The sequence below is a fragment of the Lynx canadensis genome, chromosome D4, assembly GCF_007474595.2.
Source record: "Lynx canadensis isolate LIC74 chromosome D4, mLynCan4.pri.v2, whole genome shotgun sequence".
In the NCBI taxonomy this organism is placed as follows: domain Eukaryota; kingdom Metazoa; phylum Chordata; class Mammalia; order Carnivora; family Felidae; genus Lynx; species Lynx canadensis.
The window spans coordinates 90890730-90959623 of record NC_044315.2 but is presented as its reverse complement, the minus strand read 5'-3'; the positions used below and the strand labels follow the sequence as shown (position 1 = coordinate 90959623).

The following is a 68894-nucleotide window of genomic DNA, read 5'->3' as shown; positions in this document are numbered from 1 at the left end:
GGCTCAGTGGGTTGAGCGTCCGACTTCAGCTCAGGTCACCATCTCCCGGTCTGTGGGCTCGAGCCCCGCGTCAGGCTCTGTGCTGACAGCCCAGAGCCTGGAGCCTGCTTCCGGATTCGGTGTCTCCCTCTCTCTCTATCTCTGTCCCTCCCTGACGTATGTGCCCTCTCTCTCTCTCTGTCTCAAAAATAAATAAGCAGTAAAAAAAAAAAAGAAAGAAATTATAGAGAAAAATCATGAAAAATTTCAAAACTCCAGCCACAGAGCCTGAAGCCAAGTGCAGGGCCCGGGGGCCCGCCCGGTTTGCACCCTCGTGAGGCCGCCCTGGGGGTGGGCAGCAGTGGAAGAAGCCAGATGGACACACGTATTGTGACGGGAGCATCACTGGGGTCTGCTCATGGATTGGATGTGGAAAGAGAAGCTTCTAGAACAACTCCAAGGTTTGCACTCGAACACCTGGAGGGGTGGAGCCAGTGCTCTCTGCAGGGCGTGGGGGGTGCGGCTGATTTGGACGTCCCGCTGGGAGGGGTCACCGTGCCTGCGATGCTGGAGGCCTGGATCGGATGGGGTGGGGGCTCAGGGGGAGGGGAAGGACAGGGAGGGGCAGGCCGGGGGCGCCCCTTGTTGGGGACGAGCCAGGGAGGTACGTCCCGAGGGGCCGCCTCAGTGACACCGGCAGGAGACTGACCAAAGCAAAGAGTCGGTGGGCGCAGGGTCTCGGAGGGGACCCGTGAGAAGAGAGAAGGGGGCGGAGCAAGTCTTTGGACTCGGTTTGGGATAGAAAAGGGGCAGAGGAATAGTCTGGAGGGACAGGCCATGGTTGGTTCCGTTTGGGATTCTCCCGGCTGGCTTTGTGACCCGGGACACTCAGCATCCTTCCGGGGCTGTGGACGGAGTAGGGGCGGTCGGGAGGGGCATTTGCCTGCAGCCGCCTGCCCTGCGCTGCCGTGAGGACCCGGGTACGTGCAGCATCAGGCGGCTGCCATCAAGGGCCACCGTAATGAGCCGATTGTCCTGTGATGTGTACGCATGGGGTCACCTGTGTGATTCTGCTCCCCGGCTCTCACAGAGCCACTGCGGGCGGGACCCTCACCGCCAGAGTGCCGGTGACAACACACCCTCTTGGGCAGGACCCCGGAGGAAAGGCTCGGGCTGAGGGACCGTCCCTGCTGTCTCTCAGGTGTCCCTACCCGGGCGCTGGGCTGGCCGGCCGGACGTGCTGGAGACGAGCTGGTGCACCCGCGGCCACGCAGTCCCCAGCCATCACTGCCTGCCGAGCGGTGACGGGCAGGAGCACACGGTCCCCACGGGTGCCCAGAGGCACTCCTGTCCAAGCCAGACCCTCTTCTGCTGCCTACAGGTCATTTCTGAGAAGTCCACACTCTCTTTTGAACGGAGATTTTCAGGTCACCCGAGGGCCTGGAATGTGGGACAGGCAGGCGTTGAGATGGATCAAGGGTCACACCTGAGTGGAGCGGGGGGCCCCGTGCCGGGCCGGAGACCCCAGGGGACCTTGCGTGCTGGAGCTCCTCGGCGCCCACCGAGGGGCTGCGGAGGCACCTGGCTCCCCGGGGCTGGTGCCCGAGCGCGGGCTGCACAGAGCGAGGGCGCCAAGGGCGGGGCACGGCATTGGGAAGTCCTCCAAGGCAGGGGACACTTGAGCCACAGACGACTGCCTCCTCTTTGCAGACTGATGCTGGACAGCCCAGGCAGGGGACAGAGGCGCGTCCCCTCACGCCGGGTGGACACACGGGCTGGGGATCGCACAGTCACCTCCAGGGCACAGCCACATCTGTATCATGACCTTGAAGGGCAGACGCCCTGAAAACAGGAGCCTGAGAAGAAAAGACGCATAAACATGCTGTCCCCAGAATGTGGTCTTTTCACACATCAGGAAAGGTCCCACGGCACCTGGTAAACTGAGAATAATGTGTCTTCAACACACGGCAAAGGGTTACTACCCGAGCATTCAAGGCCTCTTACAAATCCATTGGGGAAGGACCAAGAAGCCCACAGAAGAAATTGGAAAAGTGCACGAATAAAGACTCAACACAAAAGGACGCACAAATGGCGTTTCAATGCCAAGAAAATGATCACGGATTATATCAGAAATGTCCATCAGCCGCACCATGTGCTGGCCGGAGCCTCGCCCGTGGAACTTTGGAGTGGGTGTGGCCCGGACGGCACTGGGTGGCTGGACAGCGGCCCTCAGAATAAGGAGGCACGAGCTTGGGGGGGGGGGCGTGACGGGTTGGGTCCCACGCTGACATTGGAGGTACCACGTCCCTCCCTTCCCTGCTTCCGGGTGCCTTTCTATCTCCATCAAGGCTGGGGGAACAGGGTGAGCACCTCTGAAGGCTGGGTGGAGGCCCCACTGGAGTTTGGAGGGGGGACAGCCAGCCCCGTGGAGAGGACCCGGCCCTGTGAGTGCTGTCCCAGCCCCGGATGGGCCGTGTGGTGCGTCCGCAGCAAAAGGATTAACTCATGTGGGTCCCCAAAGCAGATGCCCCGGGAGTACCCCTGCTGGCCCGGGGAAGGTGCCCCAACACGGGTCCTCCCTGAGAAGGGCCCTTGGCCCGGGACGCCAGCTTGGGAGAGGCCCTCGCACCCCTGACCCCGCGTGACGGCTCCCGGCTCCGCGCTCCTCTCCGAAGACTCGATTTCAAGAGGAACTTGGCTGAGTGAGAATGCCTGTCTCCCCTCCTCTCTCCACGCCCCCCAATGTGCCCGGGTGGGCAGTTCACACATCAATTTTCTCCGCCGTTTGCAGGGCAGCGGGCTCCGAGGGGCAGGACGGGGAGGAGAGGCCTCCGACCTACAAACGCGGCAGCCGTTTAGACAGCGCCATCGGCCGAGGGAATGAAACCTCCATGTTGCAGAAAATGGGGCTAGATTGAGCCGCACCTGCCGGGACGATTCAGCTGTTCAATCGATACGGCTCCTCCGTGACCAGACACAGTCTGTTGCAGAAGCCAGCCGTCCGCTGTGGACGTGGGCCCGGGAACGGGGCGGGGTGGGGGGGGGCTGGAACCAGACCGGTGGCTGCTTGCAGAAGGGAGCCTGGGCGGCCCCACCTCGGCTGCCCTCAGGCCTGGGCGGAATCACGGTGGGGGGGGTCCTGCTAATTCTGTCCCCTTTTCCAGGAATAAGTCAGTCCCCGCCCCAAGCCCCGCCTCCACATCACGTCCGTAACAGATCGTCGGCACGACGCAATACTCAAGGGGCGCCGCAGTCTGCCGCGGTCCTTGCGGCCTCACTGCCCGGCGCCGTGTGGCCCCGCCATCTGCAGTCCCCGCCCCCCTACTTCCCGGCTCAGGCGCAAAGCCAAAAGCTGAGCGGGGGCCCCGAGACCAGAAAGCGGGAAGCCCCCCGTCCCAGATCAGCAGTCACGGTGCGGCGGGCGATGCGGGCGTGATGCGTGGAGGGGTGGCCGCCAGACCCCGTGGGACATCCTTCCGCAGGCACATTTGTTGACAGAGCCCCGGCCACGGAGCCAATCCCTTCCCCGCGGAGGAAGGGGGTGTCTCTCATTCACTCCGGGACACTGGCCGCGATCAGGTCCGGGTGTGGAGGGTGACCCTGACCTTGGGTGCACGGAGCGCGGGATGGGGTTCTGAAGTAATGAGCAAGCTGTGCAAACCGGTGTGGAAGGAAGACCCCTTCCAGGCGGCCACACACCGGGGCGGGGAACGGAGAGGGGTGCAGGGCGCCGCAGGGGCTCCGGTGACCGTGCCCGGTGACCAAGGACTCCGCCCGGGTCTTGGTCTCTGGACGGGCAGGATGAGAGAGACGGTGCTCCGGGTCGGCGCTGACCCGGTCCCTGCCGCCTGGGAGGAGCCTGTGGGACCATCACAGACGTCCCCCGACGCATGCTTGGCGGTTCGGCACCTGCTCCGGACCCCAGGCACTGGCCCGGCACTGAGCGCACGGAAACAACCTGCCCTCCCATCGCAGCGGACACGAGAAGACCCAGGTCTCTCTGGTCTTGGTCCAGAGCGGGATACAGATCCGGAAAGAATCGTCCAGACACGTTCAGCTAAATGCCCCTCCCACCCGACTCCCCTGCTCTGCCTTCCCACGGACCCTGTTCCGCCCGCCCCGAGCCCTCGCCTCCCACGGCAGATTTAAGACAGGCCTTCCCTCGGACCGTCCCCGGCTCCGGCCGTGATCTGGGCCTGGCGTACTGGGTCCTGCACACTTTGGGTCATCAGCTCGCCAGGGGTGCAGACCCTCAGGACTACGAGGGGAAAGGAGCGTGGTGACCCAGACGCCGGCGCCGGGAAGAAGGATCCCTAGTGACGTGTGGTCGCCCATCGCCTGCCGCACGATGTGCAGACGTCACCCGCGGAACGAGCGTGTGGTCCTCAGAAGGCGCAGGACTAGATGAGGGAACACCCGTGAAACCCTCTCAAGGGGCCTGGCCCGCGAGGATCGCGATGCAAGCCCTGTGTCATGTAAGAACGGGTTGCTACTGGCCGTTGGAGACCAGGAACCTTGAGGGGCGCCTGGCGGACCCTGCAAATAGAAGATTTGTTCGGACAAACGAGTGTTTTTGCACAGTCCACCCCGAGCTCTTTAAAGCGGCAGACGGAAGAGCTCCTTATTCATCAATAATTATTAACATTCCCTCACTCGTCAGAGAATCTCTGTGGCAGGTGATCTGCCGGATGTGATCACCTCCTACATCCCATCTCCTGTGCTCTTTCCAGACTGAGACGGCGGCCGTGCAATCGTCTCGCTGCCAGGCCAGTGTCCCCTCTCCTCAGACCCGGCACGCGTCGCGCCACCTCAACCGAGAGGGCGCAGAGGGCGCGAGGCCAGGCCACGAAGATGCCACGCCCTTCCTCCCACCTTCTTCTCTGGGGTGGCCTCCCCTGGCACTTGCCGCCATACTGGGAGGAAGCAGCCACACGGGGAGGCCACGCGCCGGGGCTCCGGCAGACAGCCAGCATCAGTGGCCCGCGTGCGAGGGACGAGGGCTCCGGTGAGTCCGGCCCCGGCGCTCGCGTCTTCCCCGGCCCTCAGGCCACCCCAGCCGACGCTCTCTGGGGCAGCTGTCCCTCCGGAGCCCTGCTAAAATGGCAGCTGTGAGCGCAGGGTAAACAACGATGCTGTGCAAGCCCCGGGTTGGGGTGACGTCACGCACGGTAAGCGTGGGGCAGAGTGTGACTCACGGACGGGGCGGCCAAAACTCAGACCTGACACATAGGAGGTCGGCTTTGGTACCAGGTGGCAAGAGGGGGCTGCAGGGGCGGGAAGCTCGCGAGAACCTCGTGGGCCATAGAGTGCCGGTGGCCGGGGCGTGGGAGGTCAGTGGATGCCACGCGGTCTTTGTGACGCCCGGGCAGAAGCCTGCTACCAGTGCAGTGCCCGTGATTCGGTGGAAAATCAGAAATACGCTCAACGACCTCCAGGAGTCTCCAGGCAGAATAATCCAAGTGCTACCTGGTCACTCATGCGGGCCAGCGACAAAATGCCAGAGGAGAGGGGAGAGGGGAGAGGCGAAGGTGGGCCCGTTCCACATAAGGGTCCGGGACGAGCTACATCTAAGCACACGATGAACTCTCCTCCCTGCCCCTCTGGCTGGTAAACACATCGACAAGTAAAAAGTGGCTTCCAGGTTCCATTTCCGGTGTAGATTACCTAACAAGCCAATCTTCTCCCCCAAAGCTTCCGTGAACGCTGGCGCCCTGGGTGGGCCCCCGAAGCCACGTGCACCGGGCAGAGGGGAAGCTGACGGAGCCGAGATTTGCACCCCTGCCATTCGCAGGTGTGGCCGACTGTGCTGCCCGCGTCCATCCAGGTAAGCTGGAGTGATGTCACAGAATTCAGAGTCTCGTAAGAAAGCAGTAGTTTCCAGAAGTGTTGCACCACCGAGTCGTGAGGAGAGTGACACCCTTGCAAGGGAGAAGAACCTGAGATAAACCCAACGCTACTATGCTCCACGAAGGAAGGGAAGACAGCCTCACCATCAATGGAGAGACAGAAAATCAAGCAGAAAAACGTCAAAAGCATCCACCTGGAAACTCTAGCACTGAAAAATAAAGTATCATGAATGAAAAAATTTACCTGTGGGGCTTAATTAGCAGATTGGAGATGACGGAGGAGAGACGCAGTGAAGTAGAATACAGACTGAATGATAGAAATCACCCGACGTGAAGAAGAGAGAGAAAACCACCGTGAGAAAGAGTAGCATCTTAGCAATTTGAAAGTGCTGAGGGAAAACCTTCTCGGCCAAGATTTTTACGTCCAACGAAAGCAGTCTCCTCAACAACGAATAAACATGTTCCCGCTGAAGGAGAACTGAGAGAATCCTCCTCTAGGACCCTATGGTGCAAGAAATATAAAGGGGCTCCCTCAGGCCGAGGAAAATGATACTACGTGGAAATGTGGGTCTTCAAGAATGAACAAAGAGCATCGGAAGTGGAAAGTACACGGATAAATAGAAAATGAGCATTTCCCCTCTAATTTCTTGGAAACACCTAAGACTGCCTACAGCAAAAAGCAGACGTTGTCTTGGGGGTTTATCATGCGTGTGAAGTAACACATTTGATGACGAGCCCATGAAGGATCAGAGTGTGAACACCCTTCTGGGCTGAAGGGACACAGCATTAACCAGGTGGACTGAAAAATTGGGGAGTGAATGCTGTATCCCGAGAATAACCCCCAAAATAACGACACAAGGATGTGTCACTTAAAAGTCAAGACACAGATCGTGGCTGAATTATTTGTAAAAATAGTCACGTAATCCAAAAGGAGGTAAGAAAGTACGAGAGCAGTAACAGACAAAAAGAGGAAAAAATAAATACAAACAACACACCTAAATATTGATAGAATAAGTAATCCAATTAAAAAGGCAGAGGTCATCGAATGGATAAAATGCAAAACGAGACCCGGCTTCATACTGTCTGCAACAGAAGCACCTTAAGTATGAAGACAAAACAGGTTGAAAGTGAATGGATGGAACGCATACACCATGCAGACAATAAGGATAAGAAGTTAAGGTGGCTTTGGGGCACCTGGGTGGCTCAGTCGGTTGAGCGTCCGACTTCAGCTCAGGTCACGATCTCACCACTGGTGAGTTCGAGCCCCGCGTCGGGCTCTGTGCTGACGGCTCAGAGCCTGGAGCCTGCATCCGATTCTGTGTCTCCCTCTCTCTCTCTCTCTCTGCCCCTCCCCTGCTCATGCTCTGTCTCTGTCTCTCTCTCAAAAATAAATAAACATTAAAAAATTAAAAAAAAAAGAAGGCAAGGTGGATTTACTCACATCAAATACAATAACTTCCAAGACACAGAATGTTGCCAAAGATAAAGACATACATTTCATGAAGATGAGAGGGTCCATTCGCCAGGACAAGGAAACAAGCACAAACAGAGCCTCGGGGTACACGAAACATTGGGTAGAACTGAAAGAAGAAAGCAAGTCCCTAGTTGTAACAGCAAAAGGGCTGGAGAGAGAAGTCAATAGAAACATAGAGGACCTGAAAAACATCATCCATCACCTTGACAAAATTGATATCGAACACTAAACCCAACAACTAAAAGATGCACATTCTTCCCAAGTGCAGATGGTCTGCTCACCAGACGGACCACATTCTGAGCCATGGAGCAAATACACTTAAGTGTGAAAGAATCGAAGTCAGACAGAGTGTGCTCTCTGGCCACAGAGCAATTAAACCAGAAATCAACAGTGAGAGACCTAGGGAACTCCCAAACGTATGGATGCCAACAACATCTAAGTAACGCGTGCTCAGGGAGGACCTCACCATGGAAATTAGAGACTACTTCACCCCGAGGGGATAACAGAAACACAACAGGTGACAGTTTATGGGGTGCAGTTAAAGCCGGGGGTAGAGGGAAATCCATAGCTTCAAGTGGCTTCTGTCAGAAATGAATAAAGTTCCAAAATCAAACACCAAAGTTTCTAACTCAAGATTAAAAAAAAAACATCAACTCAAACCAGGTGGATTGGAGAAAAGAATAAAGATAAGAAAAGATACCAGAGAAACAGGGAACCAACAAAAACCAGAAAATGCGGACAAAGCCAGTCGCTGATTCTTTGAAAAGATCACACAGTTGACCAAATCGGAGCCAGACTGACCGAGGGAAAAAAAAAAAAAAAAAAAAAAAAAAAACCACAAGAAAAACACAAACGATCAATATCAGCAGCAAAAAATCGCTATTTCAGGGGCGCCTGGGTGGCTCAGTCGGTTGAGCGTCCAACTTCGGCTCAGGTCATGATCTCATAGTCCGTGAGTTCGAGCCCCACGTCGGGTTCTGTGCTGACAGCTCAGATCCTGGAGCTTGCTTCGAGTTCCGTGTCTCCCTCTCTCTCTGCCCCTCTCCCATTCATGCTCCGTCTCCAAAATAAATAAATTTTTAAAAAAATTTTTAAAAATTGCTATTTCAGATCTTAAGAACACCAGAAAGTGTTACAAATATCTTCATGCCAATACATTCAACAACATTAAAAATTTGATGAGAGTTTCACTCATAACTTTACGCTGATGCTTTGATAACTCTGGTTCACGGGACAAATCCCTTGGAAGATACCAGTTGCCGAAATTCGCACTAGAGGAAAGAGAAAGTCTGTGTATCTCTACAGCTTTTTTTTTTTTTTTTTTTTTTTTTTTTCAACGTTTATTTATTTTTGGGACAGAGAGAGACAGAGCATGAACGGGGGAGGGGCAGAGAGAGAGGGAGACACAGAATCAGAAACAGGCTCCAGGCTCCGAGCCATCAGCCCAGAGCCTGACGCGGGGCTCGAACTCACGGACCGCGAGATCGTGACCTGGCTGAAGTCGGAAGCTTAACCGACTGCGCCACCCAGGCGCCCCAGCTTTTTTTTTTTTTTTAATGAGCTTTTAAATTAAAAACAAACAAACCTTCCCACCGGGAAAATTCAAGGCCCTGACGGTCTCACTGGTGAATTCTATCAAACTGTCGAAGAAGTGACGTCAGATTTCACAAACCCTGTCGGTAACAGAGAAGAGGGTACTTCCCAACTTGTACGAGGCCAGCAAAACAAAACAAACAGCCACTGAAAACCAACATTCCTCGGGGACATGGATGCATAAGAACAGCTCAGAAAAGCCAGCAACACGGAGAAGGGGCGATGCGTTACGACCAAGGAGGGCTTCTCTCGGAAAGCAAGGACGGTTTAACATTTGAAAATCAGTTCATGCAGTTGACCCGTATTAACGGTATAAAGGAGGAAAACCAGATGCTCCTTTCAGTGGACACAGAAAAAAAAATTCCTGGACAGAATTAAATTTCCAATCGTAATAAAACCGTCGGCCAACGAAGGATAAAGAGAACCGAGAGGGAGGCTCTGTGAACCTGCGGAAAACCTCCGCGCGCGTGAGGCTCTATGTTGGGACCAAATCTTCATCGTGTTTGGGGGACAGGGACTGAACTACCAAACACGAGACTGCAGCCTCTGTGCTCCTCTGTGCTCTTGATGAAAAGCGGGACATCCCGCCAAAGATAGTTTCCCAGGCGGTGACGCGGCACACTGCGAGACCAGTGGGCCGTGGAAGGGCATTCTGTCTCCAGGCGTCACTTTGGGAGACCACCTGTATGCCTTTCCTACCAACGTCGGCAGTTCACCGACAGGGACCCCTGGCTTCTGCCGCCGGGGGGGACACCAGGCGGCGGCTCCCCAGACCCCATTCCGCGACCCCAAAGCAGCGCTCCTGTTCTTATCCCAGAGCTTCTGTTCTCTCGGTTGACGCTAAACGGCGTCAGCATCCTCGCTGTGGCGAATGCCGTCTCCGTAAGGCTGGGCACGGGGCAAGGACGCGGCTGTCCCCTCGTCTGCTCTGCATTTCCGGAGGTCCTAATCATCGCGAAAGGGACAACAGAAAGGCAAAGTGACTCCACACGGATCTGAAGCAAACTGTCTCTGAGCTGCAGCAGCGAGATGGAAAAAGGGCCAGAGGCCTCTGCCTCGGTGGCCACAGGCCTCGCGGACCCTGGCCGCACCTCTCCCGCGCCCTCCAAGCACGCTCCTGCGGCGAGGCTGTGCTGTGCACGATCCGGCCCAGCACGGGTGGGACAGGAGCTCCCCGGTGGAAGGCCGCTCGTTTGCCCTTCCCGGAGACGGAGAGCGGCCCCAGGGTGGTCCCCAGAACCCCGGCTGGACTGGGGGAGGGGCTCTGCTGAGAGACAGTGACAAGGGCAGGAGCACCACACCCCCACGAGGCCCCGGGGACTCCGTGGCAGGCACACCGAAGCCCTTAGCACAGGCCAGACACCCAGCAGGGCCAGGGATGGTGGCGGCAGTGTGGTCTGTGCTGTCGTGACCGGCGTCTTCCCGGTGACAGGACACCCAGTCCAGGAGGGAGGCCGGGTGGTCCTGAAGGGCCAGCCCCCTTTCCTCCCCAAAGGCCAGCAACTGGCGAGGGAAGCCGACCCTGGGCGGTGGGTGAGAGCCCGTCACCGTGGCTCAGGGCCCGGTGACCACACCCCGGGGAGGCCGTGGGTCTGGCCCGCCTGTCACATAGCGGGCTCTCGGTCAACACCTGTCACTCCCCGGAGTCAGATGAAGCAAAGCCATCGAGGGCCCGGAGGGGCTGGGAAGGAACGGTGGGCCCTCAGCTCCGTGCCCGGATGAAGGCGAAGCCGGGCAGCCTGCCCGCTCTGAGCACAGGCGGCCGACACCTTGCGTGGGTGCAGCCCCATTTGCTAGGAAATTCGCAGAGAGGAGAGGGGAGAGTTAGTGCCGTTGCCTTGGCAACCACTCTGTCACACTGTAATGAGCAGAAGGAGGCTTGTCTTAAAGGAGCGCGAAGCGTATCGATTCGCCTTCCCGAGGGGGTCTCGGCAGGAGCTCGGCAGGCTCTCACTGGTGGTGCCAGTTCCATGGGGAGGACAGCAGCGGAGGGGGAGGTACCCGGATCCCACCGCACCCGCCAAGGAGCAGAGTGGCGCCCCCACGGCACCACACCCCCTGGGCTCCCGGCTGGTGTGAAGGGGCAGGGCCCTCGGCGCCAGATTCCGCACCCACCTCCACCTGGAGCCGCGGCTCTGAGGCTCCCCGATTCCCAAGTGGGTTGGAGGGAAGACTAGAGTCTACGCTAGTCGGCATAGAGACGTGTGACAGTGCCGCTGGCCGTGGCCACCCTGCACCTGACTTCAGCCCCGAAGGGGAGAGTCAAAGGGAGAAGCCCAGGGGGCGCCTGGGTGGCTCGGTCGGTTACACGTCGACTCTTCATTTCAGCTCAGGTTCTGGGTTCGAGCTCCAGGTCTGGCTCTGCACTGAGAGCACAGAGCCTGCTTGGGATTCTCTCTCCCTCTCTCTCTGTCCCTCTCCCAGGCACATGCGATCTCTCCCCCCACACACACCCCAATAAAATAAATAAATATTAAAAACAAAACCCAGAGCTAGGACCAGGTCACAAGGGGACTTTGATGCAAGAGTCAACAGAAATATTATAAAACCAGGATGTGTCCGATGGGGTCACAATGGCAACGTGGGATAGAAACACATCCAACCCAACAGCTAACAGGGATTTCTCTCCCTCCCTCCCTCCCTCCCTCTCTCTCTCTCTCTCTCCCGATTAGCAGGTCCTTCCAGGACACGTGTACTCGGACGGTGATGAGCGAGCTTCCAGTTCCCTGTTTCTTCTGTTCCACTTTGGTCTCCCAGCCTTCTGTCAAGTTCAGGTCCGATCTGATACCTCCAGGCTGCAGAGCATGTGGGGGATGATCTCATCCTTACGCATCGGTGCCTGCTTATCCCTCCTGCTTGTGTCCAGCCGCTGAGCGTGTGCGCGTGTGCCCGGCACGGTCCCGGGCGTTTCCCTCGCCGTGGCCCGCACCCCGCCGGCGGGTCGGCGCTTGGCGTCGGCACACCCGCACAGGCGGATGGCCGCCCCCGGGGACGACACTGGCGGTTCTGGGCACCGGCTTCTGTTGTTGTTCTGATCAGCGTGTCATCTTAAAAAACCTGCTTTACCAAGATGTACTGCACGTAGCGTACAATTCACCCAGGGAAACGTGTGATTCGACGGGTTTTTGGTAGATTGCATCGTTACTTTCAAAGCCGTGCGTGTGTCGACCCTTCACCATCTTCGCGTGTCCAACTCGGTGGCACTAATCCCATACATGATGTCGCACAGCCGTTACCTTCTTCCAGTTCTGGAACTTGTTCATCGCCCCACACAGAAATTGTGTCCCCATAAGTCATTACTCCCCGCCGTCCGTCCCCCGGCCCCGGGGTGGCCTCTGCTCTGCCTTCTGTCTCTACGGCCTGATTCCTCTCGGGCCTCGTGGGAGTGGATCCCACAGGGTCGTCCTTCTGGGTCTGGCTTACCTCTCTTGGCACTGTGTTCTCTGGGCTCACTCGCAAGCCCGGGTCAGAATCCCCTCCCTTTTAAAAATTTTTGTTTGAGAGACAGAGAGAGAGAGAGAGAGAGAGAGAGAGAGAGAGAGAGAAGCTCAAGGAGGCTTCCTGCTCAGCACGGAGCCAGACACAGGGCTCGATCCCATGACCCTGGGATCATGACCCGAGTCGGACACTGGACACTGGACCAACTGAGCCACCCAGGCGCTCCCCCCTCCCTTTGAAAAGCCGATTAATATGCCGGCACCCAATATACTACCCTGTTGATCCACCCTCTGTCGCTGAGTTGTTTCCATTTCTTGGCCACTGTGCATAATGCTGTGGTGAGCTTGGGTGTAGACAGATCTGTTCCAGACTCAGCTTTCCATCCCTTTGAGCACACCCCACAGTGGACTTGCTGGGTCATTAGAGTTGTGTAGTTTTGAAAATAAAAACAATTCCTGCTCAGGTCAGACCTTAGGTCTCGGTCTACTTGAGGAAATCGACACAGCCTAGCATCTCTGTTCCACAGGAAGAAAAGCCCCAGGACTGGAGCTCACATCCCTGACCCGCGACCGTGTCCTGAGCCCCTGACCTCTTCCGCACACGAGGACACCGGCAGCAGCCCCAGGGCATTGACACGGAGGTTGAAGGGGACGCTCAGGCAGTACGCCCAGGGCACGGAGGGTGCTGGGTGAACTCTCAGAGCCTCCCCCTAGTCCTTCCGAGTTTACTAAAGCTTTTTTTTTTTTTAATGTTTATTAACTTTTGAGAGGGAGAGAGAGAGAGAGAGAGAGGATGAGCAGGCAAGGGGCAGACAGAGAGGAAGACACAGAATCCGAAGCAGGCTCCAGGCTCCGAGCTGTCAGCACAGAGCCCGACACGGGGCTCGAACCCACGAACCGTGAGATCATGACCTGAGCCGAAGTCAGACGGTTAACTGACTGCGCTTAGGAGGCCCTGGTACGAGCATCTTTCATTCCCATTCTACAGGAGTGGAAACTGAGGCTCGGAGAGCCTCCCCCTGGAAGGGCCAGGATAAGACACCGGCCCCTCCAGCTCCCCGAGCAGCCTTCTCTCCACCCCCCACCCCTGCAGCCTCTCTCAGCCTTCCAGGGAGCGGAGGGGCCAGGGGCTCACAAACAGCTCGCTTTCACTCTCAGGCCAATGAAAGCCGAAGAGGGGCTGAGAGAACAAAGAGCCCCCAGGGCCTCACCTCGCCTCACATCTTCTCCCAGAGCCACCTCCTCTGGGTACTCGGGCCCAACCTGCCGGACGACCTACCCCAGGAGCTCTCACCAGGGCCCAGAGGGCACAGCCCCTCCTCCACCTTCTCCTCCCAAGGTGCACGAGCCCAGCTCCTGAGCCGGTGCCCACAGGGTGCCTCCTCCGTCAGGGGGCTGCACGGGGACAGGCTGGGAGTCCCCGCTCGTCCCTGCTCACCCCTGCTCTGGACCTTGCTGGGTGACACATCAGTTGGCCCCCAACACTGTCCCCCTCTGCGATGTGGGAAGATCGGACCGGATCACCCCCAGCCGCTCTGTATTCTGGGATTCTCGGGCCTGGAGCCTCCTTCACAGAGTTTATTTCCAAAAGGCTGACCACTAAACAACGGGACAGAGACCAGACAGACGCCTCTAAACTCCTGTGGCCACCTTCGCTTCCCAGAAAACAGGTGCCTGGAGACTCTCCTCCCCAGAAGGGAACGTTTAAATGGAAAATGTGGCCCCCAGGACCAGCCGCCCTGGTCTGGGACTCGTAACTTCCGCGGGAACACATGTAAAAGGACAAGGAGGAACACGAGGCAGACCCCCGGGGACCCTTACAGGGCGTGTGCCCCCCACTCCCCCGCCCCGCACACAACCGTGAACACAAGGACGCGTCCTCACCCCCACACCCAATGGGACAGGGGCCCCAGCACAGGTTCCGTTCCCCTTGCACCCCCACACCGATCACCCCGGGGCCGACAGGCCTGAGCCCCGGTCGCCCTGCTTGCAGGCTCTGTCCCCAACCGGCACTCCCACCCCCGGGACATCCTTCCTGGGTCTGAGCGTTGCTCTGTCTCATTAAAAGGTGACCCCCAAGGGCATGTTCAGCTGCCATCTCTGTCCCTCCCGGAGATGTGAAGCCCGCCTGCAGATCCTCCCCCAGCGGCCAGGCCCCCCACCCCCACTCTGCCTTTCCCCTCCCAACCCCAGGGGGTCCGGGGCCTCCCGCAGCTGCCGCCAGCCAGGATGGACTCTTCTGTCCGAGTTAAATTTCCCCCGCCTTTTTGATGTCACATCCTGTCCCAGCCTGCTTCCCCGCCGCCGCCGCCCTCCCCACTCCCGCGCGCGAGCGTGGCGCGCGGGTCCCTCTGCGCCACCCGGCCGCCTTCCTCGCAAACTTTTGGCACCCCCCGCCCAGGCGCGCCCGTGCGGGGAGGGGGGGTGGGGGGGAGCGCGGGAGGAGGGGCCGCGGAGGGCCGCGCCCCGCCCGCCCGGGGACAGCGGGGACAGCGCGCAGGACGCGCTCGCCATGCAGAGCGGAGGCTCCGGGTGCTGAAGGCGCGGGGCCAGCAGAGCCGGGAGCGCGTCCGCGTCCGCGTCCACGCAGCGCCGGCGCCAGCACCGGGGCTCCTGCATATGCCAGGACGGCGGCGGTGGCAGCCAGACATGCAACCGGCCCGGAAGCTCCTCAGCCTCCTCTTCCTCGTCCTGATGGGCACCGAACTCACTCAAGTACGTGCGTCCAACGCCATTTTCCTCCTTGCGAGCGAGGGAGCGCCCAGCGCGGGGCCGGCCAAGTCGGCGAGCGGCTCCCAGCTCCGCGCCCGGGTGGGGAGGGGGCCGGAGCGCCGCGCACCCGGCTGGGAGGGAGGGGTGCAGGCCGACGGAGACCGCAGCCGTGCGCCCCCACCCGCGGAACCCCCAGCGCCGGCCCAGCGCCCGCGGGGGGGAGGGGGTGCCCCTCTCGCCTAGGACCCCCAGCCTCCCACCGCCCTGAGAAGTTCAGAGGGCGGCATGGTGGCAACCGGGGCGGGGGAGACAGAGCAGGGTGTCCGAGCTCCTGGCATTTCCAGCCGAAGCTCTGAGTCCCACCCCCCACCCCCACCCCCCTACTCTGGAGCCTCCTGTGTCTCTGCCTTTGGGTGTAATGCTGCCCTTGGGGCTCCCCCGAGCAGGGGGTGGCAATTGTGCGTCCGAGGCCAGACCGGGAAGGACAGGCGGCGGGAGCAGGGCTGGGCGCATTGTGCACTCAGTGTGGAGGCTTGGGGGGTTGTGGCCACATGCGCGGCGTGAAGCGTGAGTGCCAAGCGAGGGCCGTGTGCGCGTGTGGGGACCGCTGGGCGTTTGAAGCGGGCTCGCTGCCCCCCCCCCCCCCCCGAGCAACGTATCAATAGAAAGCCCGTCTCTGGCTGGTATTCTCCATCTTAAAAATCCGTTTCGGAGCTGGCAGGTCTGGGAGGAGGAGAGGGCTGTCTGGGAGCGCTGGAATGGGGGTGTCTCCTTGGCAGCGGGGTGCTGGAAAGACGCTGCCAGCTTCAGGAGCCAGGCTGCTCGGGGGTGACATTAAAATGCCCTTTCGATGGTGCCACCGTGCCACGCTCGGAGCTGGAGACACTGGCCCTTTGGAGCTGCGGGTCCAGGGGGCGGACGGGGCCGCCAGCACCTTGCCGCAAGCCCCCAGCGGCCCCTGACCCTCCCTCCCTCCCTCCCTCCCTCCGCCTCCCTCCATCTCAGGAGAAAAGAGGAAACAAAGAGAGAAGAGAGGGCAAGAGGAGGATCACGGAAGAGAAGGCTCTGGAACAGTCTTCCCTTGTTCTGCCTTGAAGCCCTTGCCGGCTCCCTGGCTCTGCCCGGGAGACGCAGCTCCCACCCCAGCGTCGCGAGGGTCCTGTCCCAGCCGCCCTCAGAGACCCCTGCCCCAGTGCCATCGGGCGGTTGGGTCCCCTAGAGAGGTGCCTCGTGGTCTCCGGGAGAGAAGTTTCCTCGGCGGTGGGGATAGCCTGGCCGAGGCCGGGCTGGTGTAGCATGGACAGTTGCACACGCGCACGCACGTGCACACTCACACAATTACACTCCACAGACGGGAGCACACGTGGGCAGCCAGGCAGGTAGTGAGTAGCGTGTGCCTTATTTAGACATTTTGGGAGAGAGAATGCTGGTTGTCCGTGGCCCTGGACGTGGCCGCCCCCAGCGCCCTCCGAGCCTTAACGGCCTCCTCGCTTCCAGGCACCCCGAGTCTCCATTCCCAGACCACGCAGGCTTTTCCTCGAGAGGTCTCCTCCTCAGGTCTGTGTAAAGATCCCCCGTTCTTGGAAGAAACTTTCGGTCCGACTTCAGCCGGAAGCTCTGTCTCGGTGGCGAAGGCGTCTGCCCGGCCACGCTGCCGGTTCCGGCCCCCGGGGGGTGTCAGCCAAGCCCTGTGCACGCACACCTGCCTCCTCCTCCTCCTGCTTCCGGGTCCCCTTCAGGACCCAGGCCAGCGCCCCACGACCGCGCCCTCCCCTGGGCCAGCCAGGGGGGCTGATGTTTTCTGAGGCTGAGCTGTGGGATGTCTCAGGGGACTGTGTCCCTCGGTGCAGCCAGGAGGCCCGGCCCCTCCCTCCCTGGGAGGTTAGAGAGTCCCCTGTGGGAGGCCGATCGTCCCGTATCCCGCCCGGCGGGGTCTTAGAACAAAGGCTCAACCAGGTAAGCTCGCTCCCGGTTGTTCCCAGCCTGTGAAGGGTCAGAGAGTGGCCACCAGTAACCTGTGAGGCGGGGAGTGGAGTGGGGAGCAGGTGTGGGCCAGGGCTGGGCTGCGGTCAGTCTGAGAACTACTGGCACAACCACGCTCCGAAGTCTCGCTCTCTTGATCCCAAAGTAATCCAGCCCTAGGCAGCCAGGTGTCATGAGCAAAGCCAAGTGCACTCGTCAGTGGCTGAGATAAGCAAACAGAGGGCGGGCCGAGCACCGGCGGCTGAGCCGCGAGGTGTCTGTCTCCCCCCCACACCCCCCCTCCGTTTCTCTCCCACTTTCTGTAAGTGGCCCCCATGGCCTTCGAGGCCTTTCCAGGGACGTGCCCACAGGGCTCCAGGGCCGCTGCGTTCGCGGGTTAGCCCGTGTTGAAGCGGGAGCGAGTCAGGAACGCGGGGCTGGTACCCGCGCTGCTTGAAGGGTGCTCGCGGCCGGGCGGGGGAGAGGAGCGCGTGGCCGAGCCACCTGTTTTCCCGACAGCTCGCGGATGATGAGCCGCGCCACCGAATGCCAACCAGTGACGGACGGCCTACTACGTGCCAGGCCGGTGGGTCCAGGTGAAGCTTGTCCTCAGACAGACAGGCCTTTCTTGGCCTTATTCCGTGATTTCCAAAGAAAGGCTGGTGCTTCGTGCTTCCTGGGAAGGATTTTGGGAGTGTCCCAGCGGGGCACGGGGGAGCCGCCCCCTCCCTCTTGGGGGAGTCAGGCTGTGGGGCCTCCTGGGCTCCAGGCCTACCTGGTCCACCGATAGAAGCATGCTGCCTGCACACGAAGGTGTGAAATGAGCGGGGGCTCTGCAGCAACGACCTTGACCCCAGCTGCCCGCGCTCGTACCCCAATCCCACCAGGCGCCATCGAGGTGACCTTGAGGGAAGCTCTTAACCTCTCAGCCCGCACGTCCGCCTGTTCGTAACCGGATGACTCTGGAAGAGGTGGCCTCACACAGACCCTGTCCTGCTCGGTCGCTAACTCGCCCTCCCCGTCTCGTGCTGTTCTCGGACGCCAGCTGGTCGGGTTTAGCGCAGTCAGACCTGGGCTCAGGGTGCGGTCGCGTCCGAGCCCTGTGGTCTGGCGTCTGGGCCGACAGGCTTTGTGGGACCCGAGGCTTTGCAAGGGGCAGGAGACCGTGTGGGCCCAGGGCTCTGGGGTCGGAGCGGGGCTGAGCGTCGGGGAAGGTGGCGGCCTCGGTCCTGAGGCTGCTGGAGCGTCCGGCCGTGAGCAGGCGGGGAGGGGGGCGGAGGGGCTACACGGAGGCCGGCCGAGGCAGGAGGGAGGGTGTGTGGAGGAATGGGATTTGTTGCAACAGAGACGCAGAGCTTCTGTTGTTACCTCGAGCCCCAGGCCGGGCTTGGCCTTTCTTAAGGACGTGAGCCCCCCACGCGCACACCCGTGACGGCCTTCCGGCCGTGAACAATGAGCAGAGTGCCCTTGTGGCCTGCTGTCGCTGTGGCTGGCACGGCCGGGCCGGGAGCCGGAGCCCAGATGAGAGCAAACCCCGGCCCCCTTTGGGGAGGGGTGGGGGTGCTGTGGACGGACAGGGCGGGTGTCACAGAGCAGCTGGCGTGGGGGTTAGCCCCCAGAATCCCACCGGGACCCATCACTTCAAATCCGTCCTCTCCTCCTGAGATCCCGCCGGTCCCGCTGTAGAAAACCCAGCCCGCTCCCTGAGCCGATGTAACTAGACTGCAACAGCCCCATTGTGTGGCCTGCTCTAGACTAACCTTGGGCCGATGACCCCACTCACCTGGACCCCCCCACGGGTGCCCTGGACGCTGGAGTGCGAGTGGAGGCGGGGTGGGGGTTCGGGAGCACCGGGGTCTCGTCCCAAACCGGTCAGTTCACGACACACGTCATGTAAGGCGGCCGGCGGGTTGGCAGGCCACCGGAGAGGAGCCCTCTGGGTTCCCAAGTGGCCGCCTTCCGGGCAGGAGGGCGCCGTGACACCCGGGGGGGGGGGGGGATCGAGCTGTAGATCGTCCTCGCTGACGGCTGCTTCAAGTCCGAAAGCAATGTGCTCCTCCCCGCGCTGACTTCAGCCTTCCCCGATAAAAAGAAAGGTAATTTTCTGCCTTGGGTTGTATTTATTACTAAAGTTATCAGGCCCTGTAATCAGTATTAACATCACCGTGTAAAGTAATACAAAACTAATTACAAGCTAAACTGAATTAGACGCATGTGGCAACCGTGAGCCGGGCTGACAGGGACAGGAACCGATTTTCGGCGGTGGAAAAAAGCACCGAGGACGCCCTGCGTACCCCGAAACCGGCAGCCTGAGGGTCCTTGCCACGGCAGGGCCACTTCCGCTGGCCAGTGCGGCTCCCACTGGGGCTGAGGGAGGGGGCAGCAGGTGGGACCCGAAAACACCCGTCCCTTCACCTCTTGGGCGACCCCCCCCCCACACACACACACACACGAGGAACAGGGGCTGACACCAGCAAGGGGGGTTCCTGCGCCACGCTGCCCGCCGGGAGCGTCGCCTGGAGCAGGAGGTGGCGAGGCCGGCAGCCCCGTGCCGTATCCCCACCCTCAGAGTTAGGAAACCGAGGCTGGGGGAGATGACGCGGCCCGTCTGGCGGCCCAGCGTGTAAGCGACAGACCCCTCCGTGTGCTCCCAGGTCCGTCTGACGCCTGAGACGCCCGAGCTCGTGTTTCTGTTAAGACGGAGTGAACACATGAACCGCGGAGGGGGGGCTCGGTGCCACAGAGCAGCCAGCAGGGGCCGCCTGGGGCCGACGCGCCAGACCCCCGAGCTTCGCGGAGCGCCCCCGGGCAGCCCGTCGTCTCCCGCGTCTCCCGCGGCGGGGCCCCGTGCGCTCTCTGCTCCCACCTGCCAGCTCGGCTTTTAGAAGGGAGGACAGCAGGGCACGGGAGCGTCTGGCATGACCCTGACCTTGCGGAGCCCTTCCCACCGCGAAGGGCGGGTGGCCTCGAACAAGTCCCCGTGTCCACCCGCCGGGCGTTGGAGAGTGCACACTCTCAGGGACAAAATGGGGGTCCGGGAGGGAGCTCTACGTCTGCTTGACGGCTGAGCCCAGGAAGCGGGCAGGGACACACACACACACACACACACACTCAGCTCCGTGCGGCTCTGGGCGTGATTCAGACAGCGCTGGGGAGGAGGGACCGGGCCCCGCTTGGGGTCTTCTGGCAAACGCAGCTCCCCCTTCCTCTGTGCCCAGGTTCCATCCCGGGACACCTGCCAAGTGACTGGGGTGAAGCTGCCGTCTTAGCTCTCGGGCAGTGTTGGAAGACGCGAGCTTTCCAACCCGCTTGCTCTGATCCTGGCCACAGGGGTTTGGCCTGTGTGCTCCTTGTGCGCGGTTTAACGACATCTACAATCTGGCGGCCAGGAGGAGAGTGGGTGGCCGCACCGAGGCGCATCTCCTGGCTCCGTCCCCATTCAGATGCGCGGGGCATGGCGCTCACAGAGAGCATCTCGCTCCGGTCCTGCGGGTTTAGGGAGCGGGCGCGACGCCCTCCGGGAGCTTGGACTTCACGGCAGTGACTCCTCCAGTGTGCAAAATGGCTCTCATGGGTGGTTCCGGAAGGACACGAAGTTACTCCCTCTGGCTCTCAGTGATGGTTTGGGTGTCTGAGGGTCGGAGAGGAAGCCGAGGTATATTTATAAATATTATCAGTAGCGGACTCAGCACCCCAGGGTGTTGGTGCTAAATCTGATAGCGAACAAGGTCCCGGAGAAGAAACAGAGGCAGGCTTTCAGAAACAATCCGCGGCTCTCAGACGTGCGTCCCCGAGCGCCGGCCCCGCCAGGTGCAGGAAAGTTCCCGTTCGCTGCCTAGGGGCAGAGTCAGACGCGAGCGAGCGGGGATGTGGCATCCAGGTACTCGATTTCTCCAGACACGACACCTCCCTTTGGTAGAGCTGGCTGGGAAGGTTTCTGAGGCGGAGTCCCCCCCCCCCCCCACCATCAGGCAGAGTCCTAATCTGTTGGAGGCGGGGCTGGAGGCGGAGCGTGTGCTCTGGGAGGGAGGGGCATCGGGCAGCAGACCTGGTCCTGCAGACCTGGCCTTCTGAGCCATGTTGGAATCCGTGAACCCGTGTCCGGATCAATGACTTAAATTCAGCAGAAACCAGACTGCTCTCCTCAGTTCAGTTATGGTGACTTCCCTTAATGGGCGAAAGGAAGCAGTAATGTCTGGGGGGCCCCCAAAACCCACGAGCTCAGCTCAGAGGGCGACCTGCCTGCAGGGCCGTCCTGTCCAGGGTCTCCAAAGCGCCACTCCCAGAAGCAGACCCCATTTCCGCTGGGCAACTGAGAGGACACATGGCCGTGGCCTCCCGGTCTGGATGCAAGCCAGGCTGAGGCAACGTTTATGAAAGCAGCATGGAACTTTCCAGAGGAGGAGCAGAGGGTGTGGGGGGCCGCGGGGAGGGGCCACAAACGGTCAGCTCTCTGAAGGACAAAGAATCGGGACTGAGGGCGAGAAGGGGGCGTCGTGGCTGAGGGAAGAGGCCGCCCTGGTGACAGCTGCGGGTCACAGAGCACCGTCCCATGGGGAAGTGGCTGCTCTTTCCCGGGGGGTTGGAATAGACACCGTGAGTCCCAGCCCCGCAGGACCTCGAGCCCGCATGCATGGACGGCGGAAGGAAGGGACCCGGGAGGAGGCTTCGCAGCAGGATGGGTCAGCTCTCAGCTCTGCAGCCGGGCTAACAAACGTCCCAAGGTGCCCGGCTCCAGACCAGACCTTTCGCTGTTGCAGAAATGTTCTTCCCCAGCAGGAGAGTGATGGAAAGGGCGCACACAGGGTGAGGGAGCAGAGTGGCCCCACGCGGCCCCCCTAACCCTCTCCCATTTCCGTCTGCCCTCCCTCTCTCCTCCACCCCGGCTATGTGCGGATAGCTTCAGAAAAATATGCGTGCTTCTTCAAAAGACTTTATCCATTGGGGCGCCTGGGGGGCTCCGTCGGTTGAGCGTCCGACTTCGGCTCAGGTCATGATCTCACGGTTGGTGAGTTCGAGTCCCGCGTCAGGCTCTGTGCCGACAGCTCCGAGCCTGGAGCCCGCTTCCGATTCGGTGTCTCCCTCTCTCTCTGCCCCTCCCCTGCTCATGCTCTGTCTCTGTTTCTCGAGAATAAATAAACATTAAAAAAAAAATTTTTTTTTAATGTTTATTTATTTTGAGCTAGAGCAAGTGAAGCTGGGGAAGGGCAGAGAGAGAGACAGAGGGAAAGAGAATCCCAAGCAGGCTCCTCGCTGTGCAGAGCCTGACACGGGGGCTCGATCCCACGAACCGTGAGATCATGACCTGAGCCAAAACCAGGAGTCCACCACTTAACTGAGGCACCCAGGCGCCCTGGGAAAATGTGCATGCTTTTCCACAGCAAAAGGGCATCCAAACTTTGCTCTTTGGGGCTGTCCCTTTGCCAAGGCCCAGACCTGAGCGAGTCCCTACTCCGGGGACCTGTGCTCTGTCTGTAGAACGGAGATGCTCCGACGTCGTGCCTCCTCGCGGGCCACAAGCCGGGAGGCAGGACCTCCCAGGGCTGGACCACACCAGTGCCTTTGCTCTCGGACTTCCAGCCCCACAACCGCGAGCGGCAAATGCCTGCCGTCATAAGCTGCCGGTCGGCAGTGTTTTGTCATAGCGGCCGGAGCAGACGGACCCCGTGACGTCTGACAGGCAGAGGTGTGCCACGTTTCTGAGCTTGGTCCTGGGAACGGCCGGCTCCCCACATGACCTTGAAGGTCTTGCCGTCTTCCCGAGCCTGACGCGGCAAGAGCATCGCCCATGGGCGGCCGCGAGGATCAAGGGACATGATGCAGCTGGCGTGAGGGCGTCTGGGGCACAGCACCTGCTCAGTTAGGGTTACGGTGGCTATTGAGAGTGGTGAGCGTAAGTGAGCCCTTGCTTCCAGGGAAGCCGTGTGGAAATTGGGATTTAAATTCCTCCTCAGGAACATTTGGGGTTGGCCGACGCCAAGGATCCTTTAATCCAAATGCCTCATTCTTCAACAATGCACAGTTTGCTTTCGGAAATACAGTGTGGCCTCCTAAATCAAATTACACTTGCTCAAGGCTTCTCGGATGACCCTTTCAAATGCATTAAAAGCAAGAGTCTCTCCTACTGACTCATGGATTCCAGTCCCTGGAGAGGACTTTGGTTTGGGATTAGAGGAGTCAGAAGTGACTTACCTCCAACCTCCAGCTTGTCAGAGCAGCGGTGCAGGGAAGGGCATAGGGGTGCAGGGAAGGGCACAGGGGTGCAGGGCAGGGCACAGGGGTGCAGGGCAGGGTCGCAGGGGTGCAGGACAACGTGGCAATGGTGCAGGGCAGGGCATAGGGGTGTAGGAAAGGGCAGGGCATCAGTGGTGCAGGGCAGCAGGGGTGCAGGGCATGGCAGCAGGGGTGCAGGGCAGGGAGGCAGGGCAGGGTGGAAGGGGTGCAGGGTAGGGCATAGGGGTGCAGGGCAACAGGGCTGTAGGGCAGGGCATGGGGTGTAGGGCAGGGCAGGGCCTCAATGGTGCAGGACAGGGCAGCAGGGGTGCAGGCTCACTGTGGGTCAGGAGCAGGGCTATACCCACCACACACCCCTGTTCTGTCTACACACGCCCTCTGGGAGGGAGGGATGTGAATGGTGCCTCTGTTTGCGCCTTTATAAACACAGAAAGGGATGCAGAGGTGGTGAGGAGGGACTGACAGGCGTCAGGCGGGGTGCGAGCCAGCTGTCGCCCCAAGTCCCGCTCAAATTCTCTGACCTCCAGGGTCGGCTCGGCTCCCAGGCAGCTGTGGCACTTCCGAGGCACCGTCCACAGTTGGCAAACCCCGTGGGAGTCACCCAGAGCCCGATGTTTACAAAGACGGCCTCCCAGCCACGCCTCAGGGGACGCCACAAACACTCCCAGCTCCCCGGCATGGCTGCAGGGCTCACGTCCCCAGCCCGGCCCCCAGTGCCCGTGCGCGGAGGGTCGAGGAGGGTCGAGGGTCGGAGGGGGTCCCGGGCGGGTGGAGCCAAAGCAGCTCGTGGGTCCCGGGGTCCTCCCGCCTCCCGAGTTGCCCGGAGCAGCGTCGGCCCCGTCGTCGCAAACTACCTGGTCTTGGGTTTCTCAGTTGAGGAGCCCGACGGACGTGGTGCCCTTCAAACTTCCTTTGTTTCCTTTTTTTAATTCTTTCTATCTGCCCATCTGGACCCTCATCCTCCTCGAACGGGGCTCTGGTCGGGGGGGATTACTTTCGTGTCCGGCAATACCTTCTGAGCACTTGTGCGTCCGTATCAACAGCGGCAGCTGTCACGAGGGGCGGCAGGGGTCCCCGGGGGCACGAGTCCCAGCCCTGCCATGCACTTGAGCCCTGGTCACTCAGCGGAGGGGCCTCCCGAGTGCGTGCTGTCTCCTGCCAAGCGGGGTGACCGGGAAAGGCACCGTTACCGGGCGCCAAACCCGCTCCCACACTAACGCGCTCCGTCTTCACGGTACCCCGGAGAGAGAGGTCACCGTTACTGTTAGCGAGCCCGTTTCCCAGATGGGCAAACTGAGGCACAGCAGGCCCAACCCCTCGGCCGGGGTCTCACAGCTGGTGGCAGAGCCAGGGCTCAAACCCAGGCCGCCGGCCCTGAGTCTGCCTTCTCCGTGCTGAGCGGCTCGTCCGAGACGCCTCTCTCTGGCAGCGGCGTGTTGGCCACTAATAATAAGAGAGTTTTCATTCACGCTCGGTGCCCGGCCATGGCGAGTGTCCAGGAATCGGCTCCCGTGTTGGTGTCGCTCCTGTCCCGGGCTGCACGGCAGGCTGTATCCAAGCCCTTGCCGCTTCTAGATGCACGGCCCGAGAGTTCTGTAGACTGGGTTGGGCTCGACTGGAGATTCTTTCCGCCAAGGAAGCGGCCACTGCCCGCAGTGGGATTTGAGCGCGAGTGATCTGGGCCAGCGTGGCTCGCGGCCCTGCATCTGCTGGTCACGCGCTGGCAGGGGAAGGAGGCTGAGCTCCGGTAGTCGCGTGAATGCTGCCTCTCGCACCCGGCCTGCGCGTGTGGCCTGGTGTGACCTGCACGGGCGGGCGGGCTCGCCGCGGAGCCTGCAGTACCGGCTCACACTGGGAGGTGGCGCCCTTCCCCAACGGTTGGAACCGGCCACCTGCACTCCCTGGTGCCCCTGGGGAAAACAAATCAGGAAACCCTTCGTTGGGGTCTCACACCGGACACCCGACACTCGGGCCGGGACCATCCTGGCTGTCATCGTCCCCTCTCCCAAAGGGCATGGAACAGAGACAGACGCCCTGGGAAGGTGGTGTCCATCTTCGATGGCCCCGGGAAGGCCGGATCCTTCCAATCCCGGTTCAGGAAGGGAGATTTATTTTCACCCAGGCAGAAAAGAGTGTGGTGAGTGCTCTGGGGGTTGCTTCCCAAACTTCCGGGACACTTAGTGAGAGGGACTGAGGACTGACAGAAACTTCATCCCCTAAAGGCTCCTGCAAATGCTAAAGCCGCGTTCAGGTGTTCGACCCAGTCAGCCCCGTGCCTCCGAGACACGCGCGTATCCTGCAGTGATGCCGCAGAGCGCTGGGGACTTAGGCCAGGCTGCCCTGACCCTCCACTCGGGCCCCAGGACTCGGGCTCCTCTCTTGCCCCCAACCACACACCCCAAGGCCCCACCCAGCTCCACACTCCTCATGGGCCGGGCACCTTCAGCTCTCCTGCCCAGATGCCTGAGCCCAAACCTAAACGCAGCTCCTGCCCTGCCCTTGGACCCCTCCCACCCCAACCCAGGGGCCCACACTGGTGGGTGCTACACCTGCCAGGAGGCTCCTTTCCTCCCAGAGGCCTTAGAGCACCTGCCCCACCCCCCACCCCCCATCCCCGGGGATTCCAGAAAGCCTTCCCCTTTCCACCCTTTTCCTCGCCCCTCCCCTCCCCGCGCTGGGGCTGGAGACCCCCTCCCGGCTGGGCTCCAGTGCGGGGGCGGCAGGGTTGGCGGGGAGCGTGGAGCCTCCACCCCCCAAGTAGGTCCAGGGCAGCGAGGGCGAGGGCTGAGCGCGCGATGCGGTGGCCAGCGGGGGTCCCAAAGGGGTGCCCAGGCCTCGCTCAGTCCGTCCGGCCGCCGGGAGGGAGCAGCGGCGCCACCAGTCTGGACGCTAAGGCCGCCGCGATTTTAGGACTTGGGGGCGGTGGTCGGCTCTCCTCCCTGAACACCCATCTCAACCCCTTGGCGACTGGGGTTTGCAGGCCTCGCTGCCAGCAGCCAGGGGGCGGCGGGGAGCCGGAGCGGAGAGGAAAAATCCACCCATTTCCTGGGCAGATTGCGTCGGCCGCCGCCCGGCCGTGTCCCCGCCTCCCGGCCGCGGCCCCCGCGCGCAGCCCGCGCGGCGCTCAGAGCCCGAGCCGGAGCCGGAGCCCGAGCCGGCGGCGAGGCGCGGAGCGCGGAGGGGCGGCGGCACCGCGGACACCGGGCAGCGGGCAGCGGGCAGCGGGCAGCGGCCACCGTCCCCGGCGCCCGGGGCGGCGCAGCCATGGCCGGGGCGCGCGGGGCGGCGGCGGCGGGCGGGCGGCGGCGGGCCGAAGGGGCGCGGGGACTCGGCCGGGCGCCCCTGCCCGCCGCGGTGCCCGCCGCCTGAAGGCTGCCCGGGGGCGCGGAGCCGGCGCCGGCGCGCGCGGGCGCAGGAGGCGACTCGAGGCGCGATGTCGGTGCCGCTGCTCAAGATCGGGGTTGTGCTGAGCACCATGGCCATGATCACCAACTGGATGTCCCAGACGCTGCCCTCGCTGGTGGGCCTCAACACCACCAAGCTCTCGGCGGCCAGCGGCGGGACGCTCGACCGCAGCACCGGCGTAAGTCCCCGCCGCCACCCCGCGGGCCCTGCCGCCCGCTCCCTCCGACCCCGACCCCTGGCTGGGCGGCGCCGAGCCGGAGCGCGGGGGCGCGGGGCCAAGGGCACGGGCAGGGGTCCCCGGCGGCGGCTCCCCCCCACGCTACCGCCGGCGGGGGTGACCGTGCCCCCCGCGCTTGCCCCGCCGGCCGGCACCCCGCCCCGGTCCCCCAGGGGCGCGCCTCCTTCCTTTGCCGGGGTTTCCTCTCGGGGCAGGGGGCCTCAGGGACTCGGAGGCCTGGAGTCCGCAGCAACTAATACTAAGTCCCTCGCGGACAAGGTCAGGAAACTGAGGCAGGGGACTTGGGGACTTGTCCAAGGTCACTCAGCAAGTAAGGGGTGGGGACGCGGTGCTCCGCCCTGTCAGGGCTGGTCCAGCCAGGGCTCCAGCGGAGCCCGCCCTACTTTGTCAAAGCCAGACGGACTGCCGGAGTGGGCCAGCGGCCGTTGGGGGAGCTGGCGGCTGCGAGTCCCCAAGCCAGGTCCCTGACGGTCCCGGCCGTGGTGGCCAGGGAGGGTGCAGTGGCCCTGGGGGGCACTGCCTGTGGAGCTGGCCCCTCCTGTCCCCTCTGCCCCTCTGCCTTGCCTCCCAGGTGGCTTTTCCTCCCTCATCAAGGCCTTGTGGGGGGGGGGAGGGGGCGGGTGGCGGGTGGCGAGTGGCCGGGGCGCCTGTGGGCAGGCCTGAGTCGGATGTTGGCTGGAGCCACTGGGAGGCAGGCCGAGCGGGAAGCAGCCCTGAGCGGAGGGGAACGGAGGAAGGAAGGACCCCAGGCGGGCCCCTCCTGGTGGGGAATGAAGGGGGGCGGGCAGGAGGCTCCTCTCCCACCTGGTTTGTGCTGCCCTGGGCACAGGTCTCCGTGTGAGCCCCTCCTGAGACCCTTGTCACGTTCACCTGCCGTTTCAAGTGCTTCCAGTGCTCTCATAATGACTTTGCTCCCGGGTCTGGGTCCTAAGCCTCTGGGGTTGGCAATGAATGAAACAAATGTATCGACTACTATAGGTTCTCCTCCCGGCCAGGCTAAAAATAGCAGGGAGGTGACCTGAGGCGCCCGGGCAGGCTGCCGGGGAGGGTCTGTGCTCAGGGAGTGTTTTCCCACACCCTGTGCCCCTGGCGCTCGGGACCCGAGCCGGGCGGCAAGGTGACACCGGCCACACACGGCTCCGGTTCCTTGGTGGGTCCTTGGGCATACCCCGGGACCGAGGCTGGGTGTGAACGCCGTGCCGCCAGAAACTTGGTGACATCCACTGAAGGACCGCGCGTGGCAGCCGGGTCGGAAGCCTGGCGCTTCCTCCGGCGGCCTCTGCCGGGGTGCCGGGGACGGTCGGGGCTCGGGGCGTTGCGGCTCTGGGCTGACGGGCGGCTGGATCCCGGGTTCTGCCGCGGGTGCCACATCCCTTCGCGTCAGGGACGGCGGAGCGAGGCTGCGCCAGCCACCCCTGCGTGCCTTGTGGGGAGGAGATCTTTCTGAATTACGTGCTGCGAGTGAACCAGCCACTTGCTTTCCTCCCTGGCTCCTCGCCGGCTTGCGGCCTCTTCCCTCCCGTCCTCCTAACCTATCAATTTGGTCAGATGCCAGAACTCCAAACATCCCTGGAATTTAAAAATCCCCTGGATTGGAAAAAAAGAATTAAAAGAGTCGTGTCGGTTTCACTTCCTTCTGGCCCTGGGGACCCCGATAGGAGATCGCCCCTTTGTTCTCGGGGGCCCCTTTCCCTCCCCGTGGTCAGAACCAACGCGTCTTTGGACCGTTTCTGCCCTTTTTTCCCGGAGGCTGGACTCTGACAGTCCTCCCCGGGTGTCTTTCCTGCTGCACTGCCTTACGGTCTGACCTCTCTCTCCCTCTCGCTCCCTCACCACCCCCCCCTCCAGGTGTTGCCCACCAACCCCGAGGAGAGCTGGCAGGTTTATAGTTCTGCCCAAGACAGCGAGGGCAGGTGTATCTGCACAGTGGTCGCCCCCCAGCAGACCATGTGTTCACGGGACGCCCGCACGAAACAGCTCAGGCAGCTGCTGGAGAAGGTGAGTCCGCGTGGGGTGTGTGTGTGTGTGTGTGTGTGTGTGTGCGCGCGTGTGTGCGTGCCCACACCAGCACCAAGGCTCGGCCAGCCTGCAGGGTCTGTCCTGCTTCAAGACCTCCCTCTTTCTTGGCACGTCCACACTCAGAATGTTTGTGAACGAGTGACTGAGTGAATGGATGGGTGCAGAACCCCCAAGGATGGCCCAGGAGGAGACGAGTAGACCCCACCGGTGGCTGCAGGCTCCCCTGAGGAGCCACGTGGGAGCGGGGTGCGGGGACGCGGGGTGCTTTCTTTCGCTGCCACCATCTCTCGGTCCCTCCTGGGGACCCGCAGTCCAGGGGGTGGGGGCTGGCGCGGAGCAGCTCCGTGGGGGGCATCCTTGCAGCCCTTTGGATTTTGCCCCTGGGGCTCTCCCCCTGCCCCCCCCCCACAGCAGGCCTTCAGGAGCAAAATCACACTGGGTCCTCACCTTTGCACCCACTGCGAACGGCACCGTGTGGCTCAAATACACACTCGGAAGCCATCGTTCCAAATAATCTCCACGAGGATCATGTAAACTTGGTGAGATTTTTCACCCCGTTTCAAGAATGGAAGTCAGAGGGTGGACCACCTGTCCCGAGCCAAGCAGCTGGCTCTGGGGGGGGGGGGGGGGGCCGGCACTCAAACCGCGGAGTGGTGCCCCCGCCTGGCGTCCTCTGCCCCCCCCCAGAGCTGTGCACGCACGCACACCACCCACGGACACACATGGACACAGCACGCACAGGCACACGCACACGCCATGCACAGGGCCACCTACACACCCCCCCCACACCACACATACCCCGTGGACATCCCACGTACACAGTCACACACACGCCAGTAAAACTGTATGTCGGCCGTTGTTGAGGACACGAGGGGAGGCGCCGGCCGAGCAGTGAGGGTCTTGGGGCAGGTCAGGTCGCTGGCAGGGGGACCGCCTTGTGGTGCTAGGTCAGGACCTTTTCGTTTGGGCCCCGCCCATCCACCACCCCTCACAGGACCAGGTCCCAGTTTGGCCTCAGTTTCCCGAAGTGTGGAGGGAAGGGGGCGGTGAGCGATTCCGGGGGGGGGGGGGGCGGGGGGCACTGCCAGCTCTGCTCATGGGGAGGAAGAAGGGAGGCCGAGGCTCTGGGCGGCGCTGGGCTGTGGCTCCCGCTCCCCTTTAAGGACAGTGTGGTCTCTGTTCTCATCTCTAGCCCACCCAGTACATCACTTGCAAAGAATTAATGTAAAACGCATTTAGCAGATTCCACAAACGTTCATTAACACCAAACTAGACCAAAGCCTAATTGGGCCTTTAATTATTCAGAATTGCAGAGGCAGGAGGTGGAGCTTGAAGGGGCCTCTGGGACAGCTGAGGCCGGGCTGGGGGGCGGGGATGGGGGCGGGGCCGAGATGGGCCGAGGGGGGCGGGGCAGGGGGGGTCTGGCGGAGGGCTGGGCTGGGGTCGGGGGGGCCCTGTCTGGGGGCAGGGCTGGGGGGCCGGGCTTGGGGGCCTGTCTGGCGTCGGGGCTGGGGGGGTCCGGGCTGAGGGGCGGGGCTGGGGGGGGGCGTGCTCGGGCTGAGGCGGGGCTGAGGGCCTGGCTGGGGGCGGGGCTGGGGGCCCGTGAGGAAGAACCTCGAGCTCTTGGGGGAGGTGCTTTCTGGATTCCAGAAAGCTCTCAGAGCCGGTAAAGCGCCGGCCTGGGAGCCCTCTTTTCTGCCTACAGACGCCACCGCGCCACGGCTTAACGATTTAAGGCCCTATTTTACACCCCGGTGGGCACCGTGTTTTCAGAGGGCAGCAGCTTTTGTTGTAAAAGAGGGGGGCTTCAGCGTTCTCGTCGTGGGGCCTCCCTCCGGTCGCCGGCCCCCCTTCTCTTGCCGTGGGGAGCGTGCACCGAGCTGTGCGGGTCTGATCCTGCGTGCCGTCGGTGGGGCCGGGGTCCCAGCCGGCCACCTCGCGTCTAGTTCTGTGTCTCCCCGGCCTGGCTTCACGTGAACCCACCCGGGGGGCTTCCCGCGGTGGAGTCGTGGGCGCACGCCCGGGGCTCTGTCACTGGCCCGGAGCCCTTGGGAGGGGCCCTGGCGGCAGCAGGCAGTGCCTGACCGCTAGCTAGCCGGGGGCCGGGGGCGGGGGGGATGAGGGCCCCTGGAAACCCACAGAGTGGAAAAGGCCTGCGGGGGGCCGGGGGCTCTGTTTCTGTTCCCCTCGAGGAAGCCACCTGCCCTGAATTTGGAAGCGTGGGTTTTGGAGTCAGCCCAGGCCTTGAATCGTGGCTGGCCGCCGTGTGGCGGCAGACAGTCTGCTGGACCTCTCTGAGCCTGGCTCTCCTTATGCAGAAAGTGGGACCGGAAATAGTGTTCGCCAACCGGGGTTTCATCGAGCTTGAACGGAGTAGTGACGTGATGGGCTTAGCCCACTGCCTGGAACACTGAAGACATTCAGTAAATAATTAGGGTTCGCTAATCCCTGGAGGCCGGGTGTGTCTGTTGCTTGTCGCTGCCCCTCCCCCGCTTTCCCAGCTCCTGCTCCCACGCTGGGCAGAGCGTGGGGGAGGGGGGGGTCGGTGTCATTTAGCAGCTGCGTGACCTTGAGCTCATAGATCTGCTTCTCAGGGACACATCCAGCGGAGAGAGGGTGGGTGGCCCCGGGCCGGGTCTTCCGGCGCGCCTGGGAGTGGTTGTGCCCTTCCGCTTTGTGACCCGCCAGAGAGGAGGGTCCACCCTCCCTTGGAGGTGGGAGAGGCAGAGGGAGAGTCGCGTTTTGTGTTAAGGCAGCTGGGTAGCTTGGCATCCTTAAATTTTGTTTTCTAAATCTTAAATTTGATCTTATTTAAAATTGGTTACAAGCCTTCCTTCCCTGGCAAATGAAAAGCCCGTTGTGCAGCGTGTGGCCCCTGTTGGCGGATCGAGACTGGAGCCGGCGGACCCAGTGGCTTCTGCTCTGCCCACGGAGGCCCTTGCTCCTGGGGAATCGGATGTCCCAGGAGAGGAGGGGAGAGGGGTCTGGACCGGAGGCGCCATTTGTGTTCCTGCTCCCAGCATTGTGGCTGCTGGGGGGACACTCCCCACGTTATGATGTGTGGGCCTCCTGCTGTGGTTACAGGAGTGAATGAGGCCCAGCCCCCTCCCACCCCCTAGCTGTTGAAGCAGATGAGTGGGTTGCTGCCCTGCAGGCATGGCGCCGACAAGGTAGTGCTGTTTCCAAGCAGTGTGCAGCCACTCCTGGCTTGGCGCATCCTGGAAGCCTCCCCGGAGGAGGTGGTGTTCGGGCTGGGCTTTAAGGTAACCAAAACTCACGAGTCTTCTCAAAGGGAGTGCTGTAGTTACTCAGTGTGAGGAGGTAAGACAGCTGGTTATTCAGTGCGAGGAGGGCAGGGAGAGAGAAGGTAAGAGAACAAATATATTCCAGGTCCCCGTGAAACGTCTAAAGAGAAAGGATCAGAGAGAGTCAGAGTCACCCACGTATTGTATTTTACAAACGTGAATTTTTAAACTGAGTTTGTGTGTTACTTTTAAATAACTAACCGTAAAATTCCAGGCATTTCAAAGTGCTGCAATGAGTAATATCAGTTTTTCTCCCACTGAGAAGCCTTTTAGATGTGCTCTTTTATTTTATTTTTATTTGTGGGGGTGGAGGATGCACAGGAGGCACAGAAACCGAACCACTACCAGCTTTCCACTGGCCAAGTCCGGCTACGTGTCATACCCAAATGATTCTGTTTCTAAAAGGGAGAGGGTTTTCAAAGGCAGCGGAATATCAGAGCTGAAAGTTCGCGGTCGTAAAGGTGTCGTCCTCCCTCGTAATTGGATTGGACTCTGGGGAAAATGACCCAAACACCGCTGCAGCAACCCTGAGCTCCGTTCTGCCTCCCCACCACCCCAAATGCCTGTGCCCAGGAGCACGAGCCACTTTCCCGAAAATAAAACGCTCTGGCAGGTGGCTGCACTGAAACTGTTTTCTTTTAAGCTCCCTGGAATCCTGTTGAATATTAAAGTTCCATCTTGAGGCTGGACTCAATTCTGATCTGCCTGCAAAGATGTAAAACAGTGATTATTCATTTGCTGGGTGATCGATTCCTGACTGTATGTTCGGAACGGACATGTTTGCAGAGCAGTCATCTACCTGTGATACCGCGGGCGTGATGGATGGTGTGCAGGATGGGGAAAGGGGTTGATAGAGAGTCAGGGAGAACAGTTCTCTTGTTCCTTGGTTCCACGCTCCTGCCATCAGCCTTGGCAACAGGACGGCTGGGAGATTTAGGAGGAGAGAGAGGCTCTCCCTGGGGTGGGGGCAGCCCAAAGGCACTATTCGTCTTTCTTGGTATGCGTGCCTGCCTAACTGGTTTCATCCTGCAGAGTAGAGAGACTTAAACACAATCCCTGACACAGGGAAGAAAAAGAGCCACCCAGAGCCATGTGCCTGGAGCCGTGACCAGGGAGGACCTGACGCTCCTGAACCCCTGATTGGCAGCCCTGGCTGCAAGGAGAAGCATTCCGGAACGTGGCAGGCGAAATGTTTACCAAAGCAATTTGCTCTGTTTGGGGAGTCCTTGGTCATAACACTCCCCGGTGTTGGTGATTAACTAGTAAATGATGTGTGGGCCGCTTCTCGTTCCCTGTGTGTTGGCCGTGTGGAAAAGGTCGCGGTCGTGCATTAGAAGGCAAATACGATGGGCGGGCACCTGCTACGGCTCCTTCCTTGAACCTGTTGCCTTTTTGACAGGTGCAGAACATGTCTCAGTCCATAGAGGTCCTGGACAGGCGGACTCAGAGAGACTTACAGTACGTGGAAAAGATGGAGAACCAGATGAAGGGGCTGGAGTCTAAGTTCAGACAGGTGGAGGAGAGCCACAGGCAGCACCTGGCCAGGCAGTTCAAGGTAAGTGTGTCCCTCCTCCTCCGAGACCGGGCTTGGTTTCCCTTCAGGCTTCACCCCTTCCCTCTGGAAATAGAAATCGGGAGCCCGGGGAGGAGCCCGGCGAGAATCGCCCTTTGCAAGGGGGCTGCTGTCCTTGGAAATAGACAGGCAGCCTGTCCCCGCCCTGGTTTGGCGAATGACACCTTGAAAGGGGTGGGTTGAGGAATGGCTTTCAGACCCCCGTGAGCTTCTGAGGCAGGGGGGGTGATGCGGGGGGATCCCCAGACCTGGCTTCTCGAGCCAGGTCACAGATTAGCCGGGAAGGGACATGATTGGTCGTTGTCATTCTCAAGCTGCTGCAGGTAAATCACATTAGCCAAGGATTAGCTTCATTGATTAGAGCCGTTTCTGAGCGGGGATCACTCAGGGCAATTTTTCACATCTGACCTAATTTAGCTATGACAAGGCACACTGTAGATTTGCAGGGAAGAAGGAGAGAGACACCAACATCTTTCTCACTTCCTGGTAAGTGTTTCTCCCCCCCCCCCCCGGGTAACTCTGGACATTAAAGCCAGAGTTGGCCCTAAAATTATATATACATATGTAGAAATATGTATATATACATTTCTGCTTTAGTCAGCTTCAAAATGTTCAAATTGAAAAATTTATACGCACCTCAATTAAGGTATACATGCATGTTAATTAGCAATCTAGCCCAGATATAAATGAACAGGTCAAATTACACAACCCTGCTTGACTAGAAATTGCTGACGCTCTGTCTTCCTGTCCTTTTTATGCTAATGTTTTCCTTTGATGTGCTCCCTGCATGAAGCAAGAACTAATCCGCTTTTAAGAGCGATACATTATATAGGCAAAATGGCAGGCTAACGAAGTCATAAATCTATATTATAAATAAAACGATAGCAGGCCTGAGCCTGTTGAGGAGAAATGAAGCGATTGCTCACGTCGGAGGCAGGTGAACACGTTGTCCTTGCTCCTGACACGTCACTGCGAATTATCTCAGAGAGAGATTTTGACCTGCTTGACCAAAAAGAGTTTGTGTCTCTCCCTGAAAGGGCAGCATTCATTCCCTTCTCCGTGGTAGACTCAGATTCCCCTAAAGACGAGGGTGCCTTTAGCCGCCGAGGGCTAGCCGCGCGGTGCTGGTACTGTGCACACAGGCATCCCCCTCCCGGTTCCAAAATTGGGGGCAATATGGCCCCGGGGGAGAAGAAGCAGCCCCTTGCCGTTGACCATGCTTTAATTGCACTGAGAATTTCAACAGGAATTGCGAGGGAAGCTCTGTAACCGTTAAAGCAGTTGGTTTGGACGAAATCTAGCATTGCAGTGTGAGTTGTTTTTTTTTTTTTTAAGTGACCATGAAAATATTTGTCTATTAATGGCTGTCTGTTTAAGGCAAGCTAGTGAGGCAGCTCTTCAACAGTATTTCATTTTCTTGCTTGCAGGGCTAACTTAAAAGCGTTTTTTCAATGCTGCACTGACTGAAGAGGCAGTCCACTCCCATGTAACCATGAAAGAGGGTCAGAGAGCTTGGGCACCATGCATTTTTGCTATTATTTTCCAATACTTAGCACCATATCACTAAGGAACCTTGAATACAACCAGGATCCTCTTTTGCATGTGACTGTAGATGCATTTCATGGATAGTTTGAACCCTTGTCAATGCATTTTTTGAAAAAGAAAAAAAAAAAAAAAAAGAAACTTTGTGTGTGTGACTAAAAGCATGTAACCTTAAGATGTTGCATTCTAAACTGACAATAAAGACTTTCCCAAATATGTTGGTGTTCCGGAGACTGTTTAATATGCTTTTCTACCCCGTTTGGACCAGAATACATAAACCTATAAAGAAAGCAGGAAGGTGCACACCCTCCCTCACCCAGGGAGAGAAGCCAGGCCAAGGCAGGGTGTGGCAAGTTTTTGCACGCAGAGCACTGAACCCAGCTTATTTTGACCTTGCAGGCGATAAAAGCGAAAATGGATGAACTTAGGCCTTTGATACCTGTGTTGGAGGAGTACAAGGCCGATGCCAAATTGGTATTGCAGTTTAAAGAGGAGGTCCAGAACCTGACGTCAGTGCTTAACGAGCTGCAAGAGGAGATTGGCGCCTATGACTACGATGAACTGCAGAGCAGAGTGTCCAATCTTGAAGAAAGGCTCCGTGCATGCATGCAAAAACTAGGTAGGACCAGAACCCTGCGGGGGCGCGGCTCTGCTCCGCCCACCTCCGCTCCCACACAGGCTTAGGGAGTGGTGCTGAAGCGGACAGCGCCCGCCTGGCTCCAGAGAGGCCCCGGGCAGGGCTCCCGCCTAGGCTCCCCGGTAGGCGGCACTCAGGCTAGGGCACTGTCCCACCCTGTGCAGAGAAGGCCAGCTCACAGACCCCGTGGAGTCGCACATCTGGAGAAGGCATCAGATGCCACACACCATCTGAAGGATGTGTATGAGTGTGTGCGTGTGCGTGTGCGCGCGTGTGTCCCGGGTGAGTTTAGGACACAAGTTCGATAGGGCTGGAAACATACATCTCAGATTCTCTCCGGGTTGGGGACAGGGGCTGAGGAAACTCCCAAGAGAACGCATCGGGCGTAGTTTGAATAAAAGAGAAGAGAAACTCCAGTCACACCACGGTAGAGGACTTGCCGTTCACGGGGAGTAAAGGCACGAGTCCCTCCTAACAGCCTGGATAGAGCAGCTCCTCTGAACCCACCAGCCCCTCCACCCCATTGCCCTATTCCAGGAAGGACCCCCGCCGCTGGGGGAACCCCTTCAGGTTCTTGGGATCAATACCCGCTCGCCTTGTCAACTCTCCCGTGGATTGCTTCCACAAGTCGTGGCTCGTTAGCGTCTGGGTCCGCTCTTCTAGCACATTTCAGTTTTTCCAATTGATCCTTGGGTTTTCTTACTGAGACTCGCTGGCCCTTGTCACCTGCCATTTTTTGACACCAAGGTGGTTCGTGTCCCTGCCGTGTACTTCTTAGTGTGATGGAGGGTCATTTTGACTTATGAAGAAGCTTCCCTTAGGTTTTTCTCTGATATTCTAACTTGATTCCCTTTTTGTTCCCTCTCCCCCCACACCCAAAAACACACCCCAAATGCCTCTTTATAAACTTACAACGTCCCGAAGGTCACAAATGCTTTTTAAAATCCCTAGTGCTGTGAGGTGACAGGGAATGTCCAGAGAGCGAGGAAGGAGTCGGCAGGGCCCCCTCCCCCGCCCCCCGCCCCCCGCCCCCGTTTGAGCCGGTCCGAACATCCAGGTTATCTCAAATGCCGTTCTAGGCACCTCAGCAAATGCAGACGCTTGTTACATACCTCAGCCCCGGAGGGGACAGCGAGAGGCGTTGGGAGTTTAATCTGGTTTACCGTGGGCACTTACGCCATGTCACATGAGGGATCGTCTGCTGCGTTTTTCCAGTGACGTGGTTCACCGCACCCCAGTGTCGGGGGCTGGGGGACCCGGGACCTGTTCTGACACTGCAGGGGTCCGTGTGGATGTTCGAATGTTCACAGTGATGGGGCTGTGTTTAAGACGATGGGCTGTGTGGTTCTTACCATTGGGCACAGGTTTGGGTTTCTAGCCACAATTACCCCACGCTGACCATCGCCTCCCTCTGGCCACACCCTGCCAACACCCCCACTGAGAGGTCTGTCCCAGCCTCTGAGGACTCTGGGGGTGGGGGAGGGCTCATTGACTATGTTTTCCCTCGCTGGGATATAGACTGTGTATACCAGTGAGAAATGGCGATGAAACCTCCACGCTTTCCGAGTCAGGGGTCAGGGAGCAAAACGGAAATTCAGAGTGGAAAGTTACCAAGGCAGAGAAGCCGCAGGCCTCTCCGAGGGGGATGCCACCCCCTAAAAACACTTGGCCTATTTTTAGAAGCTGCGTGAATTTTCCTTGCAACTTTGAACCTTGGGGCTTTCACGTGGTTCCCCTGGGGCCGCCAAAATGGTTGATTTGGGAGCGAAGAGAGAGGACCAGTCCCGGGGACCGCATTCTCTACATGTCAGGAGTGCAGCCGTGTGGTCTCGCCTCTGCGTTTCTTTGTTCAGAAACACCTTGACTTGTAGATAGACCCACTGAATCGGAGTCTGCAGGTGGGGCCCAGGGATCTGCATCTAACCAGCACCGGGGCGATTCAGGTAAACAACGCCAAAGCGGGAGAACCCTCGGTCTGGGGCCGGCAGTGCGGTAAAGTAGTTAAGTGCTGCTCTGTGGCCGTGTGACTCTCCCAAGGCACTGCTACCTGTTTTACCTGGATGGTGAGGGTGTAGGAGTCCCCGTGCCCTGGGGTCGCGGTGGAAGTCCAGGGACACCGTTCCCATCATGGCTGCACACTGCATCTGTCAGAGTAGGGGGTGACATGTAGGCAAGCAGGGAGGGAGGGAGGTAGTAGGTGATAGGTAGGCAGCCAGTTAGGAAGTAGGTGATAGATAACTAGGTAGACAGGCAGAGAGCAGAGGATAGGTGAGTAGGTAGGGAGGTAGGCAGGCAGACAGTCAGTCGATAGATGAACGGACAGGTGGGTGAGCAGGTGTGGGGGTAGATAGTGGATGATACAGTGAGCAGTAGCTGTCCCATCTCCCTGGGCTGTCACTTAGGCTCAGTAACTTAAGGACCACACTCCCGTCCTGCGGCTGCTGATTCGGTCTTTATTTCCGCCTTACAAACGGGCCCCATCTTAGCGGCCCGTTTGCTTGCTTGGAGCTTCCGGTGAGCACGAAGCACAGAGCCCGCCTCCCGCTCCGTGGGGGCTGGTGGCTGGGGCTCCCGCAGCTCCCCGGCCGCCCCCCCCCTGCCCTGCCCCGGCGCCTTGGTGCCTTGGTCTCCAGTCTGTCTCTTGGTCCTTGGCTTCCCAAACGGCACCTCGTTACCTTCCCGGTGTGACGGTGCAGCGCCTCTAATCAGGGTTCTCCTTGTGGCCGCCTTCTCTTTAGGTCCACGATGCTGGTAATCCCTGACCCCAAAACATACACAGGGAAAAACAAACAAACAAGGTTCCATTTGTTTTGTGTCTGTTGGTAAAGATTTCTGTCTCGAGGGGATTGTATGTTTTTCCCGATGGCCCAGCCAGAGAAAAACGACTCTGAAACTCCTTTTCTAAAACTGGAGGGGGGCTCAGCATCTCTGGGCATGCCTCTGCGGGGGGGGGGGGGGGGGGGAGGGCACTTCCGGCCACACCCCTGCAGCTCCCCTCGTTCCCAGATAAGCGAGCACCATGGTTGCCCAGCGGCCCTGTCCCCCGAGCTGGGGCGTGAAACTTCACTGCCTCCCTGGGGGGAGCCTGCGGAGTCAGGTGACCCAGCAGCTACACCAGCCGAGCCAGAGACTCGGGATCCAGTGCAAAATGTTGTTCGTACGTCAACACATCCTGAGCGTGTCGTGTGCCTGCTAGCTTCAGGCCTCAGTTTTCCTGTCTTTAAGAACGGGGGGAGGGATAGCTGATTTTAGGGCTTCCCGCATTATACCATCCTGGGTGGGAAAGAAGTACCCAGGCACCCAGAGCACTACAGTCTGGGGTGGCGGGGTGGGGGGGATTTTCTTGTCCCACGGAGAACACATCTGAGTGAAGCCCCGGGGCATCACCGACCCCACCAGCCCACCGTGCACGTTGCTAGCCATCAGACTGTAGACGTTTTTGCCAGTTTTGGGTGTCCGGCACGGCGCTTTGCCTCGGCACTGTTTCCTAGGCTCGCTCTCCTGGAGGAGGCAAGCCTGAAGCCTCCCTCCTGTTCTCTGGCCCTGGAGGTGTGGCGGGTTCAGGGAGGCAGAGGGATCGGCCCTGACCTGCTCCCAGGGGCCTGCAGGGGCCGGTGAGCGAGCTGCTGGCCCAAGGGTGCTGCGTCCCGTCGAGGCTTGAGAGCTGAGTGTGGGTGCCTCTGCCTGCAGGAGACCCCGAGGGGGTGGCGGGGAGGAAGCAGACCCGCATCCGAGGCCCTCCTCACGTCTTGGCCTGGGTGGGATCCTGGCAGGGTCGGCGTCGCCTTCTGGAGTCCTCCCAGGAAGCGCTCAGGATTATGCCTGGTGAGAGGTCTCCTGACGCCTGCCCTGCCCTGCCCGTGAGCGGAGGCGGGGTGAGCGGCCCTCTCTGGGTGCCCCTCCCAGGCTCCAGGGCTGTGTGCCGCCTGAGCTCCGTTCTCAGGCTGCTCTCCCTGCAAGGACACGGGTCTGCCCAAGCTCCCCGCTTTGCGAGCTGTTCCCAGTCCTTGAGGGACGAAAGCTGGGAGCAAGGGAGAACAAAAGCCCGGGGGGGCCCGGCCTGCCTGCCACGGGGCCGTCGACCCCACGGTCTGGTCTCTGGCCTGGTTCTTTGGCGGGCGTGTCGCCCGGGACCCACTCAAGGCTCCTCGTGGAGACCATCCAGGCTGTAGTCAGAAGCGAGTTCCTTCTAGGAATATGGCAGGAGGCAAATGGCTTCGTCTGCAGGACACTGCCTCGTCCGGGCTCCCGGCTCTGCGGGCATCCTCCCTCCTGAGACCCGTCCTGGGCTCTCGAGGGCGGCCGTGCGGGCCCAGCAACTCCGCCCCCTCCAAGCTGCACCTGCGCAGGGGCGCTTCCCGAGCCTCCTCCCCGCCTTTCGCACGTCCTGAGCCCTCGTGACAGAAAGGGACACCTTCCTGAACTGAATGTGCCAAGACTCTTCCGTGAGGCCCTGCCACGGGGCTCTCTGAGATCATGTCAGCTCCCGAGGTCATGGCAGAACCCGTCTGGACAGAGAACCAAAAATAACTCCCTGACTCAAGCAGGGCTGGCTGCCTCCAGCCCCGTAGGCCCTGCTCCCCTGCTCCGCAGCCCAGGCCAGGAGGCTCACGGTGGGCAGGACGTGGTGCAGCGGTTCAGGGCAGCCGTGACCCCGACTCTGCTGGGGACGAACCCCGTCTTCTCCACAGCCGTAGTCTGAGTTCACAGCCACGATCGTGGCTGCTGCCCCCACTGAGCACTGATTCACATCAGCTGCCCTCCTGGACTCTCCCCCCCGGTCAACCCCTTCAGTCTCCACTGCTCCCCTCTGAGTTCGTGGAAAAGGAAGAAGGTCTGTGCCTCACTCCGGGGAGGGTGACCCTCGCTCCCTTGCTGTCCCCTGTGCTGGGCACATAGCGAAGCAGTAGACTCATGAGGATTTTCTGAGAGGAGTAATTTCACCTCTAAGTACCTGAGCGATCACTCACTCACTCACTCACTCGTTCACGGACAGCTCCCCGGGCTGGGCCTTGCGGAAAGAGCGTGAGTGCAACGGGCTTATTGCCTGGGGCGGTAAGACCGGGCCGCTTGGGTCCAGGGCCCCAGGAAATGTGTGGTCGTGAGCATGAGTCAGCGGGGACAAGGTGGGCAGAGTTCAGAAGGCGGAGGTCTCGGGAAGAGGCGTGGGTTTGGGCCAAGCCACAGAGGACCGGTGGGAGGGCGGGGGGAGCCGGGGTGGGGGGGTGCATTCCAGGTGGAGGGAACAGCCCCAGCAAAGGTGTGGAGGCAGGAAGGGCCCGGCATCTGAGCCGAGCTGCGGCGTTGGCCCGCTCTTTGCCTTCTGAGTATGGCGTGGGGGACAGACATCTGTTCTCCTTCGGGCAGTCATCGTCCAGCACGGGGGGGGGGGGGGGTATGGCTGCACAGACTTGGCCGGAACTTCGGTGTGCGATTGGATAGAAACCCGCAGGCCCGCTGGGTTCCCCAAGCCATGACATCCTTGGGGGCGATGGCCCCTTTGGACTCCTCCTTCCAGGCAGGACCGCTGTCCCCCGGCTCAGCGGTGGGGAGGCTGGAGGGGTCCCTGGTCAGCATCTCCAGATTCCCACCCAGTTCAGAGAAGCTGCTGTCTCCTGGCACCCCAGAGCCCCCAGGTCGCAGGAACCCTACCGGGCAGAGGGGGACACCAGCCTTGGGTCCTGCTTCTCCCACGTTCCCCCTCCTCCAGACCAAACACTTAGGGAACCCCACCCCGAATCCTCAAGAGGCGCGTTAGGTGAAAAGTTGGTACGGGCTCTCCTGAGATTTCCGAGAACCCACCCACTTTTTCTTAGTTCTAGTCCCCGTAGGCGCTGGCTAACCTTGGACGGCCGTCCAGTCCCCTCGTCCACCCTCTCTCCTCCCACAGAGGGGGGACAGGGCCCGGCAAGCTTGCTGTGATTCTCGGAGACCTGGCCCGCCTGCAGCCTGTGAGCCATGACTGCTGCCCGGAAGCTCGGTCTGTGAGGGGACAGCACTTACGTGGGAGAGCACACGATTGCTCCTGGAGGCGGAACAGACAGGAAATCTGGAGAAGGGGAAGGGATAGGCGGGTAAAAATAGGTGTGGGCTCGAGGCAGCAGCCGGGAGCAGGGCGGCACCACCGATGGGAATTTGGAGGCGAAGCCAGCCCCGCTCCTGCCTGCTGGTGGCTCTTACCTACCCCGGCACGGCCTCCGTGCTCCCGCCAGGCACTGAGCCGCGACGTCAGGGGTCTGTCTCGGCAGTCTTGTGCGATGATGCTAATGTATATACTCACCCCGCTTTAAGTTCGTATAGAGAGACTAGTCTCTCAGGCCTGGCCTGCCGTCCGCTTTGCCGGATTATCCTGGCTAAACTGTGTCCCCGGGTTAAGTCACTGACAGTCTTCCAAAAACTCCCGGATCTTCTTGGGACCTTGCGGACCGCATGTCCGCGTGCTGATAGGCTCCTATGGGTCAGGAGCGCCCTGTGGCCAGGATTCTGGAAGGCCTGAGTGGCTGTGCACACAGGCTGGTGTTCGCCCGAGAGTGGAGTCTTTGCTGGGCCGACAGGTGCAGCCTGGGAGGCCCATGGGACTGTGGGAAGGGTGCTGGGTCCCAGCCTCAGCGGTGCCGAGTGGCTGTGTGGCCCCGAGTCCGTCCCGGTCCTCAGGCCACATCCGAGGGCCCCTCTGTCCCTCTGCCCTGCTCCATCAATGCCTCCAGGGTCCCTGCTCTCAGGCTGCAGGGCTCCCCCCAGGCAGAAGGGAGCTTCTCCCTCTGCGGGAGAGGCTCGCAGGCTGTCCGGCAGAGGAGGAGCTGGCCACTCCCCTAGTCTGGTTCTGACTGACGGAGGGGCGCAGAGCAGCGGGCTCCTCCCAGAGAGGCGCCTCGGGGCCCAGGCGGCACCTTGCAGGGAGCCCTGGGGTGACCCCGCGGCACGGGGCCTTCGGATGCACCCTGCCATCTCTCCGGCCGCGTTAGGGGCTGGAGCTGTGGCTGAGCCCATTGCCCAGGAAAACAAGGGCAGCCGTTAGACCGAGAGGGGCGGAGGGGACCCGCGTCCTCCTGCGGTGGGAGGCTGGGGTCGGGCCGGGGGACTCACCCTTCTGCACTGTGCACTGTCTTCCAGCTTGTGGCAAGCTGACGGGCATCAGTGACCCCGTGACCATCAAGACCTCTGGCTCGAGGTTCGGGTCCTGGATGACAGACCCTCTGGCCCCAGAAGGGGATAACAGGGTAAGTGCCCCCCCCCCTCCGTCGGGCCTGGGTGTGAGGTTGTTTGGACAAGAGTGCCCTCGTGGGCCAGGCGAGCCTGTCTCCGTCCCCCGTGTGTCTGGCCCTCGCTCCGATGCCGGAGTGCCCACCTACCCAGAAAACCACTCCAGCGGTTGTGGCTTGAGCACAGCTTGGGGCCCCTGGGGGTGCGTTCCCGGGCCCAGGCGGCTTCGCAGAGGGGCCCAGGTCCCTCGCTGAGGTCCCTGTGCTAACCCAGAGCCCCAGACCACAGGGATGGGTCACCGTATGAGACCCTGAGATGGATTGCGGTGACTGTCAGAGCAGGTGGATCCGTGCATAGCCTCCGAGGCTCGACTCTGTCTCTCTGGCTGGGGAGGGGGGTGATGGGCAGGGAGGAAGGGGACAGGGGGAGGGGCGGGGGAGGAGAGGGAGGGGGCAGGGGTGCTTGGAGTCCTTCTCCGTGGCTGCAGCCGCCCCAGACGTTTCCAGCCCCATCTCTGCTCCAGGAGAACTGTTTGGCCTTCCTTACTTTAATGACATCTCATTTGTATTTCATTTGTTATTCCTTTCAAGGCTGATGGAAACTCGTGTTCCTTTTTGATTTAGGGAAGAGGCTGTGTTCTTTTTTTCCTCGACTTTTCCCCTGGGTGCAAACGCAGAAAAGGAGAGAAGCGCAGGGCCTAGGTTGTGGTGTTTGAGCCCCTTTGGGGTGTGGGTGCGAGGGCTGGCTGGCTGAGCGCAGGGACGCCCGCACAGAGCTGTGACGGTGGCACTTAGAGCCTCCGCCGGGGGAAGACTCGCCCGGGGTTCCCAGGGGAAGAAGGACAGAGCCTGGGCCACGCTGTCGCTGTCCCGCGGCCATGAGCCCTGGCACGGCGTGAACAGACCAGACTCCGGGGCGGTTCCTGCCCTCCCTCCCCCTTGTTTTCAGGGGGTTGCGGGACATTTGGAAACTGATCACTTTCGTAAAAAGTCTCACCTCCTCCTTCAGGCAGGATTGAGAGCAGGGGGACGGGGGGTTAGGAATCCGAGACCTTCTAAGGGCCTTGTCTGGGCGACTCTAATGGGAAGGGGTGGGTGGCTTTCTCTCCCCGAGATTCCTGATCCCCCAGCTCCCCTCCCCCACTCGCACGCCTGCCGGGAAGCATGAGGCGTCATCTCTTGTATTTGGGACAAGGGGTGGCTCTATGCTTCTGGCACACTTCCTCCTGGGGAAGGTGGGTGGGGGACAGTGACTGTGGGCTCTCTGGGAGCCTGAGACTTGTCTGCCCACCCTCCCGCCCCCGCCTGGGGCGCCTTCCTGCCTTCCCGGCGTTCTCCAGCCCCTGCTGCGGAGGACTCTGGGGGGGCCGGCCAGGGACTGACTGCAAACCCGGGATATGCGTGCAGACACGGGTCTGCGGGGCGTTTCCGTTCTGTTTCCAGAGTCTGGACGGTCAGCTGGCATTGGCAAGTTTTCTGACAGTTTGATTGGCTAGTTGTTATCCGGATCGGTTTTCTGGTCCACATGCCTCATGGCGAACCCCAGCTCTGCTCTGGGGCGGCACTCGGGAAACAAAAGCGAGGCGCGCAGGCAGGGCCCCGAGAGAGCACCGCTCTCCGTGCCGGCACCGCTCACGCACTCAGGCGTGCGCGCAGGTCCGTCAACACAAGGGAAGGTAGCGGCTGGGCCTCGACACACCTGCCTGCCCCGGTCGGGCCTCCTGCGACCCTCCAGCCACCCGCCAGTGTGGAGACCACCCTTACGTCTGCCGTTTGATGAGAAAACCCGGGTGCAGTCTCTTGCCTAAGGTCTCAGGAAAGGCCGGTCCGTGGGTTTATTAACGAACATGTGCAGCAGGCTGAGTCTCCCCAGACCACGCTCTCCCCACCTCCTGCCTGCAGCCCGCCTCCCCGCCCCCTACACACACACACACACACACACACACACACACACACACCCAGACAGGCCCTTGGGGAGCCTGGAGCCAGAACCAGTGACCTCGGTCGCTGCAGAGAATGAATGAACCTGAGTCGGGGGCACTGAGCCCGCGTCTGACGCTGCAGACGTGCCTCTGGCCCCCGTTTTGATGTCGCTTTCCTTTGTTGTAAACAGCACCGGGCAGAGGATCTCTCTTCCCAGAGATACCACGTGTCGGGGCTCCTGGAGGCCCAGCTGTTTGCCCGCCCCGAACAGGGAGGATGGAGGTGTGCGGGGCTGTTGAGGGCTGATGCATGCTCTTGATAATTAGACATCTATTTTCTGCTCGATGACTCAATCGCCCTCCAGGAGAGGAGGCCCTGGTGACGGACAGAGCGTGCCAGACAGGGACGGCGGGAGGAGGCTTCGCGGGGAGCCGCCAGCAAGGGGAAGGGAGGAGCCGGGGCTGGCTGGTGGGGGCCGCTGGGCGCTGGGCATTCGGCAGCTCAGAGCCCGGCCCCCGTGTGGTTGGGGCTGTTCGGAGCCGCGCGCTTAGCACGGCCACCGCCAGCTCCCAGCCGGCTGCGCGACGCGTCCCCGGGCCCTGCCGTTGATGTGGAAGAGTGCTGTTTCGTGTGATCTGTTTCGTGTTCCCGTCTGGGGTGTCCCACACACGCGGGAGACCAGTAACGTGCTCCAAAGGGAAACAGGAATCCGTGTCAGTGTCGGGGGCAGGTGCAGCGAGAGGCGCGTGGCCAGAGGCCGGGGGCGGGGAAATTGCGCGGGAGTCCTTGGCGGCCGGGGGGGACCCATGGGGGGCTGCAGAGTAGAAGCCTCAGCTTGCTGCTTCCCGATGCCCTTGTGCTGAACTGTTAGAACAAAGTTAGCTCAGGTCACCTTTGTGTCCTTCCTTGACTCCTTTATTAAGCACCAGCTGTGTGCCAGGCGCTATGCTGGCCTCTGGTGTCCTTCCACTGTGTCCAGATGCTTGCTGCCTTCTCTCGGCCGTGACGGGCCCACACGCTTATGGTGGCACCGGGACTCCAGAAGCTCTTAACCCTGATGCCGGGCTGTGTCCCCCCCCCCCCCCAGGAGACCCCTTGCCCTGATTCTGAGACCTGTTGCCCACTCTGTGGACCAACCTTCTAGAGTCCAGAACACCTTCCTTCCTGTTGGCTGGCTTCTGCCGTGGATGTCCCAGGCGTCAGTCCCTCTGTGTCTACATCTCTTTTCTTAGGACAGAAGTCACGGGACCTAGGGCCCACCCTAACCCAGAGACCCTCACCTGGAGATCCTTAACGACATCTGCAAAACTCTCTTTTCCATATAAGGTCACATTTAGAGGTTCCTGAATGTGGACATATCTTTGGGGGGGCCACCACTCACCCCACTACAAAATTGAGAGCTCCCTGCCCCGGGGGGTTCCGGGGGAGCGTAGGAAACGGCCTCTGGGCGGTGAGCTTGATCAGTGGGGGGAGAGGGCATCGCGGTGGGAGCAGCTCTCAGTCCCCGGAGCCAGGGACTTGGCCTGGCAGGTGCAGAGACAGCCGGAAGCTGGGGAGAGTGATGGTCTGGGGGTTCACTCGGCATCAGGCCCCGGAGCCAGCAGGGAGCTGATGGCATAACTGAGGGCACGGGGGCACAGGCCACTGTTGCCATCGTGAGACACGCTCTGAAGCAGCCTGCTCTGGCCACGGCCGCCTCTGAGCCTCTGACGTAGGAGGCCAGGGGAGAGCACTCGGGGCCACGTCATCCGTGCCGCGTTCTGTGAAGGGGAAACTGAGGCCAGGCAGAGACCGAGGGTCCGCGCCTGTATCTGGGACGATCTCTCCGGGAGGACTGGTCGTCCACAGGGCCCCTCCTCAAGATCACTGGCGCCTACGAAGGTCAAGGTGGGTGTGTTTCTGAATCCGGCCTCGCCCGGGGAAAGACGTGTCTGCTTGGGCTCCTAAGCGGGAGCAAAAGAAACCTCGGGCCTGGGTGTCGCCCACACCCGCTTGCCAGGCACCACACAGGTGTGCGGCCCTCTTCCTAGGAGGGGAAGGGAGGGTTTCGGTGGTCTTCGGCCAGGGGCATTTCCGGGCTCCAGGGCAAGACCTTGCGCCCTGCGGGCATAATGCCCGGTTCCGGGCCGGGCCAGCACCCCCGTGGCTCGTCGGCCCCGCCGGCTGACGCCGGGGACAGCATCACTCTGTACGGAGGAGGGTGGTCCACAGCCCCCTGGCCTCTACCCCCCGGATGTCAGGGGCACCCCCATCCCCGGGGCAGAGCCCCTCCTGGCTGGGAGCCCGGGGCCTGGCCACCTGGTGTGGGCACAGCTTCTGCCCCCTTGGCAGACCCACCAGACCCCTCTGGCCTCAGCTTTCTGTCTGAATGGGGGTAACAGCCCTCTCGGCACTCGGGTGGCCGTGAGAACCAGAAGCGGCAGGGGGCCAGTCCCGGCCACAGAGTCCCGTGTGTGTGAAGACAGACCTGTGCCCGGGCTTCTAGACACGGCGGTGCTGACCTGGGCCTTTACCTGGGTGGCCGGCCTTGGGTCTCAGACGGAAGAGGAGTCCTTCCGGGAAGCACGAGTGCCCAGAGATGAAAAAGGTCTCCCGCCCCCACCCGGCTGTGAATGCCAGGTGCCCAAACATCTGGTAGGGTCTGGCCCCCAGCCGGGAGCTGGGGCCGGGGCCACCCTTTCGCGGCCGCCCCACACGTTCCAGAAGCTCAGCCTTGCGGGAGCCTTGGCCTTGGACCTGGGCTGGGAGCAAGAACTTTCGAACAGTCGGTTTCTCAAAGGGATCCCCCTGCTTATCTGCTCTGGGCCGGGCCCTGGGCTGCCCGGGAGGGGACGTGGGGAGACGGTCTGGCCCCACACTCGCCCTGTGTAGCTGGGGTAATGGTTTTCCACTTGGTTTGTCTAATCCAGAGATGGGTCTTAAAAATCTTGGTGCTGGGGCCACGGCGGAAACCAGTCACGTGGGAGTGGTGGGGCCGGGAGGCGAGGAGCCCAGGCTGAGAGTCCCGGGAGGAGCCAGGCAGGGTCAGGTCCACCGCAAAGCAGCGGGGGCTCCAAGCCGGAGGGTCCGACCTCACCCGGAAGCTTTGACCAACACGCGTGCCTGGCTGCATCCCTGGAGTCCGGTGTGATCTTTCTGGGGAGTGGGCGTGCCCCGGGGCTCAGAGGGCAGCCGGGTTCCAGGCTCTAGGGGCTCAGCTGTGGGGGTTCAGGACGAGGCCGGAGAGTCGGGATTCCGTGTGAGCCTGGGGACGTGGAAAGGAGGGAAAAGGCATTCCGGTCGGGAGAGGAGAGTGAGGAGAGGTGCCCTCTGTGAAGGCAGGGACCCCTCCTCTCGGGGCCCGTGGGGCTGTGATCATGTGCCTCTTTCTGCATAGAGTGACTTGTCTCTTTGTGGTTAAACATTTAGCCCCCTGTGCTGATGTTCCCTCCCAGCCTAAATTGCATTTTCCGAAAGCATGGTGTCCTGCATCCAATTTGCTAATTTCCGGAAAGAAAAGGCAGTTTACAAATCCTGAGCAATTCGACGCCCGTTTCACCCATCTCTGCCCACGGCAAGGAGGCACTGGACCCTGGGGGTCTCTAGGGCCACAGGCCCACTCGTGGGGGAGGAGATGTCTGTGCTCATTCCTGCAGGCACGGGTCAGGAGAGGGTTTGAGGGGGTGTCATTAGAGCCTGATCTTGGAATCAGTAGTGAGCTCCCCGTCTCAGGAGAGAGCCAGGCGGAGGCAGGAGGGCCACCCCTCGGCCGCGCAGTCACGGCCTCCGAAACCCCTTGATTCACGGCACTTGCCCGTTCTGATCCCAGACCCACATCACCGCGGGCTGGTCTGCGGGGGGGCTAAGGGTAATAAAAGCCTCCAGACGAGACCCGGGTTTTTCGGTGTGTGTGTGTGTGTGTGTGTGTGTGTGTGTGTGTGTTTTATCTCATTAAAAACAGAAAGCGCACCTGCCTCTAAGCATCCGAATGGATGCCTCAGGAGCGAGGTTATGATTTTTTGTAAATTTTTTAACGCGTGTGTAATGCCGTGTCTGAAAGCCCCACACCCTTAATCTCTCCTGCAGCCGGCAGAGCCCTTGATGGATAAAGCAGCTGTCTCATTGCCAGACAGATGCACTGGGGGTGGCATTAGCCCGGCAGATTTTCCTCTGACTAACTGCATTGCTTTCTAATTTGCTCCCGTATTGGTGGAAAATGACTAAAGCGTTTTGTACAAAGTCTAGACCGTTTTCGAGTCAACTGGCATTTAAGCGATAATCGGAAATCTCTTCCACTGTGGCCCCAAATGGGGGCCACGACTGGCCGCGACGGCCTGGAGGGGCGAGAGGTCCCGTGTTCGGCGGCCCCTGGCTCTCCGGGGCTGGCCCTCCGTGGCGCCCTTGGCGATGGGCCCCCACGCCACAGGAGCCGCTGGCGGCTGCGGGCGTTCTCATCCGGCGCCGTCTCGCTGGCTTGGGGGTCCGTACCCTGATGGAGTCCCTTCCTTCCCCCCGTGAGTGTGAGCACCTGCTGTGTACCCGGCTGGGGAGGGAGCAGTGAACACAGCCCGAGCAGAGGGCTCCATTTCGGGGCCGGCGGCCCCCAAGCCCCCTCTGCAGGGTGTGCTCCCCCAGCCCTTCTCTGAACCGGACCCTTCTCTCCAGGCGGGGAGCAGCCCTGGGCCCTTGGACACGCGCCCTGCGGGCTCGGAGGGGGGACCTGACGGGACCCCGTCTGGCCTCCCTGGTTCTCTCGGTGCCGGCCCGATGCCCGGTAGATTGAGCCCGGAGTCGGGGGGGGGGGGGGGGGGGTGGGGCCGAGGGGGGAGCCCTCCCCCCACCCCACCCCCAGCGGCTGACGGGTGTGCCCTCTCCGCAGGTTTGGTACATGGACGGCTACCACAACAACCGCTTCGTCCGCGAGTACAAGTCCATGGCCGACTTCATGACCACGGACAATTTCACGTCGCACCGCCTCCCGCACCCCTGGTCCGGCACGGGGCAGGTGGTCTACAATGGCTCCATCTACTTCAACAAGTTCCAAAGCCACATCGTCATCAGGTTCGACCTGAAGACGGAGGCCATCCTCAAGACGCGCAGCCTGGAGTACGCCGGGTACAACAACATGTACCACTACGCCTGGGGCGGCCACTCGGACATCGACCTCATGGTGGACGAGAACGGGCTGTGGGCCGTCTACGCCACCAACCAGAACGCCGGCAACATCGTGATCAGCAAGCTGGACCCCGTGTCCCTGCAGGTGCTACAGACCTGGAACACGAGCTACCCCAAGCGCAGCGCCGGCGAGGCCTTCATCATCTGCGGGACCCTCTACGTCACCAACGGCTACTCGGGGGGCACCAAGGTCCACTACGCGTACCAGACCAACGCCTCCACCTACGAGTACATCGACATCCCCTTCCAGAACAAGTACTCCCACATCTCCATGTTGGATTACAACCCCAAGGACCGCGCCCTGTACGCCTGGAACAACGGCCACCAGATCCTCTACAACGTCACCCTGTTCCACGTCATCCGGTCCGATGAGTTGTAGTCGCGCCCGCCCGGAGGCCGAGGGTCCGTGTCCTCACCCGCGTGGAAGTCTCTGCGAAGCAGCTGCCAAGATCAGCTCACGATGCTAATAATACACTGACTTCGAAACGATCAGCAGTAGGTTCTCTCCGTGCACTTGTGGTCCGAGCAAGAGGGCGACACCCTTGGGAAGAGACGCCCGTCTTTGCAGCTGGAACTGCAGTCCAGGGCTCCCTGACCCCGCCCCCCACCCCCAAGCGCCGCCCCCGCCCGGCCCCCTTTCCGGTCAAACAATCTCATACAGAAGCAAGGCAATGACTGTTGGCCGGCTCTCGGCCGAGAACAACCACCGTCAGGTCGCATGGACATCCCCCCCTAGATCGTGCCCAGCTCCGGTGGACGTGACCGCCGTGTCCCGACCAGGGCTCCCCCCCACCCCCGCCCCGGGCCGCGCGGGGCGTCCGCAGGGGCCGACGTAGGCTAGTGTAACTCATCCGTGACGGCTGCCGTCTCTCCACCGCGTGTCCTGTCTTAGCTGAGCTGAGGCTCGGCGTCCCCACGGACCCGCGTGGAGCGGATGGCCGCAGCGCCCACTTGTTTGAGCTCGTGTCCCCCGTAGATATATCGTGCCGCGTCCGTGTGTCCTTTCCTTGAGGCGGTAGCTCTGTGTGTTCAGTTGATGCTGTGAACGTTGTAAATGCCGTGCCGTAGTTTGGGTTAATAAGTGGATGGTTTTTGTTTCCAAAAAGAAAAAAAAAAAAAAAATACTCAGTGTTCACCCTTAGAAAGAGGTAATCAAGTTCATGTTGATAGTAATCGAAGGAATTCTACTCCTCTTGTTAAATTACTCAGTAATGTAACCATGGGTGGCGAGGGCTTGTCTGGGGAAACTCCGTTTCCAGCGGGAAAGGAACGTTCCTGAGGGTAACAGAACGCGGGACGTACAGGTTTTAAGTAGAAATGAGGGGAACTTTGTACTGTCCAGTTATCTAAGGAACAATAAAGATAGTAGGAGATACTGTTCCCTTTGTCATTCCTGAGGCTTTGGAAGGGACGGAGACTCCGGCCCCTTGTGACGTATTCCAGAGTCTAGGCGGTCCTCTCCCCGGAGGACACACGCTCTCCACGGGTCTCTAACCCCCATGCCCCCACCACCGCCACCAAAAGCCTGAGAACCAGCCTGGGGCTCCACGCCCCCTGGGGTGAATCTGAATGCGGGGCTGCACCACGGGACCCCACCTCACCCCGCCCTGGGGTCTCCTCCAGGGACATCTCTGGACTCAGTGAGGGACAGAGAACCTTGCGCATCCGAGGAGCCCGGGCCAACTCACAGGTGCCTGTCGATGCGGAGGGGGGCCCGGCCACACCCCCACCCCAAATCCTTTCCTGCTTTCTTGTTGCTGCCGGAACCCCAGCGTCCTTCTGCCAGGGAGCTCAGAGAGGCCCTGACCGGTGACATCAGGAGAGGAGGGGCGGGCAGAGGGATGCCAGCTCTTTAATTAGATCCTCGTCCCCACGAGCAAGACGGCTGTCACACCACTGCAGGACGCAGGACGAGCTTGCAGGGAAAGCTGGTCAAAGGGGGAGGCAGGGTCACACTTTCACGTTTTCACAGGTCTTCTGGGAGTGAGGCATCCAAACTCGTCCCCGTGACGGGTGGGAGCCGGTCATTCACGTAAGAGCCCCAAGTTTCGGTCAAGCGGTAATTCAGCCTCCAAGGCCCCTGCCGGTTCCTGGTGTGACAGGAGCCCGTCCAAGCTCATCAGGCAGGGGCTGTTCCGTAATTACAGCTGCAATTATGGGCCAGCTTCTTGGGACTGTCCCCTAATGACAGAGGGGCCGGCAAATGTACAAATACCTGTTCTGAGTTCCAGGAACAAAATAATGACCCGAGAGGTCCAGAATGGATTTGCTGTCTCCGACTGAGTATTTGCTAGGGAAAATATTCCTCCAGGATATTAAATACGCAAGAAAAATGGTTCCATCCAGAGAGCAAATAAAACAACCGGCCAGCCACTAAATCTCCCAGATTCCAATAACTGAATATATTGGCTGATGGCAGGACATCTGTGGATGAATTTTCTTTATTAAAAGTCTGGCATGGAATCAAAACCCACGGCTCTTTGGGGGAACTCGAGGCCACGGCAGGAGACACCCAGTTCTGAGTGCGGCTGGGCCCGGGGCTTTCCCATTTCCGAAGTCCGTGATGGTTGACCCCACGCGCCTGTCCGTGGAATCTTCTGTGGCTCCCATAGACCCACGGGGTCCTGTAGACCAGGTGGGGGGAGGACGCCCACTCTCTGGCAAGCCAGCTGAAAGGGGGTCGCGGCTGCGGGGGCAGAGGTCATCTCTGGCTCTTGGGAAGCACGGGGGCGCCATGCAGACGCCGGGTCACATCCGTGAGCAGGGTCAGAAATGAAGGGCAGTGATGATTGCAGATCACTGAGCACACGAGACGGGGGTGGATGGTGGTCCTTTACTGGAACGTTCAGCTGCATTCTCTTTGGAGGTTCCAAGGGGAACTCGAGCACAGACCACGTTGGAAGCTGATGTTGGCACCCGCCCCGCCCCCACGTGCCCCTCTGACCTCACACGCACCCTGCAGATGAGGTGACGCTCCCTGTCTCCAGATCGGGGGCCTCGGGCTCCAAGAGGCCCAGTCGTCTCTCGGGGCAGCTGACCTTCCAACCCCAAAACGGTGTCCACGTGCACAAGACGGTGAGGACCTACACGAAGGGAGGCATCTGAATGTTCCAGACTCTTACAGGTCCCTGGAGAGGCTGAGTGGACGCCGGGGCGGGGCTGAGCTGAGGTTTGGACGCCAAGCGGTTCCTCGGGGGGAAGTGAACCCCCCCAGAGGCCGGAGGGGGATTTGGGTCGGATCCTTGCTCAGCCCCCTAGCTGGCGTGGCTCCGAGAGACGTGGCAACTTTCACTGAAAGAATCAAGGCCAGGAGGAAGCGGCCGTGGGAACTTGGGCGCCACAGGGCGGGAGGCTGGATTCCCCGGGTGCACCGGAGGGGGCTTTCCGGGGCCTGAGGAGCCGGGAGCCCGACGGTCCATCCGATGCTGAGCGCGTTGGGCCTGGCGGTGTGAAGGGGCCACAGCAGATCCACTCACCATCGGGTAAGGTGTCCCTCCCTTGGTGGCCCAGACCTGCAGGACTGAGGAGACCGTCTGGAGAGAACAATCTCCATTTCCTGAATAAGTTGTTTCCAGAAGGGTCTCCTGTAATTTCATTTTAATAAATCTACTGTTAGAGATTGTTTTCACAGGCTGTGAGGACAGGGAGTCCTTCGGAGCCAATAACAAGGAGAGGCCTCACCCACACCCACTCTTCTTATACGAAAGGCGCCCCGCCTCTACATTCCCCTGCCCCCTTGCAGTCCTCGTGTAGCAACTTCTCCTGAAGGCGACATTGGGAGCACGGAACTGTGCCCTGCTGCTTTGCACCGCCGTGTGACGTCCCATCGTGCAGAGGTGACACAAAGTGCTTAAGTCCAGAGATTTTGCCAGGACTCTAAGAGCGCGGTGAGGTCCTGCCTTCTGAGGGATCCTTGGGAAACCCCCGTCCGTCCCGCATGGTGCCGCACCACGTGCGTTTTGCAGACGCCGACCCCGGAGAGCAAGGAGCGGCCGGAACCCGCTGCCGAGTGGCAGGCTGGCCCTGAACCCGGGGCCGCCGGGCCCTGCGCGCCACGCTCCCCGCCCTCGGCTTGCCCGTTGGCACGCACAGCATGTGTGAGTCACCGGAAGCTTGTTCATCACCCAGCAGGCAGCGGAAGGTGCCAGAACGGTGTGCCTGGTCCTCCAACCCCGGGGGCTGGTGAGTCACTGCTGCAGGGTGGCGGCGGGAGGGAAGGGACAGGGGTCTGTCCGGAGGGGCGGGGGGCGGCTGGCAAGTAGGGGAGCAGGACCTCCCTCTGGGTGCCCGTCGTCCTGCCGCCCCAGCACACGCGCCTCCACACACGTGTGCACGTAAGGGTGTGCAAAGCACACGTATGCACACACGCGCACACACACGCACACACTGGTTAATTCCAAGCCCCTGCAGGTTAGCGCCCGGGACCCGTCTCCGCCATGACGAAACGGGGGTGGTCACTCGCCCGGCCCCCTTCCAAGGGAGACTCCGTCCAAAGGACTTCGTCCACCGGCCCCGCCTTCCCAGCCTCCCGGCCCGCCCCAGCCCTGCGCCATCGCATCCACGCATCCACGGAGGGGCTCCACCTTGCCTCCACCACCCTTCGGGGCCTGGGCTCCCTGGCCTGACGCGGGCCGCATGGGAGGGGTGCTGGAGAGCGTCCCACGTGACGCTGGCACCCGGTCCCCGCTCTCAGGAGGCGGCCACGGCCCCACGGCACCCCTGCCCAGCTGGCCGGGGCACCGGGCGTCGGCAACGACTTCAGGGCGCGATCCCTCACTCTCCGCTTCCCGGGAGGGGGTGCGCTGCAGCCAGGCCCCACGTGACCTCCAGGCCAGGGGCCCTCTGGCCCTCCGGCCTCCCTATCCTGCTCTGGGAAGCTTGTGTCCTGGCAGGGGATCCCTTGCCTCGCCTCCAAGGCACCGCTGTCCTCACGAAGCAGGTGAAGACAGTGAGCCCCGAGGAGCCCAGCTGACGCCTGAACCTGTCAGCACCGCTGGTCGGAGGCTGACCCGGGATGCGCCTCTGCTGAAGGCACAGCTGTGCCTGGAGATGTTGGTGCCGTGTCATATAGCCGTCCCCTAACGGCCGGACTTTTCGGCTGCCGGCGCTCCGATCCCGACCCCGACCCCGGGCCACCTTCCTCCCCCAGTCAGGCCTGGCAGGGGGCTGACGCCGTGAAAAAAAAAAAAAAACCCAGTAGTTTCCTGATTGATCTCCCCCCGCTACCGGCTTGAAAATCAGGTCTCCGAGAGCGATGTCGCTCCCCCACACTCTCATTGTTTCATTTCTGCTTATCGGATTCTGTGTCGTCCCGGGGGGACGTCCCCTCTGCCTCCCTCCAACAGCTTCTGCTACAAGGACATCGCTGGCCCTCGGCACGGGCGAGGAGGAGGTGCCCCTGCCCTCCACCCCCCACCCCCCACCCCCAGCGCTCCCAGGCCCGGCCCTGCCGCCTCCTTTAATTAGCGGGACGGTCTCGGCTGTCAGCTCCCGGCTGCCTGTCTGGCTTAGGCCGGCGCCCGTTGTCCCGTTAAATCGGCTGTGGCAGGCCATAATAAAGAAGAAAAACAGCGGCTGCACCAGGTGAGCGGAGGGGCCGATGCTTGCCCAGGAAGGGCCCAGAAAGGAGACATTCAATTAAAGTTTTACTATGGCTCCAAGGCTCCAGGCCCGGCCCTCGCAACCAGGGGCTTCAGAAATGACTGAGGACGGGGGCGCCCGGGGGACTCAGTCAGTTACGCGTCCGACCTCGGCTCAGGTCACGATCTCGCGGTCTGTGAGTTCAAGCCCCACGTTGGGCTCTGCGCGGACAGCTCGGAGCCTGGAGCCTGCTTCGGATTCTGTGTCTCGCTTCTCTGCCCCTCCCCTGCTTATATTCTGTCTCTGTCTCTCAAAAATAAATAAACATATTTTAAAAGTTTTTAAAAAGAGGAAAGAAAGAAATGACTGAGGACGGACAGGATGTGCTTCCTTGAGTCCGGCCTCCGGAAGGCTGTCTGTCCACGCGTGACCCCCGGGTGCCGAGGGGCTCTCCTTCTGGCCAAGGAGATGAGACAGTTCCAGAAGGCGTTCGCCAGCCCCCAGTTCTCTGTTGCAAAACCAGCAGCTAATTTTGCCCGTAGAAGGGCAAAAAAATAGAAAAATTCAGGCAGCCTCTTCGAGCCAGGAATGATTCCGTAGGTACAGGCTTAATGTAAGCTGAGAGGAGATTTTCTGGTAAGAAACACCCTGTTGTGAGACGCTCGCCTTCTCTGACCCCCAGCACGGGCTGTCAGGGCGTTTTGCAAAGGAAGCCACAGGGACACGTAGGCATCTGGCACTGGGAGGGGGTGCTGCCCGCTGGAGGCCAGCGTCACCTGGTCAGACCCCTGCTCCAGGGCTGGCCGGCGGGGCCCCGGGGGCCCCTCAACTGACCCTCCAGGGCTGCGGCTTCCAAAGGCACCGCGGTGAGGACCCTCCGAGCCCACCCTTGCACAGCATGGAGGCTGGGGCTTCGGGGTGGGGATGCTGGGGCCCGGCTAGTGGTCCGTCGGTGCCCCTGACTCCGGAGCACGGCGTGCTGGGTGCCAGGAGAGCCCCTCGAGTTCATCCCACATTTCGTCTCGGCGGCCATCCCATCTCAGGGGCCGGGAAGCCCAGGCCGGAGCAGTCGGTGACCTCCAGCGGCCTTGGGGACGGGTTGGCCGTGCCCACCACCTTGCTGCACTCAGGGAGCAACCCCTCCGACCAGATGGATCGCCACAGTGACAAGCCCCCTCTTGGAGCCACAGGGCCACACGGTCTCGGGGAGACCGCAAACGTCGGGTCTGCTCGTCTCCGGCGTGGCATGGCAGGACCTTTGTGCCCTCTGCCCGGCACGTTTGCCTCAGAGGCTCACAGGGCAGACTTTCTCTCCACCTGAAGGTGAACCCCACCTGCAGGGGCACGTCCATCACCTGCGTGCGAGTCTCTGGGTGTCCCCAGGGCCCAGCTCTGCCCCTGCATGACATGTACACATAGTCCCACCAGAGCATCGAGGAGGAAGGCTGGTTCAAGCTGGGCACGGGCCTTCGAAAGGCAAAGGAAACTCCAGCCGCGGTCAGTTCTCCGTTTCAATGGAGCAAACCTTTCCAGACGTCCTCGGAGGCGCCCGCCGTGTGCGGAGACGAGGTTGTTCGCGCCCTCCGGCGGGCCGTCCCCGTGGGGCGCAGGACCTGGCCTGGCTCTGGTTCTTGTCCCCCCCCCCCCGCCCCCTTCTGGCCTCTGCACACTTCCTCCCTGCTGCTCAAACCCGAGTCGGGTGCGACGCAAGAAGGACGAGAAGGGCCCGAGAGCCCCAGTGCCTTTGGGGCCGTGGAGGTCACACCGTCGGTGCCCCTGCTGTAGCTCGAAATCGCCCAGGCCCCGCATCAGGCGAGGCTGCCCGCCTGACAGCGCAGCCTCCCCCTCCGATGTCTCGGCGGAAGGAGCTAGAAGCAGTTTGCTGTGTGTGAATTATTCAGAGCAGCCGAAATGAAATGAGGAAATGAGGCGACGGGTACAGATACAGAGAGTCAGAAAATAGATCCTACTCCAAAGAACGCGCAAGGTTGACGGTGAAAACCAATTAGCTCTGAGTTACAGAAACATTATTTGGTGAGGTGCGGCCAGTTGTTTCGAGACCGGTGCCCGTGAATTGCGTTTCTGCAGACAGGCTCACTCGCGCTGTTCCACGGCCTCTTCCGTGATGTTTGCTGACCTCTGCTGCTTTATCACGTGAGCTCCCGGGGGACAGAGGGCCCTGGGGCTCGGCCACCGCCGGGGCCCCGGGCCGCACACCTGGGCCGGCACACAGCAAGGGCCTGCGGCAGATTGCCAGGGAAGGGCAATCTGTTGCGTCTCCATTTCGTGGGCTCGTCTCCACGTGCGCCCCTCGCATGCGTCCCCACCCTGGCCCCAGACAGTGTCCCTGAGCTGCGGCCTCCACCCACCTGGACTGGCCCCAACCACGGGTGTCACGGACGTGCCTCAAGGCGATCGCTCAAGCCAGCGGGACAGACGCCTCCGCGGAGCTGTGCGAGCCCCCTCATGGTGAAATTATCCCAATCTGGGCTCCACTGGCTCTGGGTCTGGGGCTCGCTCAGACCATCTCCAAACACGCTGCTCGTTTAAGCTTCTCTGTGAGACTTGTTTGCCCCGAGACGGGGCATCCCCTGTGGGAAAGTGGGAGCAGAGCTGCTGTGTGGACGTTAAGACCATCGGATAACAAATAAACCAGGCAAAAGCTTCAGGGCTCTAGAATTTTCCCTGACGGCGGGACATGGCCCTGGGGCTACTTGGTCTGGTCTAGAATTTTCCCTGACAGCAGGGGCACTGGGGCTGGCACCCCTGGGGACGTGGACCATGACCTTGCTCGTCAAGGTCACCTGTGACATCGTGCCCAGGAGCCTCCCTCCGGGATTCCTGGTGGACGCACAGCATGAGAAGTGAGAGGCAGGTGTGTCCCCGGTGCTGCGGCCACGGGTCAGGCTGACCTGCCAGGTTGGCTGGGCGAGGCCATGGCTCTCCCTACTCACCTCCCCCTCTGAGCTACCGGACCTCGATGCCCAAGGAGCTAAGGCTCTTCAAGCCTGATGTTCTGGGGTTCCCCGCACAGGCGCCTGCTGTATGGAGGGCCCTGCAGCCGTGGGGGACACAGAGACCCATAAACCCGGGTGTCTGCACAGAGGGGGGTGAGCTCAGAGCCTTGTAAATGGCCAGAGGGACCCTCCGTTTCTGGGGCTGCTTTGACGCATTGGTCGGTGTGGGAGGTAACCATCTGCTTCTGAGCTCGGTTAACCAAACAACCGTTCATCGGTTCACCCATCCAGAATCTCCGGAGCACCTACTATGTTCCGGGTGGTGCTTTGGGCACCGGGGATGCGGTGGTGAAGGCAGGCTCTCCTCCGCAGGCCTACCATGTTGGGGGTGGAGGCGGAGGGGGCGGCTAAAAATCAGAAAGCCCACGGCCGCTGGCAGCAGGGGTGGGGAGGGATGGGAGAGAAGGTGCCTCTCCCGGGAGGCACGGTCCACGGGGATCCGAGTCCCCGGGACGGACGCACGCCTGGCGTATGGGAGGAAGAGCCAGCCAGCAGGTGTGGCTGGAGCCAGAGGGAGGAAGGACAGGGGCGCAGATGGGAGGAAGGGAGGGTCGCCGGAGAAGTTGGGGTGCCCGGTGCCGTAGCCCCTTGGAGAAGCTGGGAAAGAGGGGGGCAGCCGGGGAGGGGCCCGGGGCGAGGGCAGGTCTGCGCAGGTGGAGACGCTGGGCCGCAGGGGGGCCGGCAGGGGGCCGTGCGGGCAGTTGCAGGACGCAAATCCCCAGGGGTAGAAAGGGACTCACGGAAACGGGCCTGTGGTGGGTCTGGGCGCCCCACTCCTGGGAGCAGTAGAGCTTCGGCAGACGCGCGGTGGGGGCCCCGGGGGGACGGCGGCCCCTTTCCGTTTGCCCCTGTGTTCTCAGTGCAGAGAGGGGAGGTCAGCGTCAGGTGAGGGGGGACTTGGGAGAGGGGGCGTAGGGTCTCGGGTTTCAAGGCAGTGCTGGGAGTCAAAGGCCCCTGGGCGGCCACAAGCACACAGAGCAACGATCGATGGGTTAACCGCTCGGGGGCCGGGCCTGTCGACCGCAGTGAGAAGGTCACTTCTCACGGCACAGGGAGCGAGTGGGAGCGAGTGGGAGCGGGGTGACCGGGAGGGGTCATAGGCGCCGTGCAGGTCAGGCGGGGTGGCCATCTGTCGTGAGAGCACGGCCCTGTCTGAGGACTTACAACCCTGGAGGCTGGAGGGAGGGAGGCTGGAGCCAGGATTTGGGAGGAGGAGATACCCCCGGGGTGACCAGGTCAAGGGCATGACCCACTGCCAGGGTGGCCCCGGTGGGGGGGCAAGCAGGCCAATGGAGCCAAAGGGCTGAGCGGCCGCTGGGGCAGGACCGTGCACAGAATGCTGCCGGCAGGTTCCGCAGGAGACGGGCTGGGGCTTCACAGAGCGGGGAGACGACAGGGTTGGACCACTTGGAGAAAGAGCCCCCCACTGGGGGACTGCAAGGGGCCAGGTCCCAGCCCCGGGGGGACCAGCCGTCCGAGCAGGAGGGAGGAGGGAGGCGTGGGGCTGAGGCCAGGAGCAACGCGAGGGCACCTAGGTCTCAGAGCTTAAGGAGGCAGCTGGGAGCGATGGCCTGCCAAGCCGGGCTCTCTGGGGCTGGCCGCCTCCCTTCTGGATGAGAAGGGTCCAATCTTAACAGGTGGAGCCTCCAAGGGGGCGGGTCCAGGGAGGGGTTTTCAGCAGATGCAGAAAGAACTTTCCCTGGGTGGTGAGCTCCCCACCACTGGCCATATGCAAGCGGAGGGGAGGAAAATCACCGGCGGGGTGCCTGCTGCGTGAAGGCAGGGCCGGATCTAGCGACCTCTGTTCTGTCCCCAGCCCCCATGGGGTGCGAGCCTGAGTCTCCCTGCAGCCTCTGCCCGCTGGGCCTCGTTGACGGGCCCTGGGCCATCCACCCGGCACCTCCAGGGCACCGCCCCGCCCGCCCGGGGCCATCTGCTTGTGCAGCGGGCCAGATGGGTTTTCTGCCGGCTCCACACGCCCCCCCCCCCCGGCTCCCGCAGCCCGAGCGCACCCCCGGGATGACATCTCAAAGTCAGCAAAATGTGATTTTATTGATTGGAGATGCTGGGCGTGTCGATTTCCTGCGCAGGGAAAAGCATGCGCTGCCCGGTCGCTTTCTTAAGTCGTAAAATGCGTTGTGCGCGTAAAAGGGCCTCGTAAAACACCGGCCACCGCGCGCTGCTGGAACCGCTGACTTTCTAAATCAGGGAGATGAGTCTCAGACGAGCCTCGGTCTCCCTTTCTGCTGTAAAACGGTCTCCCTTGACACTGGGACGGGAGTCAGCCAACATGTCCCTGAGGCGGCCAGAGGGCACAGGACACGGCCCTGGGGGGGCCGGGTTCCCAAAAGGCGCCTGCCAAGGCGCAGGGTGGCGGCCACGTGTCGCCCTGAGCCTCCCCTCCCCTCCAGGGAGGACCCTCGCTTCTCCGGGGGGAGAGGCTTCAGGGCCTGGTGCTGGCCCTCCCGAGCTCAGTCCCGGATGCTTCCACTCGCGGGCACGCTGGGCGCTCCGCACAGATTGAGAGAGAGACCCTCCCGAGTACCCACAGGGTCTCTGGCCCGCGGTCTGATGGACGGCCCGTGTTCTCTCTGACACGTTGGATGAGCAGCAGCGAGCGAGCACCAGGTTCCCTCCTCTCCTTCCAGGCGGTGCGCGGGGACCCAGGGGCGTCCGGGGGCATCCGCGAGGATCCGGAGGGCTCGGTCGGTCCTGAGCCCCCAGCTCTTTGCCGAAAGGAATGTTGAGCGGGTGCCACGCGTGGCTCACGCCGCTTCTGCATTCCCAAGGCCAGAGTCGGTCTGTGACCCCCATCTGCGCGCAGGGGAGGCTGGGGGAGGTCGTTTCCCGGAGGCCGGGGAGCCAGGAAGCCGGTGAAGGGGACCAGATCTTGCCAAAGCGGTGAGGATAAAAAGCATACCTCCGGGGACCTCTTGAGCCACAGCTTCACGGAGGCTGGAGGTGCAGCGCTGGGTGATCCCGGGCAGGTGACTCAACCTCCCTGAGCTCATGGCCTTGGTCCCCAGAGGAGAGGCTCATCCAGGGTGGCAGGGCTGCGGGGACTGGGCGAGGCCGTGCTGCGTTTATGCTGCGGGCACCTCTCACCCTGATCCTGCAGCCTCGTGGGCCGTCCCTTTCACCCCTTCATCCATCCCTCAAGGACGGGGCCAGCCGGGTGACTGGCTCCAATCGTGCACACAACGTGGGTGGATCGGTAAGTGAGGTCCTTCCAGAAGGCACGTGGGCCCTTTTCAGGACAAAGCCAGCTCACGGAGGGGCCAGATCCGTGACGGACGCCGCCTGCCGGCGGGACAGGACCTCCTTAGGCGCTGGCTGTGCCCCTCCCGTGGCCACCATGCCGCGGCCGGGGACTCCGGTCACCCGTCGGCAGGAGAGCCATCGGGGGGCGTGAGGCGGCGGGACCCGGAGTGGCAGCAGGCAGCCACGGAGGGCTCCGAGCGGGGAGCAGGCCACGCTGGCGGTGCTGGAGAAGACGGAGGCAGAGCGGAGGAGGCCTGGCTGCGAAGGCAGCTGCCTGAGGTCACCACGTCAGTCTCCACGCAGAGAATGGAAACTGTGTGGCTCCTGAAGGTCACACGAGACAAGGTGAAGGCAGAGCCAGAACTAGGGTCTCCCCACTGGGCCCGGCTGGACCAACAGGGCGGGAGGGGGCTCAGCCAGGCGCCCCGCGGCAGCGAGCGGCCCAAGCGAGCGGGGCCCCGCTTCCGTTTCTCCAGAAAACAGCCAACGTGTTTTCTCGGGCAGTCACACCGGGCCACAGGAGGCGTGCCGCGGCTCAGACCCGGGTGACAAGTCAGGGCCCCCGGCCGAAGACCCCGGGGGGGGGGGGGTGGCTGCTCCCACTCGTGCCATGGGAAGAGCCCGAGAACCCGCAGGAGGGGCCCCCGGTCCGGGCAGGAAGCGAGGGACCCTCTGCTCGTCCGTCACCGGCCGACTGCTTGCTTCAGCGGCCTCTGGCGGGGCTGGCGCTGACACCGGCAGCCCGTTTCCGAGCATCTGGCCACATTATTTAGCTGCTTAATGACGGCAGGAGAAGCGGAGAGCAATCATGCACGTTAGCATGCGACGCATTCCACATCCCTAATTGCGTGTCGCAGCCACTCATCGAAGAGCGCTGTGCACCCCGCCTGCGTGGCCGCGGCTTCCCGAGGACCAGGCCCCCTTGCAGCCGCAGCCGGCCGGTTTGTCCGGGGCCCCAGGGCTGCTGCTCTCTCAGGCACAGCCGGAGCCGGGGTGACGGGGACAGACGCACACAGGAAAGGAGGGAAAGGGGCGGGGACCCTGCGGAAGACGGAGTAGCAGCCCCCACGACGTCCACGTCCTGACCCCAGAGCCTGTGAACTGTGACCTCACACGTCAGGAGGGGTTGGCAGATGCTGAAGACCGACATGAGCCATCGATGGTTCTGGAGGAGGAGAGATGACCCAGTGGCCTTTAGGGGTCCTTACCTGAGGGAGGCGGGGGTCAGGGTGGGGAAGACGCTGCTTTAAAGAAGCAAGAGGGGCCTGAAGCAGGGCGTGGGGACCCCGGGAAGGGCAGGGGAAGGAGGGATTGGCCAAGAGCTTCCTCGTGCACCCCCCACCCCTGCGCCTCGCTGCCCGGACTCACGGTGTGCCGGCAGGCCTGTGTGGCTCCTTAGAGCAGGAGCCCCAGGAAGCAACAGGGGGGCCCTCCCTCTGCCCCTTGGGTCTGGGGGTCTCAGGGAGCTTGCAGGGGGGCCGACTGTGTGGGTGACAGCGGGTTCTGTCCACACGCACAGAAATGCGGCCAGCTCCGAAACACGTACGTGGGCCCCCAGGAAGGGGCTCTCTCCTGCCGGGACCCCTATAAGTGGGAGGGGAGCAGGTGTGCTGGGGAGGGCACTGGGCTTGGGTCTGGCTGCTGGGGTGTCCCTGACCATCCCGAAAAACCTCGTCACATCGTCACATCGCCCTAAAAGACCAAGTGGGGGAAGGAGGGAGTTCACTGATGTGTCGCAGGGGGAGGGGGAGGGGCAGGGGGTGGGTAGACACAGCTCCTCCCCGCCCCCACCAGCTCTCTGCCTCCTGCTAATATCTGAGGAGGGGAGGGCCACGACTAACCCCTAACCACCGTGCCCCCCATCCCCCAGCACAAGCAAAGCCTGGCACTGAGGGAGGCAGAGAGGGAGGGGGAGGGCAGAGAGAGGGGGGTGGGAAGGGGAAAGGGGGGCAGAGGGAAGGGGAGGGGAAGGGGAGAGGGGGGCAGAGGGGGGGTGCGAAGGGGAGAGGGGAGAAGAAGGGGAGGGGAAGGAGAGAGGGGGAGGCAGGGTGGGGAAGGCAAGGGAGGATTGAGGAGAAGGGGAAGGGAGTTGGAGAGGGGCAGAGTGTTGGGGGGGGGTTCCCTGGCCCGGGTCCCTTGGCCGCTCTTTGGTGAAGCCCCATCCCCCTCTACCGTGCCCTTCACCCCAAGCAGCTGGAGCAAAGGTCTGCACGCTTTCCGGAAATGCGTGCAGAGCAAGAGCGGATGGTGACCTTGTGTTTTAACTTCCAGCAACTCCGAGGGATGGAGCCCCCTCCCCCCAGGAGGAAGGACAAACCCCGGGAAGGAACCTGGTCCATCTGTGGCTGTGGCCCGCCCCTCTGCAGGGGGGCGGGCGGTCAGGAGAAGGGCTGTGTGGCGGGACCCCACCTGGTCCTCCCAGGAAGCTGCTGGAAATCACCCTCCACCGTGGGCTCTAACCCTGTGACGGAACTTGACGGAAGGACTGAGCTAAGAGACACCTGGGGGTTAGGGACAAATTTAGACCGTGCGTGTGAAAGTGCTGAGTCACGTCGCCTGTTTGGAAAACAGAGAGCTAATTAAGTTCGTGTCAGGGAACAGAGGAGGCAGTGGAAAAAACCTGCTCAGCTCACAGAGGGCCCAGGTCCCCCCTCCTGCGGCACGGGGACGGCAGGGCACGGGACGAGGACCCCGGGGAGCAGCTGGCCTCGCCCCCCCAGAGGGAGAGCAGGATCCGGAGAAAAGTCGGGTGTCTGCACCTTGAGGCCTGCCGGGTGGGCTGCTGGAGGGAGGGACGGGACTTCCGGCACCCTCCTCCCGTATGCACCCCACCTTCTTTTCTCCCCCCGGCACTGGCTCCCCTGCTGGGGCAGAGCCCGAGCGAGCTCTGCCCTCACAGCTTACGGTCTGGCAGCCAAGACACGTGCGGGGGATGGCACGGCCCGGCATCCGGTGGCCAGCGGCCGGCTGCTAAAGGTGCCGAGGGAGCGAATTCATGGGGGAGGCCGGTTGCGCGGGGGGCAGGTGGGGACGATTGGAGCCCGGGTCTGAGCAAACTTCGAGTGGCTCGCTGGGACACGCTGGTACGGGGGGGCTCCCCAAGGAGCCCACGTCCAGGGGGATGTGCGCCCCATTCAAACGTTAACACGCAGGATGGGGCCGTGAAGCTGGGTCCTCTGTTCCCCGCACCGGCCCGTCTTCCGGGCTTCACCCCTCGGCCTTCCTCATCTTCACGGTGTCGGGGGCACACAGAGGGAGCGAGCCCGGGGCCGGAGGTCCTCCCTGCCTCTCCGCCGCCCCTCCTCTGGGAGGAGACGCCCGCCGTGGCAGTGCCGCAACCCTGCGGGCCCCTGGGGGGGGGGGGGGGCGTGTGCCTGGAAGGTGCTCCCTGAGCCACCACCCTCAGCAAAAGCAGGTGTGGAGGCTGATTGTAAGCGACGGGGACTTCTCCACACCGTCCCGGCGGGGGTGTCGGGAGGGGCTGACTCCCTCTGAGTCTCTGAGAGGCTGTGGACTCGGGAGCCCGGACTCCCCCAGGCCTGGCCAGCAATGAGGTTCAGGGGAGGTCCTCGCCAGGGGACAGAGGCCCTCATTCAGTTTGGGGAGGGGGGATTGGTCCCAGGACCCCTGCTGACGTCACAGACGGGTGCAGAGGACCGGTCCGGAACCCTTTCCTGAGGACGGGTGGGCAGGGAGCCGGCAGGTGGGGCCACCAGGACGGGACGCTGACTCCCAGCCCCTGCCGTCTGCCCCTGACAAGCTCCCAGCCTCATGGCCCCCTAAGTGCGTCCCAACCACTGTGGGCCCCGACGTCCTGGCCTCACAAACAGGCCTTGGCGAGGGCCGTTCCTTCTGCTGGGAGTGGCCTCCTCATCCCAGGTCTCAGATGAGTGTCACGTTCACAGTGACACTCTCTCTGTTCCGTTAGACTTGGCCAAGCCACGGACGGTTTGCCGAGCAGGGATGGTTTGCCAGTTCAGCTTCCCGGACCCAGACTTTTTTGGCCTCCATTCTGCCTCCCCTTTGTCTTCATGGCCCAAGATGGCGGCCCGAGCTCAAGCCCTCACATCTCTGTCCCAGGCATCAGGAGGAAGGAGAGGACAAAGAAGAAGCAGGTCACAGGGTGATCACCCAACTGCCACTTGGGGACCGTCTCCAGAGCTGTCACATGACACTTCTGCTTATCCCGCTGGTCACACAACTTCTGTCACGCAAGGGATGCTGGGAAATATTTTCTCCCCTGAAAACTGGAGCACCTGGGCCATCTGGTGTGCCTCAGATGCCCCTGGGGAATCTTCCAGCATGTGTGGTGCGCGTCTCCTGCTCCACGGAAGCCGTGCCCAAGCCCCTGCAAAAGCCCTGTCGTGCAGCCCGGGGCAGGGGTCCTGTCTGGGTGATGGAGAAGGATCCCAGGGAGACCCACAGCCCAGGGAGGAGGGGGAACACGTGCCCCTGCCCCCTGCCCGGTGGGCACAGGTGAGCCGGCCCGGGGAACATGACCACGGGAGACGGTTGACCCTGGACCGCGTCCCTCAGGATTCCCACCAGCCCCGCCCGGAGCCAGGAGCCCCGAGGCGAGTGCCACGTGTGGCTTCGGAAGCGAAATCTCATGTTTCTCGAGAACAAGGCTGTCAGAGCCCGCGTCTCCTCACCGCCCTCCTGGCTTCCCAAGGTCAGAACACGAGAGGCCCCAGTGCTCCTAGCTCCCGAGGTCTGGGGAGCAGGGTGGGGGGCAGTCAGCACCAGCAGGGGACAGCCACACTGGGGCCTCCGGCCGAGCGGCGCGGGTGAGTTTGGCCCCAGGCTGATGCCACTCCCTGTGTCCGGGGTGAGGGGGTTGCCAAGGCCTGGACGGGTGGCGGCGTGGTTCTTCCACACCAGGTTCCCAGACTCCGAGCGGCCCCCTCCGGCCCTTCCTGCAGCCCCGCTGGCTGGGCAGAGAGTCCGGACGCACGCTGGCCGGCATCCACTGAGCACCCGCTCCGAGCCGGGCCCTTCCAGGCAGGGGCGTGCCAAGCGCTCAGAGGCCCGTCCAGCCCCGGCCTCTCCTCCTTACTCTAGACTCGCCCACCGGCATCTGCACGCGGACGTCTGGCGGACATGTCCGCCCAGCGTGTCCCCGTCACCTCCAAAGCCCCCGCGCCGTCCCGTTCACCACACGTCACCACGTTCCCCCCGCGGCTCAGACGGGAGTCCCAGGACGAGCTGTAGGCCCCGCGGTCCCTCCCCCGATATCCGGCCAACGGTGAGAGGTGTCCGTTCACTCAGCCCGCGACAGCTCAAGGTCCTTCCGCCTTCACGGGAACGGGCTTCTCCTTCTGGGCCTGAGCAGATGCCCCCAGGTCCCCACCCCACCCCGCCGCCCCGCCACCCAGCCTCGGTGGCCCGTCAGCGGACAGAGGCTGCAGGCTCCGGCTCCCGCCGAGGTTGGCTCCGAGCTCCCCCAGGGTCTGGCGCTGCTCCGGGGGAGGGTCCCTCCCGCCCGTCCCAGCTCCCAGGGACCCCAGTGGCCCTCGGCTTGAGGCAGCGTCCCTGAGTGTCACTCTGGTCTCACTTGGCCTCCTCTCTCCTTCTCTGCTAAGGACGTCTGCCCTTGGATTTTGTTCCCACCTAAACTAGGATGATCTCATCTCATGATCCTTAACTTAATTACATCTACAAAGACTCTTCCCAAGGAAGGTCATAGAGTGCTCGCTTCAGCAGCACATATACTAAAAAAGGAAGGTCATAGTGACAGACTCAGAGTAGGCATATCTTTTGGGGGCCACCGTCCACTCCACTAGAGTGTGTCCCTTGTCCTTCCCATCTTCCAGCATCTCCGCACCTGCAAAAGCTTCACCTCACCTTCCTCCTTCCCAAGGCAGCGCCCTGTCTGTCTGTCTCGTCATCCTCTGTCCCCGGAGTGGGTGGACACTGTAAATGCCTGTCTTCTGCTCCGAGGAATCCCAGGCAGGGTGTAGGCGGCCAGCAGGAGACCCTGCCGGGCCCCCTGGCCCCAGACAAATAGAAACCCAGGGTGGAGACTGGACCGAGCCGCCCCCACCGGCCGCGTCCACAGGCCCCTTGGTCCGCGTGACAGCGCGAAGCTCAGGCTCCCCGAGGGGCCTGCACGACGGTGCGTGGCAGGTGCCCAGGCCTCCGCGGCCGGTCCGGGAGCACAGAGGCACGTTGGCACCAGATGTGACTTGTGGGTGGGCACCAGCCCCTCGTCAGGCTGGCAGCTCGTTAAGGCAGCTCAGGAAGCAGCCGAGGGGGCGCGTTCACAGCGGCGGGCGGGGCACACGCTTGGGTCTGACTCATCATTATTTTACAGAAGTTCAAACATGAGGAGGAGGTGAACGTGTGACCCACTTCTGCCGGCTGATGGGCACCGACACGGGCAGGAGTGCCATGGCAACCAGACGCACGGGTTTCATTACAGCGGCCCACGGCGCTTTCTCACCAAGATTAATGGGGAACAGACACCGTCACCTCTCACAGCCGGGGAAGGGGGGGCGGGGAAGGAGCAGCGGGCTCTGTTTACGAGCGGAGCCCCCGTGCACCCCGCCCTCCGCGACCAGCTGCGCCCACGTACCTGTTGGGAGCCTGGGACACCCGGGGCCGACCCCTTCCTCTGGTTCCCAAGGCCCCCAGTCCCAGAGGACGGGCCGGGCCCATCACCCAGAGCGGGCCAGGGTCCCGGCCCGAGCCCCTGACGCCCGACCTGCTCCCCCACCCCCCCACCCCCACTGCCCCCCTTCACTGAACCGAGGCTGGCTACTAACTTACGCGTCTCTTCCTCCAGGGAGGCCTCCTTGACTC

The 68894-nt window shown here is 61.7% G+C and overlaps 1 protein-coding gene across 2 annotated transcripts; it reads left to right on the top strand.

Annotated features, from left to right (window-relative positions):
* The first annotated feature begins 14841 nt into the window (after nucleotides 1-14841).
* OLFM1 (olfactomedin 1) lies at nucleotides 14842-51613 on the top strand. 2 transcript variants are annotated; one of them, XM_030294206.1, is made up of 6 exons: nucleotides 14842-15044; nucleotides 28729-28878; nucleotides 33604-33759; nucleotides 35719-35938; nucleotides 43070-43176; nucleotides 49940-51613. In XM_030294206.1, exons 1-6 carry the CDS (start codon nucleotides 14949-14951, stop codon nucleotides 50612-50614), a joined length of 1404 nt encoding a protein of 467 aa, XP_030150066.1. In that variant the 5' UTR covers nucleotides 14842-14948; the 3' UTR covers nucleotides 50615-51613. The 2 variants fall into 2 exon arrangements, with proteins under 2 accessions (XP_030150066.1, XP_030150065.1); XM_030294205.1 differs by lacking the exon at nucleotides 14842-15044 and adding an exon at nucleotides 26638-26820.
* The last annotated feature ends 17281 nt before the right edge of the window (nucleotides 51614-68894 follow it).

What these genes read in the sequence shown, in the direction of transcription:
- OLFM1 (XM_030294205.1), top strand. Translation starts at nt 26,671, where the DNA reads ATGTCGGTGCCGCTGCTCAAGATCGGGGTTGTGCTGAGCACCATGGCC. An exon ending in CGCTCGACCGCAGCACCGGC is followed by an intron (nt 26,821 to 28,728) that starts GTAAGTCCCCGC and finishes CCCCCCCTCCAG; the next exon opens with GTGTTGCCCACCAACCCCGA. An exon ending in ACCTGGCCAGGCAGTTCAAG is followed by an intron (nt 33,760 to 35,718) that starts GTAAGTGTGTCC and finishes TTGACCTTGCAG; the next exon opens with GCGATAAAAGCGAAAATGGA.